Source organism: Phalacrocorax carbo, chromosome 3 (genome assembly GCF_963921805.1).
Source record: "Phalacrocorax carbo chromosome 3, bPhaCar2.1, whole genome shotgun sequence".
Classification (NCBI taxonomy): Eukaryota; Metazoa; Chordata; class Aves; order Suliformes; family Phalacrocoracidae; genus Phalacrocorax; species Phalacrocorax carbo.
In genome coordinates this window covers 29,372,509-29,442,928 of record NC_087515.1, presented here as the reverse complement: position 1 = coordinate 29,442,928, position 70,420 = coordinate 29,372,509, and the positions used below count along the sequence as shown (strand labels likewise).

The window sequence follows — 70,420 nt, the reverse complement described above, 5'->3', positions numbered from 1 at the left end:
GAAGAAAACCAGAATATTCAAGGGAAAAAAAAAGATCAATGCCCACATTTTGGGCTGATGCTTACATACCTATCCACATACATATCTGCACAAACGTTCCGCACACCACCCCCCTACCCTGCGACACATAGGTGCATCTCTGCACATTATGTAGCTACTTACTAACAAAAAGTAACTAAGGATCACTGATATTCCCATTCTCCTCCTCAGGGATTTTACTTAATGCCAAGGTAAGAAAGAGTAAGCAGCTCAATTTAAAAAATAACAAATTAGACTTACATCTGTTGGTAATTCTAGCTCCTCATTGGAATAGTTATGATTTATTTCAAGTAAATCCTTTGGAAAATATCCAAAATCACTTCCAACCTGCCAAAAAACAAACACAAGCAAACAAAAAGCAGTAAAGAAGCTTTCAAAATCACGTGACTGTGTTAAAATCCTAATTACACACACTAGTAACAAACATGTCAACTCACTCTTAAGTATTTCTAGATGAAGTTTAACCCAGTGAATAAAAGATTAGCAATGCCTTGTTTATGCCAGAGTTTTCGCTGCAGTTTTATACTTATATTTCACAACACCTTTGTGAAGTTGCTAAGTTTTACTGTTCACGTTTTAAAGCCTGACTTAATTAGGCTCACGTGTTTTAACTGCTATTGTGTGCTCTCACTGGCACCACATACGCCTCAACTATTTTCTCAAGTAGTAAGCAGAAGGGGGTCTTTGACTAATAAGATTTACATCCACGCACAATATTATATCCTGAAATATGCTCAATTTGTAGCTTAAGGAAAAAAAAAAGTTTCTTAAAGCAGATATTAGGAAAATGCAAAATTGTACCTCAGGTAATCTATTTTAAAACCTGTGTGGAAAATATCCACCCCCCAGCAAATGCACTGTTGCTCTTCAGTGACTAATACAAGCAAAAATCAGTTGCAGATGGCTATTTTCAAGCAAGTGAATGTGCTAAGCCAAGGCAAACAGTGGAAGACAAGGATCTCTCTTATCACTCACTGGGTAAGATCTACACAGTAATGCTCTCACTTGAGAGTTCTGACAACAGCTGTCAAGAAGCCAATATTAATAGCATGCTATCACTGTGCAGATTAGATAATCCAAGCAATTAAGGCCTGGTGGACACACCTAGAAAGGTACAGAGTTCCTAGACAACCAAAATATCTGGGGGATCGGGGGTGGGGGGAAAGTTTTGGTCATTTCCTCAATGTTTTGTTGTAGGAGGAAGATGATAATTGCCATTTTTCTTGAAAAGTTTTTTTGGGAAGAGCACTCAGTTAAAGATTAAATTACAAAGGAAGCCAGTTATGTCAAAATAATTAGGGATGTATGGATTTATGTATCATTACCTTCATATCACTGAAATAGGCTCACCTAACCTGAAGTTTTCTGGATTTACAATGGCATAAGAAAATTGTATCCAGTAAATAATATGTACTAATACCCTTTTTTTGGTTATGCAAGCAAAGTAAGCACCGATACATTATGGGGCTTCTTTTTGTAACTATTCTTCATTCAAATCTTACCTTCCATAGTTGAGATCTCTGAAGTTAATTATATATATACACACACAAAATAAATATATTACCTCCCTACCTAAACATATAGAGATACTCTCTTATGGAAAAGAGATAACGTATGCAGGTTTATTATTGGGAATGGGAAATCAAACTAGACAAGTCAAATCAAAAGCTTGTCCTTGCATGGTATACTACAGTGTTAGTCTAAATTGGCCTGTTTCTCTCTACAAACTTCTATCCCAGTTTTGAATTATTTTTCTAAAAACAAAAGCCAAAGCTTCGAAGTAGCCTCCTTACAGACTAATCTCTGTCACTGCCATTATAATTAGGCATCACAATTTGAAACTCATTTAGTGTAATCCAAGCTGCTGACCATACAAGTCCTCTGCAGTGACCCAGTTTGGCACTTATGTGGTTCATGAGCCATACTGGATCTGCATGCTCAAAATTTCTTCTGCTCCTCTCCCTACAAGTCCTCTCTTGTAAGGGAAAAAAATGCCCCATTGTGCAAATAAAGGAAACATTCTTCATTCTCTACAGACACGACAGAGGGAAGGCATTATGAATGCCAAGTAAATATGGGGAAAAAAAGTGCATCCTTCAGTTCCGCTCCCTTCCCAGCTAAAATGCTGTGGGCAGACAAAACACGTAGCTGTGCGTACAGCATCTGTCCCCACCAGTGCCCATGTGTGGCAGCCAGCTGCAGAAGATTCACTGACCACTACTGACCAAGAAACCAGCTTCTCATACCACCTACCTCGGTGCCAGAAAACAGACAGCAGGGAAACAAGACGTTTAAATGTTTTAAACCTTAAAGCCCACATCCCTAAAGCACAGGGCTCACAGGTACCTAAAACTGCAGAACATCGAAGATGGGAGCTGGTATGGCCTGCCCTTTCTGAGCGCTGGCATTGTTAAGAGAACACAGAAACAACAGAAACAAATTCTCTGATCCTCTGGATCCTCCAGACATAACCTGTCTTAGGTTAAGCTTCCCCCACCTGTCTTCCTTTCTACTACCCTATGTATAAGATTTGAAAACAAACCAAAAAGTAACCAACCACCAAAAAAACCATGATCTGCAGCCAAGTCCATTTCTTGTAATACGAGGTCAGAAACAGCTTTCTCGGCCTTGAATCAAAGGAATAAAGCTCAGCCCTCCGCTACATGATAAAATAACAGTCTTCTGCAGCAAGAATTTAAAGTGTCTTTGCTGAAATGTTTTCTTAAAAAGCAGCAGCTTTTACTTGAATTCTCTGAAGTAGTTTTGGAATTCTGGATCCTGCTAAAGATGAGGGCAGGAGAAATGCATAGGGAAAGCCTATAACACAGCTTGATGCTGCAAACAATGTGGGGGTAGGTGCTGAAGAAACTAGTTTTAGAGCAGGACAGGGTGCATTGGACAATGGGAGTACCAGCTGTGCTCCACCTTTTGGCTTTGGGGGAAAAAAAAAAAATCAAGTATTTTCCTGGAACTGAGGTATTTGTGAAATTTATAACATAAAATCACTCTGGAATAATGGTCATAGAATATTGTCCAAGGATTTGGCTTTGCTTTATCAATAGAGGTTTAGACAGCTCTGCTAAAAAACGCGTGCCATACAATGTATAGAATATATATTATAGTCGGGTTCCACAATTTTTTCACGTCAAAATACTCAGAGCTCAACGGGAGATCTGCAAGCAATAAAGTATACAAGACTGGGATTGTAATAAAAGGATCTATTTTGTTAGAATACAGCATGTTTGCTGGGACGGGATTAAAAAAAACCCCCAACAACAAAAGGACAGAGTGAATTAGAAAAGCAAAGGCAAATAACAGCCCAGACCCAACTGCTATAGATTTTTCAGCCTTGGTGAAAAGCTATTTTCTTATCAGATCATCTCCCTTCAGGTCAAAAATACTATTGTATTTCTCACAGCTCCTCAAAATCGATTTCAGGATTAGAGCCTGTATTTACAGCTTGTCTGAAATAAGCCCCAGGCTACAGTAGTTGAAGCTTCTCATACACACATCCCCCTAACCTCTGTCCCCATCTAAAGATCAGAATAACAGTCATCCCTTGATTTCATGGTTTCCATTATGCCCTAACAAATACTTTGCCTCAAAACTTTGAGAAATGGAAAAAGGCAGTAGGGTAGATGCACAAGATCAAATGACACACACAAGCACGCATTAAATCACGTGATGAGATCCCAAAAGGGCTGCGGCAGAAGGTAATGTGCCTTCCACTGGAATTTGTTTGAACACAGACCTCACTAGGTAGCCTGTTTTTAATTAGCAAGCAACAGCCTCCCCCTAGCTCCGAGACTGCACACCGCAGGCATGGCTGGTCTGCATACATCAAGTTGCCCGGCCAAATCTGGCATGGGAAGTCACGTTGCATGAAAGAGAACCCAACACTACCTGCAAGTCAGGGACAGGGTCAGACATGCCAGTGCCCTACTCAACATGCAAGGGTAGGCACCTCTGACCCTGCTGCAGCGTTCGCAAACTGGCCGTTGCAGTACTACGATTAATGCAGAAGCAGTCAATCAAACCGGGGAAAAAAGAAATTAGCATTATAGCCGCCAACTGAAAGGAATTAAGTCTGTCATCACTGCCCTAAAAGGAACGTAGAAAATAGTGTAACAGAACTAAAAACTGACAACAAATAAAATGGAGCTTTGCAGTTCTTTTATACCTGCCAAATTCAGCTTTTACTTGTTTAAGCAAACATCCTTTTAACTCAGAGACACACCTATCTGTTGCATGAACTTCATATCAGCGAATAGTTAAATTGAATATTAACTCAACCTTAAACCTGCTGTCTGATCTTGAAGCCTGCATTACACCTCGTTAGAAGATTCAAAATTGGCCCCATGCTGCTGCTCCGCATCTCAAGAACTGGCAGCCCTGGAAACCTGTACCGGCTAATTAACCAGATTATTTATGGTACAGTACATCTCAGAAGGGAATTACCGGCATGAAACAATTATAAACTCTTCTTTCACCACATGCTGCAGGTTTCTGCTCTCTTCTGTATCATTCTAATTGGATTCAGCTCCTGCTGAGTGTTTGGCTGTCCACACCCAGCCTGAACAGGTTAGAGAAAGTGATACATCCTGCTTTTCACCAAACCACTAGTCCCACAGTCAACACCCAGGTGTGGCTTCAAGCAGCCTAGACCACTGTCGCAGGCAATCTATCCCTTCTAGAAGACCATGGTAAGAAAGGAGGTTGAAGTAAATGATTCAGACGCAAAAAGACACATAGGGCAAGCATGGAGAGGGGGCAAGAAGGGCTAGGTCAAGCAACCTCCAGACTGGCAGCATTTTCAAGGGAAGTCCACAAAAATTGCTTTTCCTCCAGGGTATCTCGGTTGTACTTCTGTCAGGCAAATAAGGTGTTTATCACAAAAGCCAAGAGTTTTCTATGAAATAACTGCAAGTATGGGGACCTTCCTTTCTCATTAATTCTCTTGATTGCTCAGAGGGCACCCACTCAGACAAGGCCACTACTCTGCAAGGTGCTACAATGTGTTACTAAAGCTGAAAGAGAGACAGCCCTTTTAAAAGCCAAATCTACCTTAATTCTTTTTAGTTTTACTACTTTTTCTCCTGCAGTTCTGCATGCAGCTTAGTCAAAAAGACGAAGATGGCAGCTGAGTATTAGGAAGAGAAACACGATTAAGACACGTGCATGGAACGATTTTTAGCAGGATTACACAAAGCACAGGATGAGACTGCATCAGGGTAAACACAAGTGCAGGCTTAAGCCTCCCTAGACGGGAAGGGAGGCTCAGCTTCAAGGCAGGCCCATGGGCCACCACTTAAGAGTGCTGCAACGGGAGCTTTTCAACACAAAGGCAGTTTTCTAACAATTTTTAGCATGCATTAGTGATGCTCATTTTTTACAGCACTTAATGCCTTAGGTTTGATCCAAACGCAGCCCATTTCACACTGATCTCAAGATAAAATGGCATTCATTATGTTATTTAGCTGTGTTCAAAATCCTAAGTGTCCTTCTATGAGGCAAAAGGAAGGAAAAAAGATTACCAACAAAGCACCAAGAAGAGCAAACAGAAAAAATGCTTTACAGTACTTACACTTCCAGCCCAGAGCTCGGTTGATTTTCCTATTAGTTTGTAATATACGTACACCGCTTCTCCCTTCTTAAAATTTACAAAGCGACAATCTGGACCTTTGAAGTCTTGCATTGCCTTCCCTCGGCACATTAACACTGCCCGAAGAAAACAAAAACCAGAGTATTACTTTAAAAATAGCAATTATAAACAGTTTCATGAAAGGGGTCTTTGCTAACGGGCCAAAAACAAGACCTCCCCACACGCGTTCGTTTCCTATTTTCCCGATTAGGTCAAGAGATAAGAACTTAACTGAAATTATCATGAAAACAAGAGATTATTAAAAAAAAATAAATCAAGCTCACCGATCGAGACAAAGCACTTGAGAATTACATTTCATAAGTGCGCTATGAAGCTAATTATTAATATTAAATTAGACGGGCTGAAAGATGACGACCGTGTCTAAGCAAATCGGCCCTGAAATTGTTCAACGCACAAACACCACCCAGAGAGCGTGTTTATTACACGAGGGGTTTGCGGGGGCCGACATCAAAAAAAAAAAAACAAAAACCAGCAGGCGCTGCGGGGATCCGAAAACTTGGCGAAGAGGAGCGGATCGCCGCGGGTCGGCGCCGCGTTTCCATTTCCCCGATTCTCCCCCATTTCCGTGCCAAAGCCGGGGAGGGAGTGGGGAGGAGGCTTTGGGAAATGCCCCCGTCGGGCATGCGGCGTGCGCGGCTTTTCCCGTAAGCACTGCCCGGGGCGCGGGGACCGCGCGGGGACGCCACCGGGCCGAGGTCCCCGTTTCCCCCCGATCAGCGTGTTCCCCCCACCCGGGTCGGGGTCCCCCCACGCGGGCCGGGGCGCGGCGCCCCCCACTCACTGCTGCACTCCGGGTCGGCGCAGCGCTTGCGCTCGGCGAAGCGGCGGCCCAGGTCGGGCCCGCTGGCGGCGGCGGGGCGGGAGGGCGGCGGGGGCAGGAGCAGCAGCAGGGCGAGGAGCAGCCGGGGGTCCGGCGGCGGGGCTGCGGCCATGTTGGCGGGCGCCGGCGGCGGGGAGGGAGCAGACACGTCAGCAGCGGCGGCGGGAGGGCGATGTGGCGGGGGAGGGACCGGCCGGGCCCCGCCGCCACGGCGGGAGGAGGGCAGCGCCCGGACCCTCCTTCCCTCCCCTCCCCTCCCTCTCTCCCGGCGGCGTCCCGATCCCGCGGCCGAGGCTCCCTCCTAGCAGAGGGGCTCCCGCCGCCGCGGAGGGGTGAGAGGGCAGGTCCTGCCTCTCGCCTGTCCTTATTAACGGCGGTTTTCTCTAGGAGAGGCTCGCTGAAGTAAGGACAGCCCAACGGTCCGACCGCCGTGAGGGGAAGGCGCAGCCGCCCCCCCCGTACCCGCACACACGGGGGCAGGGATGCGGCAGACCCCAAGGCCCATCCGTCCCGCCGCTGTCCCGCCTGCGCCACCGAGAAGTTCGCGTCTCCGCTCGAGCGGAGCGATCACCACCGAGCGTGTCATCTCTCTCCCCTGGCGACCTCCCGAGAGTTTGAGGTCACACCTGCGGTAACACGGGTGGTTGAGCTCTCTCGCCCGTGGTCCCCGCTGAGGAAAGTGAAGGCAAAGGAGGGGTTGCAGGCCCGGCTGCTGAAACCGCGGGCTCCCCAGCGGGCCGATTCTTGCCCTTCTGTACCTTCAGCTTCCACTTGCCGCTACCTTTTAACTATAAAAGTTTGCAAACCAAAAGATGTGCTACTTACGTGTCCACCTGTGCTTTTTTATTAGCTCTTTTTTACATCCATCACATTTATATTGCTTTGGCGATCTAAAATGGTAGAAAGACAGTAGGAGTCACAATGGTCACATACAGGACAAAAATGAATAAAACCTCTTCTCCCTCCTCTTTTCAGACCTGTGTGATTTGTTCAGACCAGCCCCTGACTGGACAAAGGGAATGAAAGTCCCACTCAAGATGAGGTGGGTAATATAACTGAGCCTTCTTGCTGGTTTATCAAATGTCCCCGGCCCCCCACCCCCACTCTCGCAAAAAAAACCCAACCCAACACACTTCACTTTCCAAAGGGCAAATTCTGAAGCTGCTCCCAAAATGAATAGGCGCTTGGCAAAACTGATGGTCAGGGTGAAGGATTCTGCTTTTCTGTACATGTCGAAGGACAACTCTGGACAGCTGAGAGTTTGTTTAAGAGCCCTTTTAAATGGTATATTTGCAAGCACTCTTAACTTCAGCTATTTGTAGTTTGATGTGCAACTATGATAGAAGCAGTTGATCCTACTGCTCCACTTATTGCCAGCTCCCGTCACAAGAGTCAGCGGTCACCATGGCTAATTGCATTAGAGGCATCGCTCATGTTCTTAAATCATCATGATTATTGATTTTTTGCTCTCCATACTCTCATTTCCACAGCCCCATCGTACAAGGCCTGAGATCCAGGCTTAGTTACTGCTACATAATCTCTGAAAAATATGTAAAAATTTCATTTTCAGCTCCCATTTAGAGCATATTTTAATCACATTATGAAAAAGTATCAAGACAGAAATGGGTATCTTCCTCACTACTGCAACGAATAGTACCTCTTTGCCAAACGCACCTTGGACATTCTGCCATTTCTCACAGCCCAGTCTACCCCAAGGTTAAGCAAATATCCACGTGCTACAGGAATGCGAGGATCTGTCTACCCCATGTGCCCACACATTCTCCAGGCCCAGCGCAGGATGGCAGTTGTAGCATGCAGCTTTGCTGACAGCCCCCCTGGAATTTTGTTGACATTTTTGTATTTCGCATCCTGTAAAATGAAGCGATGCCTATTTGCCATTGCTGATATTGGCTGTTAAAAAGCCCTAAGAAAGCCTAACTCATAAAATTTAGAAGTGAATTTTATCACAATTTACAATATGGAAGTAAATATATTCAAGTCACATTTTTGACAGCTGTACAAATGGAAGACAAGTAATTTTTCCCTTGACATAAACATTTCTTGTGGCTTAACTCCCAGTCTGATCTTCAGGTCTGCCTGCTTGCAAAGACAGAGCTGTTTGGTCATTTCCTGTCAGTGCGAGGTTACCAAGCTTATCTTTATGAAAAGACCAAGATAAAAGGTAACGGTGTCTGTGGCCATAAAGACAAGGGCAAGAAAGGGAGATGCAAAGAGGAACGAGATCACATATTGCTTGCATAAGTCATTGCGTTTATTGTGCAATAACAAGTAGCTCATAGCTGATCCAAGTTTACGACTGCAACCGTCCAGCACTCCCTACAATTTCAATTATTTCATAGGAATTATGTACCCACTTATTAACATACCCAGGTTTCCCTCACGTGTGACATAAAAGAGAACTATGTCACTTAGTTCAATTTAGATATTTTAGACAAAGTTTCCTTCAGCCTTCAAACCCAATCTTGGAAACAGACGTATTCAGCTATGAGGGCGGTCTCTCCCACTGTACATACAGATTCTAACATTTTGTACGTGCCTACAGTTACAAAGCAGTTCTCCCATCTCCCCTGCACTAAAGTACCTCCTAAAGTAACTAATACCCATTAACAAGCTCAGTTGTCTAAGTTTACATAAGAATCAGCAAAGACTCTCACGCATGTATGACACAGGAGGATAAAAATAACAAGCCAAATGTAAATGTGCTTCTAAGCAAACGTGCACACTTTTGCTGGGTAGTGAGATTGGGGTACTGACCTAAGAAAAGATCAGAAATGTAGCAGGAAGTGACACCACAGTTAGGGAACACCAATGATGAATGAGACACTCATAGAGGTACAAATTATAAAAGATAGACAAAGAAGACGACACTGTTAAAGAAGTGCTGCTATATGACAATTTGTCATCAAGTTAGTCAATTAGGTTAACTATCAATAATATAGAACACTTATGAACAGAAATGCTGGTTGTATCTTGGAAGAACAAAAAAAAAGTAAAGGGAAACTTCTGCTATACCCACATAGATTTTTTTTTTTAATGTCATTATTAAGATGTGATACTGAGGTTAAGTGTTTAGATGCTGTGAACAACTGTTATGCCTTGTATTATTCCCCTTGACACTTGTTATTGATCACAGCTGAACCAGGACACTGGATTACATAAACATTTAATCTGAGCCAGTTTATTATTTACTCACCCTGACACACTACAGCTGTTCTGAAAAAAACCTGTAAATTCCTACTCAGAAAACCAGCCTATACACATACCAAAACCACTCCATGGCACAGTTGCTTGCCAAAAGTGATTTAAAGAAACAAGTTGCAGCACAAATTTGTACAAAACAGATTCTGTGGTGAAGGCAGACAGACTTCCAGAATCCAGGTACTCTGAAGGAACACAGACAATATTATTGCTCTACAATGCTCAAGATTTTGATTAATTTCAGAAGGCGGCTTTTATTTTGTAGAACATGATGTTCTAAATGGCAAACTAACAGACAAATGCCAATAGAGCTAATGGGAAAAGTGGCAACAGGATCTTGTCAACTATTGCTTTTAGAGCGACCGTTGCATTTGTCCCATTTTTGTCATGTTCTAGTCATGCTCCAACTGTGCTACATTCAGAATTAAACAGCCCCTGCCACGCTACTGAACGCACTCAGCTAGCCTCCTGCACTGCTCCCGACCCCTCCTGCTTCGCCCTTTGCCAGCATTTCTCACTTCCCCGCTTCCACACGCGGATGAAAGCCAGCACGCTGCGCTGGTAACAGCTGCACAAGCTTAGGAGCCAGCTCCTAGGTGCACTTCCTTGGCAGGGGCTCAGAAAGCTTCCAGCCCCTCTGTCACCCGCTGTGCTGGCCAACAGCTGCGGATAGATCCGTATTTTCTATTAATTTGGAATTGTATTTCGGACAGAAGCAAGCCCAGCTTGGTTCGCCGCCCAACCTGACAAGGCCCAACCAGCCACTGGGCCCAGCTGCATGCCTGCTGGCGCCAGAGGCTCCCCCGCGGCCAGAGCCACTTTCTGCCCAGTCCAGCCCCCGAAGCCGGCAGCCGAGGGGTGCCGAACGGCACCTCTTTTAGAGGCCGAGGCTAAGCGCGGAGAGGCAAGGCAGCCCCTCCGTTCCCGGGGCCTAGGGGAAAAGTGCCTCTTCCAACATGGCGGCGGCGTTGCCTGCCTGAACACACATGCTCCAGAACCGTATTTTTCCTTCCCCTTCCATCATGGCGGCAGCAGCATCATGTTTCTCAGGGCGCATGCGCGCTATGAGCCCGGCCGTTCGTCCGGTGACGGGGTGGTCGCTGTTGAGCTGAGTTTCAGTAAATCTTGCCTGGCCGCCTCTCTTATAGGACGGCGGAGATTGGTTCGGCTGAGTTAGCCTGGTGCTACCGGAGGCCTCTGAACTCTTCTCGAAGGGGGGTCTCCTTCCCTGCCAGGCTCAAAAATGGCCGCCATCCGCTACCGGCGGGCGGGAAGGCGGTAAGGCGCGGGCGGCTGGCGCTGCGGTGCCGGTAGCGCCGGTGTGGCGGCCCACCCGCGGCGCTATGGACGGCTTCCTAGAAGACGAGGAGACGGAGTCGTCGTCGGCGAAGAGCTCCGCCGCGCAGGCGGGGAACGCCCTGTTGCCGGCCCTACACCTGCCCTTCCCACCGCCGCACCTCGGCCAACCGGGTAAGGGTGGCGCGGCGCGCGCGGCCCCGGCTCGTCCCCGCCCTCCCGCCGCGGCTCCCCGCGCTACGCCCTTCTCCCCCTCAGCCCCGGGGGAGGCCGGCAGCCCCCTCCCTTCGCTGTCGCTCTCCCGGCGAGGAGGCGGCTGGTTCCCGGTGCCCTCAGCGCCCTCGCTGCGGCCTGTGCGCGGCCCGCCCGGCCGGCTGCCTGCCGGGTAACAACGGCATTGTGGGTGCAGGTGACCCGAACCCTCTGGGGATGTTTTTGTTTCAAAATAGCTGTGTAGTGAAAAATTTCACATCAACCCTGTCCGTATTGGATGACTTCTAGCTTGCGTAGCAGGACCTACCTACAGTAGCCGGGTCCTTGTGGTGTTTGTGGTGGGTTTTATTGTCTTAATACTTGGAACCTTTGAGGTTAGACATAGGTGTGAAGGCTAGACCTATAAGTAGGATTGTTAGGGGTAATTTTGTAGAATGCACTATAATAAAACTGTTTCAAGCCAGTGTTTGAGTTACTCCTTTGCCTATGGTGTCCAGGTAGGAGGTGGGCTGGGGAGCTCTGCAGGTCCTTCACAGAAGGCTCAGGGCTTCTCAAGGCTTAAGCTCAAGGTGTGGCTTGAGGGTTGTTGTAGGGGCATGTTAGACTGTGGCGTACAGGTAGTGTACATACAGCCATGATTTTTAAACAAGTGTGGAAATGGGCATTCAGTTTTGTGCTATTACAGAAGTTCAACCATTGTCCATGTTAAAAGGGTAAATGGCCTCCTTCCAGTCCTGTGCTCAAAAGAGAATAATTCCCAATGTGTGTCTTTGTTTTTAGTGGGAATTGCTTAGCCTTTGGTACCGGAACAGCCTGTTTGTATGCGTGCATGCAAATCTTCAGCACAGTGGGGTCACGAACTTAGATGATGATTACTAAAGGAAGAGAGCGGTCCCCAAAATACAACAAAACATACTGTGAAGTTATGAAAGTATCATGTTCTTCTAATTCCAGTGGAGTAGTAGTGTGTAATAATTGGCTCTTCACTCTTTCAAATGTCTGCAGCTGTGTGCTGCTTGTGGAAAACACCACTTTATATTATATTTCCAGCTTTTGCCATAGTCTTGCTTCCTGGCAGACTAGTAGATGCGTTTAACTTAAAAAAAAAAAAAAAAATAGCTTAAGGTCACTTTCTGTAGTGTCTGAGGAAGATCATATAAGAGAGATACTGAACTGGTAGGCATGTTGTTATCTGAATAAGGGCATGACAGCTGTGGGCTTGGTTGATATTTTGTTTGTTTGTTTAGCATCTTCCCATGAACACAAATTAAACTTCAGGAAGAGCAAGGAAGAGTGTTTAAGTTACATTCAGGATGCCATGCTACAAAAGCAGTGGAAAAGGGCTGCAGACTTTCTGATCTTCTATACGGAGTCACTAGAGAAAGACTTTTCTAAAGAATACATGGGTCCTGCAGAGGTAAGCCAGTGTCCCTTACCAGAGTTCTTTCGCAGGTGAAAAAATACTTGCAAGAAGTATCTGCCATACTTCAGAACATTTGTCTTATTAAATAATCATAAGGCTCGATTTTTTTTTTTAATTAAAAAAAGTATCAGAGGTTAAGACCTGAAAATTTAGGCAACTTTCATAAACTAAAGCAGTTTATTAAAACATACAAACAAAAAGATATTGAAGCTCCCAAAAACAAATAAGCAACTATTCAGGTGCTGATGTAGAAACTCTTGGATGGCAGGCTGCAGAAAGTACACCAGACCTCATCACTGGTAGTGCTCAAGGCAACATGCTGTCCATTTACTCGCCAAAAGTCTGCCTCTGCATAGGCATGCCTCTGCTGTGGGTTTAACCAGTCTTGCTGGAGCTTGAATTCTGCTGATCTCACTTTCAGGGGTGCTGAGAATCTGCAGTGCTGTCTGATGTGTTTTTCTTGACAGAGTGCTCGGTGCTCCTGAAAAGTTCTCTGGGCTCGCAGGCTGGTTTTGTGGGGTTTTATCGAGGGCTTCTTGTTTTGTTAATGTAGTCTTCTAAAATGGAAAAGCAGTAAATGTGTTTGCCACTGGCCTGCCAGTAGTCAGTATCTGTTTGAAAGTTAGTGGCTTATTTAGGTCTTTACCAGCTCCTCCAGTACTTGGAAAACTCCTTGCAGGTACTGAGATAGAAGGAGGAGGAAGGTGATCAGAGTTGTTAAATAAATGAAGGGTGCTCCAATATGGCTGGCCTGCTGGAATATTTGGTTACGTTGTGTTGGCAGACCTTAAAAACAGGTGCATGTAAATGGGAGGCTACATTTAATTGGAAATAACCTTAATTACTAAGTTCAAAGAATTAGGTATTCCTTGTGCCTCAGTGGGAATGTAGCAAAGGAAAAACATAGGTTTTCAGTAACTTTGAAACATGCTGTTTTCAGTAACAGGAAGTGAAACCTTCTGACAAATTCAGGTTTTTGTAAGCCTTGGTGTGGAGCGCTGCATTTATAATGAGCAATTGTGAAGCACCCACTGAATGACCATAAAAATCCTACTAGATGAATATGTAGGTAACTATAGCAGTAGACAACATTTAGTATTAATTTTTTTATTTGCAATTTAAATTTACTTTTTATTCATCTGTTACCGTAAATACAAGTTTGATAAGATTGTATATAATGGTGACTGTTCCCATATTTTGTACTAAAGTTATTCTTGAATCTCTCTTTCCCCATTAATAGATGATTTGGAGAATAGGAACCGAAATTCTGTGCCATCATTCCCATAGCAGCATGAAAGAGTTCAACTCTTTCATAGAACAGATGAAAACTTTAGGAGTAAAAAGGTATTTGAAGGTGAGTGTACTTAATGCAATCTTGATGATTTTTCTATGTGTTTACCTGAACGCTTACTTGAGTATTAGTTTCTGAATCTGTCTTGAAGTGTGTTACTGACAAAAGTGTTAAAAAAGAGAGTATATCTGAGTTACCAGTTGCATAATAATTTAAGGGTTATTCTTTACCTAACCATATCTTGTTTGGTCTATATATTTGATCATATGCGTATTGTCTGTTCTTAGAAGTGCCTAGGTCCCTTAATTTTTTAACTTGAACCAGGTAAATTCATGCATGGCACAGCAACATATAATAACATGTAAACACCTGCCAAGTTTTGTTTCCAGTCGTTAATTTGGCCACTGTGCTCCTGACTGAACAGTTACACTTAAATTTTGCTGCTGTTATCTGCTCACTTTGAGTAGCTAATCTGTATATAAAACAGTGGGCCTTACACTGTGGAAACCTCTGTCACTAGCTGTAGTTTTTTTCCTGTGATGGCTCATTCAAACCTTTATTGTTTTGTTTTCCTTGACTTTTTCCCACTTGTGACAATGCTTCTGTCTGTCTTTCTGTTGTATTTGTTCAAGGCCTTCAAGTTCTATACAAGAGCTTACTAGATCTAACTGAAGGTTTAGACTTTTACCCGGTGCCTAATCAGCATGATAGGGTGCTAGGACCATCCCTCTTTCAGGTGTTCTGCAGCTGGGTAGCCAAATGAAGGATCAGCAAATGTAACCCAAGTGGATTTCCTCCACCTGACAGGCAGGTTTTTGAGACAACTGTTTTCTGCTGCCTTGACAAGTACCACTGAATGTCTGCCACCTAACGGGTGACTTTCCGCCTCACAAATTTCAAGAGCTTCAGCCCTTTCCCTTCCCAGGTATACAGTTTTGTATAGCAGATATGCTTTTGATGACTAATGTTTCTCCAGCATCTTCAGGAAGAAAAAGTTATTTAGGTTCTTGTCTTATCTCCCTGCCCTCAGTGACACTTGTATTCTCTCATTCTTGCATTTTTCTTCAAAATTGCTTGTAAAGATACTATTTGGATAAAAGGATATGTGTAAAATGATCTAAGTAAAATACTTCACTAATCATGTTTGCAATATTTTATACACACGTCTCTCTCCTTTCCCTGCACATCTGTGTAGAACTTTGCTGTATTGCTGAGATTCTCTCTATTTATGATGTGAAATGTTGTGGTATGGACTGTTTGGATTGCAGGTTTGTTTAGAGCATGCCTTTCATCTCCTTTGTAATGGACTAATAGATGAAGCTTACCAAAACCTGTCCCTGGCAGAAAGCTGGAGGTTTGGAGAACAGACAGCCATTCAGGATAAAGAAATGAAACTGATTCAGGCTTACAGGGGACTTTTGGACTATTACAGCTGGTCTAAGCAGAAGACTGTCCTGTTAGAGCATGGTAAGTCCTAGTATTGTTTTTGTATTGAGCTGTGAACTTCAACTTGCTTGCTCCTGTAGATGCCGTGGTTTGCAGTGATGCCTTTTCCACTCAGGCTGCTCTTCTGCCTTTATCTGCATATGAAGGCACCAAAGGGAAATATTAGACTTCAAAATTTGATGGTATGGATGATACACAATTCTATATCAACAACGATCATGGTGCCAAAATGGCACACTGACCTGTGTTTTTCTGAAATGTCCTGAAATGGTATTCTGAAACTTTTTCCCCCAAATCACATTTCTTACATCCAGCCAGCATCACCTAAAATAATGATTGAAGGAATGTATTCACTTATAGCAGTGGCTTAATAGGTGTGTAAGTGCTTGATGGCTGCTAGAATTTTGAGTGCTAGCGGAAGCCCCCAAACTTGTGTTTGAATTTCATTTTCTTTAGAAATACGTAAGTTGATACTTATGCATGGCGTCTAATGTTGCATATACTTGCTGGCTGTGTGTTAACGAGTTATCTAGGGTCTCTACTTGTTTCTGTGAAAACTAAGTATTGAAATTAGTTTATGGACCTTGTGCTGGTAGCATCTTGTCTTGTATACTACCTGACATGCCCCATGAGTTGAAATTGGTTGATAATATATTTGAACAAAGAGCAGTGAAAATTTATTGTTTCAATATTGAGGAAGCTGTAGTCTCTTTTGTTTTTTAAAAAATATCTCTGACTGGACACCTTGCTTAGAAAACTGTAATAATCTTTTAGGTGCACCACTTCAAGATCACTTTTGATTAGCGGAGCTAACCTTGTGGCATTCTTTCATGTTTTGGTAGGTCAGGATGGATTTGAAGACTTTTCTGTTGAACAGGAAATGCATAGTTGCTTTCGGAAGGCAGCAGTGAACCTAAAGGAGATCATTAAAATACCTGGAGTCTGGGATCTCTTTGTGAAATGTTATGTGGATGTAAGGCCATGTTTTACAGATATCTCTTGTGTTTCCCTGTCTAATTTTCACAATGACTTCTGTCTGCAGTTTTTTATGTGTGTGTGGGTGATGACAAAATATTTCAAAAGCAACACATCTGTATGTGTATCTCACTGGCTTTGATTTAGATCACAGGTTATTCCTGGTAGAACTGCAGAGCCTGCACAGAGTACAAAAAGGACTTTATCTGTGCATTGCCAAGAAAAAGAAGTGGACAAACAGCTTGCATATTTTGTTTTCATGGTGCTGGTACAGAAATTGGAGCACAGCTGCTTTGTTTAAATTCCTGAAAGCAAGTTCTCTGTTTTTGGCAGAGCAGTGTTTTTCTGGATACACTAAAAATTAAAGACACCAAACATGCCGTCTCTATGTGTTTTTTTTTTTGTTTTAAATATCTGATTAGAATTTGTAATTACATAGTTAATCTTAAAATATCTTTGAAGTTATTTACTTTTTGTAAATGCTGATAAGCTCTGACTTCTCTAAGAACATTTTCTAGAATTTTGCTTGGTGCTGACAGCTGCCAAGTTCTTTTATTGAGTTCTCTCTTTAAAGACGTGGCAGGCTGCTTCAATGTCTCTTTCCAGTGAGCAAGTGCTGGTAATTCTTTGACAATTAAATAAGTGTTAAAGGAATCTTCTCCTAGCGTCTTCTATGTGTGAATTTTTGTCTGTCTGTGATAAGAGAGTAGCCAGTGAAATGAAAATACACTACTGTACTCTTAGATACAGGCTGTGCTATTGGATAGTTCTGTGGCAGCCCAAAAATAGTTGTAAGAGTTTGACTGTTAGTATGTGGCAAACTAATGACAGACTTAACTTCTCTTAGTTGTTGGAGTTCTACGGAGACCATAATGAAGCCCGCCAAGTATTAAATGAATACGCCTACAACTCAAAGTTCCCTGCTAATCCCAATGCTCATGTTTACCTCTATCAGTTCATGAAGAGACATGGTGAATCAAAGAAATCACTTATATCTGCACTGAAGGTATGTATTATATAGTAGGTACAGTCTGTTATTATTTGTGCTGCACAGTGGTCTGAAAATATGGTTCAGTTGAACTCCTGTTACATTATTTACCTTATTGTATTCTTTGTGGAAAGCAGAGGGTTAGAGGAAAGTTAGTGGGAGGGATGCTAATGGGTGGAGCAAACAGTATCCTTTACACTGTCTTTGAAGTAAAGTCTTTGTTTTGCCTTTAACTGATATATTGTATAACTTCTTTAAGTCAGTAAACAAGCTCAGAGAACATGTTTGCATCTTCTAGAAGTCTGTGTCAGCAGTCTCGTCCATAACATGCATAGATTTCTGTTAACAGTTTGATCTTTACAATATCGAAGAAATGACTAGATGCTTGCTCTTTCACACATTGATCCTGTCTGGCAACTAGTTTCTCTGCTTGTTTTCAATGAGCCGCACATTTAAGCTAAAATAGAAGTTAATTTCTGCTGGTGGTTGGCAGATGAGTTTTTGTTGTATTAAGCTTCTGTATAGTTGCTTTCAAATTCCTGCTTTCCCTGCCCTTGCTCATTGATTTTGGTAGCTTCTTGCAAACAACATTTTGCAATCTGTTTTGCCACATGATGGCACTAATGTACTTCTGTTATGGAAGATGTTTTCAAACTGCTTCATAAAGTTTAGACTTTTAAACGGTAGCATATATGTATAAAATTCCATCTTCTCAGCACTTTCTAGTGGTGGCTCTATACACTAGTCTCTTACAAGATAGTTACAAAACAAAGAACTGGTCTGATACGTCCAGAAACTGTGGTCCAATGCACAGAGCAGTAGACCAGGGAGCTAGAACTGGCCTAGGAAAGAAGCGATGTTGCTGTCTATAAAGGGGACACTGGGTATGGATTCAGGCTGCTCCTTGAGAATGTTGTATTTGTCATACAGTGTTCTCCAGCAGTCATCAAGGTATTTCATCCACTGTGTCACAGAGTAGGGTCACAGATGTGCAAAATGGACTTAGATATTCTTTATATTGAGATGCTAAGGTACCAAATTACTCAATTTTCTTAATTAAAACACCCAAAACTCTGAAGCCTGTGCTTCTCTTGATCAGGTAGAAGTCTTCAGAGTTTTCATATTAAAATAATGTATCTGGGGTTTTTTTTTGTTTTGTTGTTTTGTTTTTCAGATCTTGCATGATATTGTTCCTTCTCATGAACTAATGATAGATTTTAATACAATGCTTCAAAAATCAAGTAAGTCTTTAAATGTCTTTGCTCTTTTCCTTTATGTTAATCTAGAATAATAGTCTGAAATTATTTTGCAGCCACTTTTCTGCTTTTTGGTGTAGTATGTTTGTTAAGAAGAAAAAACCCCAAACCCTGCTTCTCAATCACTGGAACCTTTAAGTTGGGTGTGTGAGCAGGCATTTTCAGACTTCTGTTAAAAAAAAAAACCAACAAAAGTGCCATTCTCATTTTAAAGGCCTATCAAAGCAGACGGTTGTAAGGCACAGTCAGGATCTCAAAAATAACTCTTAAAAGTTTTGGGTTTTGAGTTGTTTTCTTTCTGAGGTACCCTACTCTGAATGCCAGCGTGTGTATTCCCTTTTCGGGGTATCTGATTTTTCTTTTTTTTTCTTCTGGGGGCTTTGAGATGGATCGATGCCTTAGTTCACTCTTACTGATCAAAGAACAAAATCTTCCTCCTCTTCAAGGGAGTTTTATCTTAAAGCTGGTAGGAAAGTCTTTCAATCTGGAGACTGTTTTTCCATGATGAGCAATTGCATTCCAAGCTGTGTGTCGTCTTCAGACCTGGTATGTTGCAGCAAGTCAGCAGATGGGGAAACGTCCTTGAATCAAGACTTTTTCTCTTCTGCTTTCCTCTTTGGGAGTTCAAAAAACAGCTTACTGGCTTAAACCTCCCCATTTCTGTTTACGCGTGACACATTTGCTAACTTTTTGTAGCTATTGAGGACAACCTGATTTGCTTTTGTAAAAATTTGTACTGATAAACATCACTTGATCTACCACAGCAGTAAATGCAGGAAAAGTTTTGTTTTAAGAACTCTGCTGCTACAGAACTTCTGATAGGAATAAAACAGACATTTCACATCAGTCACAGATTTGATTTTTTGGCTTTTTTTGGTGGCATCTCAAGATTTGAAGTGTTCCAGAGGCAGCATGTTCATTTCCCATGGGAAGAACGTGAAAGCAGCAGCGCCCACTGGAGGCGCTGATCTGTGAGCTTTGAGAACAGCAACTATTGAGAGCAAGGCAGTGTGGGATAAGTGAGCGGTCCTATGTGTGCCTGTTGAGTCAGCAGTTTGTGAGCAGGATGGGAGTAGGGACAGAGTGCCTCTGGTCTGAGTTGTACTCTAGAGCCAGGAAGTATTCCTTAACTTCATTTTTTGGAAGAGGCAGAAGGCAATGGGGGGAACCCTCAGTAATGGGGGGGGGCAGGATGGAGAACTCATTGCTTACTAACGAGATCAGCCTGATCTAAGTAATTAATTAATCAGCCTAATCTTTTTCCAGAAAAAAGAAAAAAACGTCGACTGGGACTAGAAGTTATTTTTGCAGGCTTGGATTATGCTGGCTGGAAGGAAAATGTAAAAGCATGGAGCTGTTTGGCAAGACAGGTGAAACAAATTGTAATGTAAGTATCTCTGATACACTGTGCTAAAAACAAATGTGTCAAGTTTCCACTTTTGAGTGATTGACAAAGTGACACTGTGTAGCTTTTGTCTTCTGTGCTGGGGAATGGAATTGTTGTCTGGCCTACCCTGAGTTCTGTGGCAGTGCTTGGCTGCAGGGTGCTTCCACTGGGAGGAAAGAAAAAAAAATTGTTGAGGGGAATTCTGAATTTTCTAGTATGATCATCGCTTGAAAAGTTGTGGTTTTTTATTTTTTTACCAGGTTACATGCTTATGCAGAAACGGTTTTTCAGATGTTCAGGTAGCTTTTGCTGCCCATCGCTGCTATTCTTTCAGGGGAAAAAAATACCCAAGTTGGTGGGTCTTCTGCTCTGTTACTATGTGTGCATTATTTGAAGCTGGTTTGAGAACTGCTGGGCTGCAATAGGGGCACGAGTGGCACTGCACAGACTGGTGTGTTGTGTGATGGCGGTAGCTGTTACAGAATGCAGCCAGTGTATTAAAAACTGAGCCAACGTGCCTAGGGATTGATGTATCCTCGCCAACACTGACAGACATGGCCTCTGGTTTCAGAAGAAGCCATCTCAGGCAAACTGTGCCCAGAAGGCCTCTAATGTCTAGACTTTATTTTGCCCAACTAACAGGGTGCTTTTAAGCCCTATATATTTACAGTAGATGAATTCAGTACTTAATTTGACCTGTTTTGCTGTTTTATTGCCACCTCTGCCTACACAGCATCTGCTGTCAAGGTCCAGAATCTAGTGGAGTAAAGCTAGGAGTGTTGTTGCACAGAGTTAGGGGAAATGGTATGCTACTCTAACTTTGCCTGCATTTTTATATTTGAAGACACAACTTTAGAGTATCTTGAAATATACCGCATATCTTGGTTGTTTTATGGGAATATCACTTCCCTGTTGTAGGTAGTTTCTATTTCTGAAATGCTTGCTTTAAGGTCTTTGTTGCATAACAGTTGTTGGGTTAAGTATTTGGGATAAGTTAGTCTCTGAGTATGCATAGAGTAACACAAACCTTTTCTAAAAACAAACCAACCCCTTCATTCTACAAGTTTGTTGACAAACTTGAAACTTTCTTATTACTATTGACAAACTGGCACACAAGTCAAAGGCTTGCTTCATTTCATACCATAATCTGTGTTACTGCCAAGTCTAAATAAGACTGCTAGAGTTCACCTCCTGTCTTGCTACTGTTGCCAGGGATTAAAAAAAAAATGTTATTTCTGTTTAGATTAGTGTTTCAGTCTGCAGTGTGAAGTCAGTATGCCTATACTAGCAATTTATGAGACTTGTAGCAAGCTGATTATAAAATTCAGTGCCTCCTAGTCATCTTTTCATGCCAATTTAAGCTCTTCCCTAACATATTTTACCTCTTTTCAGCTCTGAGAAGCATCTTGACTGGATCAAGCAAGAGTGGAACTCCAGAAAGGACTGGTGGCCAGCCTTCCATTTTAGCCATTACTTGGCAAAAAGGAATTGGCAGGGAAATGAAAGCCTTTCATATGAAAAAGCTCTAGTGGCTGGAATCTTACTGGGAAAGGGTAATACTAAATGTTCTTTCCTTTTCCCTACCTACAACAGAAATAATGTCTAGTTCTAGCCCTAATGAGGTGGGATGCAGCTGATCTACTCCCTGGAAAAAAATGCTGGTTTTCTGATTGTTGTCTTTGAAGCTGAACATGAGAAAAATATTTACATTCCTTTGATATTTGACAGTGAGGCATATTTTGCATAACTTGTCTTATCCTGGTTTAGAATTCTGTTTTATCTGGCCTTGTTGAGCAGTCACAATACTATTTAGCTCGTTGTTTAATCTTCAAACCACATTTTCAAAATGCACAACATGCTTCTGAGTGAACATTGTGAGGACTGCGGAGAGTTTGCTTGCTGGATTCCAGGCAGTGTCTCAGCAAATACTGGGGAGCAGCTGGTCCTTAAGGACTGTGGGGGTGTTGTAATGGAGGAAAGAGGAGGGAGGGGGTTGTTGAGTGAAAACCATCAGCAGTTTGGTAAGAAGGTGAAGAATATGGCCTCTTTAGTAGCATTCTTTTGAAATGCTGCCAAAATGAAGTGGAGTATCAGGCCAAGAAGCAGCTGCTAAATTGAGAATGAGAATATGGTGTGGTGACCATGGCTTCTACATACCAGTTTGGACTTCCATTTGAAAGGCAACTTATTTATTGTCAGCTTTTCTATAACTTCTGGACTTCAAAAAACAATTTCTTATGTTGAAAGTAGTTTTTTTTTCTTTCAGTAAAATTTTATCAGATGTCTCTCAGCTTTTATTACCAGATGGCTAATAAAAATGGTTCCATCTCTCATTTTCTTTAATGAAGTTTCTGTACTTATTGGTGTCAGTATGAACCTCTAACACAATAGGTTAATGTAGAGAAGCATTGATTTCATACACTCCTTGAGATTTTACTTTATTTGAAGAGTAAAAACAAAAGAGAGAAAAATACTTTGCAAGACACAGCATACAGGAATGTATATGTGGATGTTTTCTGGGTCAAATGAGGATAGATTATTTAATGCTGCAGTGATGTCTCGAATGTGCATGTCTTGGACTGCTTTGTTAACGTTCATTACTGAAAACTTTTAGATGCATGTTATTTATACAGTGAAAGCATTTTGTATTTGCTTGTATCATGGTATAACTTACTTTTCTTTTTCTTTTTTTTCCCCTTAGATTGCAAATACTTTAAATATGTATCACACCAAGGCTGCAAAGCTCAGGTGAAAAGGTTTCGGATACTGAAGAAATTTGTGAATAAGCACAATCCTGCCTACCTGAGAATATCTGGACTTTCAGATTCCTCTGTTCAACCTTGATTAGAAGGCATCCTTAAGGTTCTTGCTGCATTTTTTTCTTCTCTGTGAAACTGACTTCTGTATTGGTGCTATTCTAAAACTCCTAGGCAGACCCTGATGACTCAGTACTGGACTTATTAATATATTTCTGTAAAAACAATTTGGTTTGCATTTATTTTATAATAAAATGAATATAAATCAACTGATAAGGTTAATATTAGTCCCGTATTTCTGTGTGAAATGCAAACAGCATTGATTTCAAATACGTCTTGAAAAATATTAAGTATTATGGTGTGGAATTTCTGTATCAGTATTATTGCGGGGTTGATCATCCTTAGGTTTAGATGCATAGATGGTGCTTTGAATGACTGCTGGAATGTAGTTCAAAATTTATTCAGGACTAGCAGTGGCATTCACAGGTGTCTTAACCTAGAAACAGTACATGGTGCAGTGTGGAAATGCATCCTCAACCTCTAAAGGGTTACATAGCTTGCTGCTTGTAACTGATCATTTCCTGGATTATATGGAAAAAGGTGAGGCGCGTGTCACATTTTTTGCATTGTATACTGAGAAGAATTATAGGTCATGAAGACCTACCGCAGCTTGTTCAAATAGATGATGCACTTCAACATATCCAAGGGCAGTTTTTCCACGTGTTATACTTAGGGGTTGTGTGTCCAGTTCAGGGATTGTTTTTTCACCATTAGCAGGAGAGAGAAGGGAAGCAAGTCTTGCAGTGCTTTGAAAAAGCAAAGGCACAGAACTATTGAAAACTTCTCTGCTTGGTAGAAGAGACTTCCCTAGAATCTTTCTGCTGTCTTGCCTGGAGTTGAAACGTGCACTGTTGCTGTGTTTGGGAAAAAAATGCTGCTGTGTTGTCACAAACTAGCATTCCAGTTTGCTTGAAAACAACAACAAAATGGTTTCCAAATACTACTTCTCTTTTAATGACAGATCTGTAGAACTCTGGTGGATGAACTGCTTGAACTACCTCTGGGAATGAAATAAAGATGTCTTTATCTGTGTACTGCTATGCTATTATGTACAGCTGTGCTTTTAAAAGCTGAGTGTGTTTATCTGGGATTTTGGTCTGGGTTAATAAGGGTCTTGTGAAATGTGCCTTAAACCAGTAAGTGATCATAAGATTATGTGTCTAAGACATTGAGTGAGCTATTTACCGTAACAGTATCTTTTATCAAAAAAAAAAAAAGGCAGCAATTATTTGTCATTCCAGATCTGTGTGCTAGTTTAGCTCTGAGTCCCTAAGAATGCTGCTGCCTCACTCTAATAGTTTCGTTTTTTGTTGGAAGTCTTCAACTGAGTTTTGACTGTTTTTAATTTAGATTGTGAAGTTTTAAAAATGCTCTTCCCCTGCATCCTGTAAGGTTTCCAGCACCCCTGGGAAGCAACCCCCTTTAACCCAAAAGGTGATCCAGACTGTTGCTTCCAATAACTCATCTTGATGGGTTTCACACCTGGATGATGGGACTAAAGCTGTCCTGGGACAGCCCTGGGAGGCAACCAGGCAGGGTGTCCCTGCCCTGGATTCCTTAATTTGGCTTCCTGCCTGCTACTGTGCTGCTCTGCTCCTCTGGACTTGCAAAGACGTGCCTTTGATGGGCTGATACCTCTTTTGTGACGGGCCTGGGAGCACCCCAGCAGGGTATTATTTGGGCTTTCCCCTTCCATTGTCTCTCAGCACTCCTCTGTGGGCATGGAGAGGAGATTTTATCATATAACCTGACACAGAATAGTATAGAAATTGAATGCTAGAGCCCCTGCTGCTTGTTGAGAGCTCCCATATAATTTTCCTTCTGTCCCCTTAGCTGCCGGTCAGAGATATGTAGGCCTTGCAGCAGCTGAGAAACCATCTTCTTATTGAGGAAGAAATGTGAAACTAAGGAGTAGAAATTCAGTTGGAGGCAAGATGAATTTGGTAAGGAGAATGAGAGGACAATGAAGAGTTTGATGTCTTTAAAAAATCTGTTGACCCATTGTGCTCAGCATTCTCCTTTGACCTCTGGAAGCTGGGTTGCTGCCAGGGATCACGTTCTTTCCTGGTGCTAGAACTACCATGCTGCAGTCAGCAAGCAGAGCAGCAGTAAAGTCCCAGCTTTCACGTAACATATCTCAAAGCATTGCTCTGTCATGTCCTGCAGGAAACTTCTTATTTCCTGACACCATAGTACTTACACCTGAGACAAACCTGTAGGTCACAAGTCCTGAGTGGAACTTCCTGTGTAAGTTACTCAGTGTGTACTGTGTTTTTGAGCTTATGTTGTACTTTGAATGTGGTAACTCCTAGTGGATTGGAAAATTCTGCTTTGGCCCTGAGTTATGTGGTCTAGGTTTGGTTTTCTTATGACTGTTTTCCTAAAAGCAGGATCGTTCACCCGGTGTGCGATATGCCAAAATACACACAGAGCGGAGGTATTTTATTCATTTCATATTTGCACAAAGATGGATGCTAGGTGGCAATTCCACAGAGCTAGCACATAGCACAAACAAACTACAAGGTATTTATCTTGATACAGGATTAGTGAAAACCTGCCTAAATTCGTATTCATTAGTTAATAATTATCTCACCTGCTATTGGTTAGCTATATTTTAATTAGCCTCACTAGCTATGTAAATTAGCATGCATGCTTCTTACAGAAGTGGGTGGGGGACAAGTTTTCTCAGTCCTGAATTGAGTCAGTGGTCGTGATTTCCCCCTGCCGCCTTTACCTTTCCCCTAGTTACCACAGTTTTGGTTAACTTTGCACTTTATCACCCAGCTTTTGGCTTCTTCTGAGGCGGGATGTTCCCTTTTATCAGTTTCTCAGTTCTTCAAGGATATAGTTGTAAAACAAATGCTTCCTTATCTCTCAGTTCCCTCCTCTGACTCCCAGATTTCTTTTGCAAAGCTCACATGATCCATTGTTATTACTTAGTAGAAAATTTAATTTTCTGCGGGATATCAACTTGACATCTTTATCCTGTGTGCAAAACTTCTGTGAGGTTTTTTCCTTCCATGAAACAAGCGTCTTTTCTTTGCTGATCCTCTTTACACAGAGGCAAGGAACTTGTTTGGGGAGCCCACATCTATCCACAGACTCGGTGTCTGTTGTCCCCCTGTTTATTCCACTTCTTGTTCTGGTATTTTTACTATTAAAACCTAACATAATAATAATAATGCAAAATTACAGTTTGCTTCAGCTCTACCCTCTGCTTACCCTGTCATTCCATTCACATTTTTGGTCCTGCGTGTGCTTTCCTGTTTTAAGAATGTCTTTACTAAAGTTCAAGGAAAGCAAGGTAATTAAATGTCAGCTGCTTTCTAAAGCATGTCGACCCTGTGTGTTGTTACCCCCTTCCTTTTCCCTACCAGGTTCTCTGCATTCTGAGCAGCTGTCTCATTCTGAAAACTTTGGCAGGACTTGCCTTAGCTTTCAGGGCAGTGTAAGTGTATTGTCAGCAGTAAACAGGTGCGTACCTCACCTTTGGAGTAGCCCCTGCAGAACCAGAGGGTTGATGCACTTTGTGCTGGTTTGAATTTACAGTTCTTCAGGGCTTTCTGTAATTGGTGTTCTTATCTGTGATGGTAAATGTGAAGTTCTGCTCAGTCTTGCCTTGTTGCATTTAAAGAACGGCTGGGGGTGGTGGTGGAAGACTGCCCGCTGCAAGGAGTCCTTGGGTAACGTGAGCAGTAGGCTCGGTGGGGAGGTTATGCGTTCCCTCCTTGCCCAAAGGTGAGTAGAGCTATTCTGGCTTTTCTGCCCTCATCGGGGGCAACAAGGAATGTTCTTGCCTCCTGGTCTAAAGTATCCAGTAACTAGGAAGAACAGTTCACACATGGGTAAATATTCTGGGGCTTTGGCATGCCATTTGCAGACTCTAGGAAAGGGAGAGAGGTGCTTAAGTTCTTAGTGGTGGATAATGTTAGTTACCCCAAAGAGCTCAGTAATGCTAAAGGAATTAAAAGCATAGGGAACTTGCAGGCTGTAGTTACAAATGAAGAGTGTGCAAATATCGTCACTTATCCTTGCTGTTTGCTATGGTTTAAAAATAAGATGATTGCCAGGGGACACCAAAGTAATGCCCTAATTTCAGTGATTGCCTGCAATGTATGAGAGCAATAACTGAGATAAGCTGATATTTCAGAAGATTTAAATACTTGGATTTAAAATGTTTTATCTCCTGACAGTGCTGAATCTTGATTGGTGTGTTTCCAGTTTATTGAAGTCTAAGCAGACAGGGTTATTGGCAGGCTGCTGGACAGTTAAGGTGCCACTAGTTAGAGCCACAGCAAAACAGGTGAAGGTTAAAAACCTAGGGTTTTTTTCAAAACAACCGTTTCCCAGTAAAGACTCTGAGGAGATCCATAATCAGAGTCTTCTCAGCTGTCATGTTACACTGGTTATTGTATTGAGAAGCTAGGACTGGGAGCCTTTTCTTCCTGAGCCACGTACAAGTAGATCCTGGGAGTAAATGATGACGTGTGGGGTGAGGGGAAGGAGGAGTTTTGGATGAGTGGAGCTGTCCTTATACATGAGATTCTCCCTGCACTTTCCTTTTCCCCACTCTATGTGTGTGTCCTATGGAGGTAAAGCAGTAGGAGAGAAGCTGCTAGAAACGGCACAAAGGATGGATATCTGTGTATTGGCTGTAGTGGTTTCTCTTAGGACTTCTGGGGAGAAGAGAGATCTAATTGCCTTTTTTTTTAAAATTTCTTGCTTCCTCACTGATGTTTTAGAAAGAATAAAACAGATCACAAAGCCTTGCTCTCTAATAAGCTCTGTTGTATGGAAATGTCTAGTGAGCGGGTCCATGCTAAAGCTTCTGCCTAACAGCGTCAGACTAGCTGATCAGTCCTGCAGCTGCAAGGTCAAGCATGACTTATTCCTCTTCATTGGATCCCTGAGGCTCCTGTGTGCTGCTGTTCTCGAACCTGTGCCTCGTGATGCGTACAGCACAGTGGTGAGGTGTTCTCTGAGTGCATGTGGGTTCGTTGCCTTTTTATGAGTAGCAATGTGTATGTGTGTCATGGTTTTAGCTGAGTTAGAGTTAATTTTCTTCACTGTAGCTGGCATAGTGCTGTGCTTTGGACTTAGTATGAAAAGTTGATAACACACTGATGTTTTAGTTGTTGCTGGGCAGTGCTTGTACTAGTCAAGGACTTTTCTGGCTTCCCATGCTCTGCCAGGTGCACAGGAAGCAGGGAGGGGAGGGGGCACAGCTAAAAGAGTGGGTTGAAACTGGACAAAGAGATATTCCATATCATGTAACATCATGCCCAGTATGTTAACTGGGAGGAGCTGGCCAGGGGAGGGAGGCAGCAATCGTGGCTGGGGGACGGGCAGCGTTGGTCAGTGGGTGGTGAGCGGTTATATCATTTGTGGTTTTTTCTTTTTCCCTTTTCCCCTTTCTCTTATTATTATTATCATAATCAATATTATTATGATTATGATTTTATTTTAATTATTAAATTGTTCTTAATGACAAGGTTTTTTTTGCATTTGCTCTTCTGATTCTCTCTCCCATCCCACGGGGGTGGTGGGGGAGTAAGCGAGCGAGTGGCTGCATGGTGTTTAGCTGCCCACTGGGGCTGAACCACGACAGTCCTTTTAGGCACCCATTGTGGGGCATGAAGGGTTGAGCAACTGTTATTAAACAGTTGCTGGTCACAGCATAGACTCTGTTCTCAATATTAGTTTATCCAATCTGCACCATGCTCTTTTATTTGCTGTGTCTGTTAAAGATTGGTGTTGGTTTTTGTGGTCTGCTGTACTTTGCAGTGATTAGCGATGTTTTGCCTGGGAGAGTTGTTTTTAAAACACTGGCCTTGAGTTTTATTTGGTATTTGAAGTTTATATTGAAGCTGTTACTATACATTAGGTACCACCTCATGGATACAATTAGCAGTTATACCTCCTCCTCTGAGAGGTTTTTTATGGAGGAAATACAGATTAGCACCTTAGCTACCATCTTCTATAATGCCTCCTCTTTTATTACAACAACTTTGGAGTACCTTGAACATCCTTGGGTAGTTAAGATATATCTGTTGATATTGCTTTGGCAGACTGTTTCAGCTCTAAGATTAATAAGCAATTTAAGAATATCATCTAGAGATCTGCCCCAAGTCTTGATAGCTATGGGTGGCAGGGTATGTGGGATAGTATGGGCAAATGCCTAAGATGGCGGGTACCCTCAGTGTATTGGGACTTCACCCCTGAACAAGTGCAGAATCCTGAAAAATTAGTAGAATATTTGGAGGAAGTATATTGTCACCCTGGCAATCCCAGAGAGATACAAATCACTGCAATGGGCTGGGGCCTGGCCCATGCCTATCGAGCCCTGTTTAACACTATTGAGTACTCCCACGGGGAAGAGAAGGCCTCTGGATCTAAAAAGACAGGGACAAGGGAAGTGAGAACAACTGTGGCCACTCAAACCCCCACAACAGACACTGCAGCTACTCCAACCCTGGTGACAAGCGTTGCAGCTGATTCAGAGGATCAACCCGTGCCAGTATCAGTTGCCCCTATACACAAGAAGAAATCCTGGAAGAGAAAGTCAACTCATTTAGAAAGAGATGATGAAGAAGCAGGGCCATCACGAGGAGAGGAGGAGGAAGAGGAAGAACTTGTACAAGAAATGGCAACTACCTGATCCCTATCCTTGAGTGAGCTGCAAGATATGCAAAAAGATTTTGGCTGTCATTCAGGTGAGCACATTGTCACCTGGCTGTTCCAATGCTGGGATAACAGGGCCAGCAGTCTGGAATTAGAAGGGAAGGAAGCCAAACAACTGGGATCCCTTTCTAGGGAAGGGGGTATTGACAAAGCAATTGGAAAAGGGACACAAAAGCCCTCAGCCTCTGGAGGAGACTCCTGTCTGGTATGAGAGAAGGGTATCGCTTCAAGGAAGATATTGTATATCGCCTGGGAAAATGGATGACTATGGAGAAAGGTATCCAGTACCTGGGGGAACTAGCCTTTTGGTGAACTGATAAAGGAGCTTGGCTGTGATTAAAGTGCTCTTGGTCCGCTTATGGAAGGGTGGAGTTAGGGAAGTGTCATTCTTGGAAACGCAGGCAGAGTACAATGTGTACAAACACAGTCCACCTGCATGCACAGCTGATGCTGTAATTTCACTAGATGGAGGGCGTGCTCATGCTTTTTTCACCAGACGGGAAAGTGGGCAAAAATCTTGTGCGTCTTTAAATCAGTTTAATGTCAGCTGGGATCAAAACCACTCAAATCAATTAGCTTAAGTACAGGGTTACCAGAGAATACTACAGTCGACTTCAGGTTGTGCTGGTGCCTTAAATGTGTATTTTCTCTTTCACTCTTTCTGAATTTCTTCTTATTTTCACCTTGAACATATACATGGATTTGTGGGTAACAGCAATCTCTCTAAAAATTAATCCTGAAATTACTTGTACCTATGGTTAACAGCTGCCTTAATTTGGTTGTATTTTATGACCCCTGTTCAGCCTTTATGAAATCAGACCCAAGTTTGGTGCATTTTAAAAGCTGAGCAAAATGGTAGTTAACAATTGAAAATTATTCACTTGAAAAGATTATCAGGTTCTGTATGTAGGTATCATATTTAATTTTTTAATCTTATTCATATTTCTTGGTGAAGGATTTCTCAGCCAATTTAAACTAAGATGTAGGGATTAGATTTGTGAGTGCTTCTAGGGGCATGAGAAATGTCCAGAGGGGAGGGTTCATCTATGTGACGTGTGAAATACCAAAGAGGCAGCCTGGAGGGTTTTCTCTCCTGCCAAGTAGTAAACTTCAGAGAGAAGAAGGGAGAGAGAATGTAAGCAAACTGAGTGAATGCTGAGCTCTGTAGCTGGCAATTAATAAAACAGAGAGGATGAATGAATCATGCCATGAAGAAGCCCAGGATGTCTATACATTTGACATCAGGAAATCTACACTGAAGGAAGTGAATGCTTGCATGTGCACTGGAAGGAGCAGCACCAGCTCTGGGGTTTCCTTTTCTTGCCCACATGTCTTTCTTTGCCTCTCCTTGTTATGCCTGATAGGCAGTCTGCTGGGGCATCCTCAGTGTCTGGATTACGGGCCACCTTTCCAGCCCCCTTTTCACTTGGAGTTCTGCTCTGCCTATGAAAATTTTGGCTGCTGTGACCAGGAGAGAGACAACAGCATTGCAGCAAAATACTGGGACATCATGGATTATTTTGATCCCCAGGGGCGGAAGCTGTGTGGAACATATATCAAAGATATCCTGTGTCAGGTAGGGCAGAAAAATAGTATCCGTATCCTCTGCTTTGGGCTGACTTGTGGGTCAGTTGTGGTTCTGATAGCCTCTTACAGCAACACAGCTAGCTATGAAAAGAGCTGTGGGAGCAGGGAAAAAGTGGGCTGATGGAGTAATGGTACCTAATCCGCAGCATGCATTTTTGCAAAGTGCTTTGCGTAAGGTGCATCACGTTGTGGTATCTGGCAACATATAATGACATTTGCTAGCAATAATGATTTATGAAAGCATTGCCCAACTTGGATTATGATGGAAATCCTGCTGCGCTGCTAATTTTTTCATAATGAAGGGGAGAGTTACAAATCAATACTTATTTTCTGCTTGCAGCTACAAGGTGCTGGATTACAAATTCTACAGCATCAAATGATATGGGAAATATCATGCAAAGTGTTCCTGAACCCCAAGAAGGATGTGTTTTGATTGTGTACCTGCTGAGGATGCTCCACATGGTGTGTTTGTTAAAGTAGAATAAAATTTAGCAGGCAGTGGTTTCACACAGCTGCTGCAGGGTCCCGAGGCTTCAGTCACTGCATTTTCATCAGCTCTGTATCCCTGCTGTTCACCTGGCTCACAGAAACAGCTACTGTGCAGTGAGAAAAGACCAAAGGCACTGTTCTTCCTGAGCTCCCCTGCCTCCCTATAATTAAAGGGCAGGACTGACCTGCCTTTTCAACAACTGTTAGTCATGCACGGTTGGGCTTGCTGCATGCCAAAACATAAAGCAGCCAAAAGGCACAGTCTTACTAAGAACGTGTAAAATGCTTTTAGGTAATGTTTCCTTATCCCTAAAATATTATCTCTGTACAAAAACATTTCCAATCATTTTGGATGCTGGCAGGATTCTGGCATCTGCTTGGGGTGAGGGGGAGGACACCCTTTCAGCACCAGTGGTATCAGTGTTGCTTGTCACTTTACAGTTGTTAAACCAGAAAAAGATGTGTTGTAGGTTCTAGCAGAACCACCGGTGTTGGTGTTACGAAGATTTTCTACATGTTGCAGGTAGAAAAGCCACTAGAAAATGTCTATTGCCTCTTCGGTCGCTCATTCTGTGGGGCATAATTTATTTTTGCATTTGTTGTAAGTGTATTTTTAGCAAGAAAACCAAATCACTCTATATATTGTCTTACAGATTTTCAAAGTAATAAGCTATTACTCTCTTCATATCTTTCTAGAGTAAGATTGCTGTTAAATCTGTGGAGAGGAGCTTGTGATTGTTATTTGTTGTTCTTCCTGTTTGAGTTGGTGACAACCATGGAAATAAGGTTGGGTTCCCTGGCAAATATTATTTGGCTGTTGAATTAGTAGAAGAGCAAAGATCTACCAATGTCGCTTTGCTGGGTCAAATTCTTACTGATGATCTCATGTGGAAAGGATGGAAAATTGAGATCTCCACCTCCACAGTATCCTGGTAACTTGTAGTCTCACTACCCATGAAATGTTGACATGTACTTAGTGCTGCATTGAAGACAAAAAGACAGATGTGTGCACATGATCAGGATACGTAATTGTCCCAAGTGCTTATTTCTGCTGCGTATGGCAGAACTTCAGATAAGCTGCTGCCAGTAACAAGTGCTTTTATTGATATTATTTGTATGGAACTTGGGACACAAAGATTAGACTCGGAAGCAGTGGTAGACAATGTTAATAGCTTTTGTTTTTTAAACAAAACAAATTTTAAGTTTCAAGGTGTAGGTGCTTATTGATAAACCTGAATTAGTAATAGCTGCTCTAATTTAGCAAAAACAGCATTATTTCACGTCTTTGGGGTGATCAGAGCCTTAGTGATGCGTTCTAACAAAGCAGCTCATTCAGTAAGGTGTTCCTTCAGTGCCAGAACCAGCAGACAGGAAAAAACAGACAATTTTTTTCCCCCTAGCCTTTCTGGTGTGGTAATGAGTGGTGTGCTGAGTGTTACACAGAGGAAGATGGTTTGGGTGACTGCAGCAGTCTCGCTGGAGTCCAAGGAGGATGCCCTGGAGTGTACCTTACTTTGGGAGTGGAGCTGTGTGTTTCTTAACAGATAGAAGACAATTAGATGGGGATATGTTCTGGGTCATGGATTTCCCACTGTCACTCTAAGCCACATATATTTCTCTTGAAAACTAACAGGCTAGAAGAGGCTTCTAAAGCAATCTGGCTTCACTGGTAGAGCTTCTTCAGTCGGCATCTGGCAAGATCTGGGTCTGGTTTTGCTAGCCACACTTGTTCTAAGCATTTGTAGGTTTAGAGTCTGACCCGAAGCTGAGCTGTTCTAGGGTTTAGCTTAAAAACTGAACGTGAAACTCTGACAACTGCCTGTAATGTTCTTGATGAGGTCTTGAGCAAGTTGAATGGCTATAAAAATTTCCTGGATGCAAACCTTGCTATATGCACAAGAACAGCTGTTTGGCTGCTGTCTGCGACAATGTTTCTCTATTCAGAAGACTGCTGCAGGACACGATTAAAAGGCCCATTAAACCTTTTTCAAGCTGATTGAAAGCTCTGATATTAGCATGGGATAGGAGCTAGTGCAGGGAAAGCAATGTACTTTAAGCCTATTTTAACCTGAGGCCTGACTTGATTGCTGACTGCACTCTCTTTTTGCAGAGAAACTATTAAAAAAGCACCAAAGAATTATCAACATGATCTTAGCAGCTTCTGCTTCTTCCGCTCTATAAAGCAATGGTATTAATTGTATTGTTTCATGCACATTTGAGTGAAATGAAAGCAAACAACCAACAGCGGCTGCAAGGCCACCTAATCCTGGGAGTTTATGTAGATTCTGAGGAATGGCCTCCATCTTGTAGGTCTTGCTGGGTCTGTGTGCTGCAGGTGTTGTTTGCCAGGCAAACACTGTGTGGGAAGCCCAACGGCTGGAAAAGCATGGCAGCTGCTGAGGGGCTGTGCTTGTTTAGGAGGATGAACTGTAGGAGACCCTTATGCTGCAGACTGTTGGCAGAACAGAGTTGATGGAGCTCAGAGGTGGTGACAGTATGTCTTGTTTTGGAGGAAGCTGGTTTTTTCTTTTCTCAGATTGCTGCTCTGGGAGCTGGACTCCGTTCCCCCTTACTGAGAGAAATTAAAAATGTTTTTCAAAGGTGTTAATACAGTAATCACTTCAGAACAGAATTGAGAGGAGCTTTAGACTGCAAGCGACTTGTGCACAACAGAGTAGTGAGCCAGCTGCCGCTGTGTGTTAGTGGGAATGAGGGAGCTTCCCAGGACTCAAAATGCAATGCAGATCATGCTCTGTCTACTCTCCCCCACCTTTCCTTGGTGTCACCTCATCCAGCTGTCACCTCTCCTTGTCTCCTAGTCACTTGAGATCAGCACCATATTTTGTAAAAACTATGATATAACTAGAAACACAACATATTCAGGGGTGTACGAGTGTACTGGTGAAAGTGGAGAGGCTAAGCAATGGTTAATGGATGCAGTAAGCATCAGGAGAGGAACGTGTCAGCCAAGTGTTGTTGAATGCCTGCGCCAAAGCTGTTCCGCTTCAAGAAGGTGAGAACAGAAAGCCAGTTACCTGAAGCTTTGGCTTCTGGGGCTGGCACTCAGGGCCCAATGGTGACCTTCCTCCTTCTGGAAAAACAGTAAACATGGGAAAAATGGTGTTCTGCCATCTAGGGTTGGGGTCAGGCTGCAAGGACAGCCCTGGGGGACTTGGATCCCCTTTGCAGGCTGGAGGCTTATGATTTGGGAAGAGGAGAGGTTCCATACAGATGTGACACAAAAGCAACAGAAACCAGCTCATTCTGTGCAGCTTGATAACCAGATGGCAGCAATGAAAAGTGAGAAACTTACTACACCATTCAAGAGTTGAGAGGGCTTTACTACTTACAAGTCATATCTGTTCTTAGCACAGCCAAAAGCCCTCACGTTCTTCTGTGAGCAAAGTTAAGTTTGCTATGCTAAGTTTGGAATGAGGGTCTGGAGCCTTCACATTAAATATCCTGGAAAGGCTTCTATTTGCACCAAAAAAAAAAGTCAGTGCTTGTATAACTGCACTAGACTTGTTTAATGAATTTTGTTGAATGAAACAAACTTGTTTAATGAGGCAGAAAAAACCCCTAATGTAGTAGGTCTTCATTCTTTGACTGTTTATGCATTACCTTCCTACATATGTGCTCAATAAAAACTCTGGATAGACTGTTTCAGGCTGTTGGCATAAAAAAACAGCAAAATAATCTTTCTGCAGAATTTAGTTTCTTCTGTTTTAACTTCTGCAATTTTGTGCAGAATAGAGGTGGAATTTTAATGGAAATATTTTATATTTCTAAAATTCTGGCCCAGAATTTTTGCAAGATGAGGAGTTTAAATTTAGGTACAAATTCAAACACAATGCGTGATTTTCAGTATTTAACCTAGATTTTGCACATCTAAAAACTTAACCAGATTGGAAGAGACATAATTTTAGATACATAACACTTGAAAATGTTGCCTGTAGTGCTTTTTCCTGAAGATCACATATAGAGTCATGGTAGCTACATGAATTACATAAAATGATATCTACTTATTTGAAACTGTTTTAAATCTCAACTACAGTCTGTTCAGTGATACTATGCATGCAAGAACGTGGTCAAAGTTGTACGGTATCAGGCCAAAGGTTAACTTAGCCTGTACATTTAACCAATGCACCTCTTTAGCATCTACAATTTCTTCTGGTAGAGTTTAATCTCCTTTTGATGTGAAAGATGTGTCCAGATTTGGGACTGCTGGTCGGGAGGGCTGTGAAGTATGAAGGCTAACGTTCTCCATAGTGCAGAGGGTTGCTGCAGTGAGGGAGTTAACAAGTTCTTCTATCAATCTGTTAAGAACAGGTTACAAAGTACCTAGTTCAAAATCTAGCAGGGGAAGCTAAGAGGGATTTCTAAAAGCAAAGGTAAGAAGATATTGCAAAAAGAAATGGCCTGTCACTTAAAAACTTCTCATAGTGGAGAATCCACAGCTTCCATAGACATGCTTCTGTTGGCAGCTGATTGCTTTGGTAAAGGGAACAATTACTGAGCTCTGTGCAATCCTAGCTCGCTACTGACCCTTTAGCAATATTGAGTGACTTTCCACTACTCCACTTCAAAGATAACTAATGTTCTCTGCCTTACCAATTTTTTATTTTATTAACTGATTTGCTTCCATGAGTGTGTCTTGGCTTCTCCTGGAGGTGTGTACACAGCCAAATATTTAGTTTCTTTTACTTTCTAGGAATGTTCTCCATATGCTGCACATCTCTATGATGCAGAAAACCCTCAGACACCCCTAAGAAACCTCCCAGGACTTTGTTTTGACTACTGCTCTGAGTTTTACTTCAACTGCCGCTCTGCCATCAGCCTGCTGACGAGCGATAAGCACATCCAAGAATGCTGCAAGACAAACAAGACACGCTTTTGCAATCTCCTTCACCTACACGATGAGGACTACTGCTTCCCCAACGTGCTGAAGAATACAGCCCTCAACCGCAACCTGGGCTCGGTGGTGGAGGACCGCAAAGGCTGCCTCCAGCTCTGTCTGATTGAGGTTGCCAACGGCCTGAGGAACCCAGTACTCATGGTCCATGCGAATGACCATACCCACCGCATGTTTGTAGCTGAGCAGGTGGGCGTGATCTGGGTCTACCTGCCTGATGGCAGCCGGCTGGAGGAGCCCTTTCTGGATATTAAAAGTATAGTGCTGGCTACACCATGGATAGGGGATGAGAGAGGCTTTCTGGGGATGGCTTTCCACCCCAAGTACAAGTACAATGGGAAGTTATATATCTATTACTCATACATGGATAAGAACCGAGTGGAAAAGATCAGGATCAGCGAATTGAAGGTTTTGGCATCTGATGCCAACAAAGCTGATCCACGCTCTGAAAGGTAAAGTTCATGTTGAATGCTACTGTATGCCACGATGAGAAATTATTTTTCTCTGTCCTTCCCCCTTGTAGAACATATGCACTCCCAGTTGCCCTGGTTCAGGTGTGTGACTGGCCTGCTATGAAGATACCAGAGACAGGTTGGCTCAAGGTCACACTGCAAACTAGAAACAACTGAAAAGAGGACCCAGGATCTAGGCTTCCAGGTCATCTTCTCTCTCCATCTTTTACTCTTGTCTTCTAAAGAGCAGTAATAACCTTAAGCCTATTGTGGAATTGAGATCTGCCCTAACAATGTTTTGTACTGGAGGAGAACAGGCATGCTTCATTACAGTACTGCACATTCATTTGATCTGATATGTGTGTACCTGCCCTGTTCCCTCGCCAAGAAAAAAAGCTAATTCTTGGTTATGAAGAATTATTTGTTAATAGTGGACTTATTTTCTCTAGAGTTTCACAATCACTGTAAGATGCTTCTGAAGCCCTCAAGTTCAACAACTGTTTCTCATATAAGAAAGCAGAACCCACCTGCTGCAATCAAAGCTTAAAGGGCAACAAGTGTTCCCTGCAGACAAACACGTTATGTATTTGCAGTTGTGTTTTCAGGTGAGCTGTGATACTCCTGTGCTCACGGTGGTGGGCCAGCTCTGTAGCATAAGAGGTGCTAATGCAGTGCAGGTGAGAGCTGTAGTGCATGGGGCAGTGGTAGTGCTGTGTGGCTCCTGAGAAACACCTTTCCTCAAGGGATGTTGTACTGAAAGGAGCTCTGCTGTAAGGCAGGCAGATGGCCTTATGCTGCAGGCTCACAGAAAATAGGATGGAGCTCAGCACCGCATTTGACAAAGCGGACAGCTCTGTACAGCTGGGAAATCTTGCTTTCTTCTGTAGAACAAGTGATGTAATCTTTCTGCAGCCTACCTGAATGTTCAGTCCTTCCTAGTAGCCACATGTGGACTTATTTCTCTCTCTTTTTTTTTTTTTAGGAATCTTCTGGAGCTTGAGGAACCAGCTGCAAATCATAACGGTGGGCAGCTGCTCTTTGGTGTAGATGGCTATATGTATCTATTCACAGGGGATGGAGGGAAAGCTGGAGACCCTTTTGGGAAATTTGGGAATGCTCAGAACAAGTAAGTAGGAGGGCAGGTAAAAGCTTTGATATTGTTCACCAAGATACAAGGTTTGGAAATGAGACAAGGTGAAAGAATAAAGCAAGAGTGCTTCCTGAAAGTGTTTGTGCATCTGCAAGTTTGTCCAATGCAGTATTTCAAAAATTAAAATTTTATATTTTGAAAGCTGAGGGAACCCAAGTTGTTAAGAGAGGGAAGAGCCTTCTGTGACTTGAGCAGGTTGCAAGACATACCAGGCACGGGTTTATTTCTTTTGGATGTATAACTTTTCCTTTGGAAAGGGGGAAGAGGAAGAGAGTTGCTTGTGTCTTCAGTTGGCTTCATGCGTGTTTTTTTTTTCTGTCATCCCCTTTAGGAGCATTTTGTTGGGCAAAGTCTTGAGGATTGATGTGGATGGAAAAAGTCCAGATGGAAAGCCTTATCGCATCCCTCCTGATAATCCATTTGTGTCTGATCCCAAGGCCTGCCCTGAGGTTTATGCTTACGGGGTCAGGAATATGTGGCGCTGTGCAGTTGATAGAGGGGACCCTGTCACAAAAAGAGGAAGAGGGAGGATATTCTGTGGAGATGTTGGGCAGAACAGGTTTGAAGAAATCGACATCATTGTTAAAGGAGGGAACTATGGCTGGAGAGCAAAGGAGGGATTTGAATGCTACGACACAAAGCTTTGTCACAATTCCTCTTTGGGTAAGGAAGAAGTTTCTTACAGAAGATTATTATACATGTGTATTTCAGTGGACTATTGTGCTATTTTTCCAGTGAAGATAAATAATCTAGTGTTGTGTTAAATGGAGATTGTTTACTTCCTAAGAGCAGAAATCCCTTCTCCCCAGCCCTGTGGTGTTGGTATGAAATGAAGCCCTGCTTACTCAGGGAATTCACGGCCATACACTGCACTGGGCAAGGTGTTTAGGGTCAAGGCCTATGGCTTTTGCAGACAGACAAGGGCATTCCCAGTGAAGTCAGTAAAGCATTGGATTGGGTTTAAGTACAAAAGCAACATTGTGTTTTCTTCAGAAGCTCTGAACCATGTCTGTGGCTAAGGAGAGTGAACCAGGCTGATGCTGAAATGCTGAAACAGGTCCTGTGGAAGAGGCAGTGTGTCATAGCAAGTAGGGTGCTGCAGCAGAACACCCAAAAGCTATGCTCTGGGTTTGACTGTGGGTGTGATGGACAAACTAACTTGCCGCCTTCAAAAAAGAGTAGATATTGGTGGTCTTTGTAAAGATCTTTGGAAAGCCTTATAGAAGAACTATGTGGTATTATAACGTTCTTCATGCGCTTTCTTCCAACAGCTTAGTGTCAAGCTCATGTAGATGTTTCTGAAACAGTTGTATGAGCAGGCAAGTGCAGTGTGTGTGTTATCAACATTTCTCCTCAGCTATGGTGGCACCCATATGGCTCTCAAGTTTTTTGGTTTGGTTGTTTTTTTTTAATGGCCCAATCCTCAATTGACAACAAAACTGAATTAGATTTTGCTGTGTTTTTAATGAATTGCATTTGTGATCTTTATCCTCATCATTAAAGACAAGCTACTTGATCTGGGAGGGAAAAAAAAGTGAGGACAAGACTAAAATTTTGTGGGATCTGATATTCAACCCACAAAAGGGCTGAATTCAATTCTAATATTGCTAGAGGCAAAGCCTTTATTTTATAAGTCTTGTAACGTAAAATGGACGTAGCACGCTTATACATGTTCTGTGCTGAGAATGCCAGCAAACCCTATGAAGAGGTTCAGTTATCTTGCAATTGTTTGATCTTATTCCTTTCTCTAAAAATACTGGAATCTGTAAAGACAATCTCTGCTAAAATGATTGGTGTAATCACGAACCTGTAAGATACTTCCTGCAGGCTGATGCCTTTCTGCATTGCTCGCTTGATGCAGAGAATCTTGGTCCTATGTGTTATGGAAGCTCATCACAACTAAGCCTTGATAAACAACTACACAGGTTGTTCCTTAAAGCCCTTGGGTCTGTTTTGTCGTAAATTACTTGATTCCCACTGAAATTTAACTATGCTGTTTGTTCAACTGTACTGGTCCTTCTAGTAATTTTTGTGCCTGTTGGTGCCATTGAGCAATCACTTTTTGATACTTCCTGGATGTAAACTTTCTCACTTTTTATTCTTCTGTATTTAACAGATGACATTCTTCCAATATTTGCATATGGCCGCAATATGGGGAAGTCAGTCACTGGAGGTTATGTATACAGAGGATGTGAATCGCCCAACTTGAATGGCCTTTATATTTTTGGTGATTTCATGAATGGGTGAGACTAATTGTTTTCTTTGCAGGTCCCATTCTGTACCCACGTTTGCCTTATTTGGGCAAATAAGCTTATCAGAGCATCCTAAAACCTTTTGAGCTGCAGTAAATGAGAATCTCAGATGTCTGTGTATTAGATTAAGTGCTGTGTTTGTCTATTATATCAACATCTTGGTTGGAATCTAAACTTCCTCCAAGTTAGAGTACTTAGGATAGGTTTGCTTTTGTTCAGGTTATTTTTTCAAAAGACAACCATTAAAGCCAGTCAACAGTCAGGGTCCTCACTGATATTTTTTTTTCGCTAATGCATGATTTTGACAGGAAGTAATTGTGATAATGGAAACATAAAACACAGGGTTTTGTTTTTCATCTAGTCGACTTATGGCTTTACAGGAAGATGACAAGACAAATAAGTGGAAGAAGCAAGATATCTGCATTGGCAGCACACGAGCGTGTGCGTTCCCTGGAATGGTCAGTTCTTACAGCAAATTCATCATCTCATTTGCTGAGGATGAAGCAGGTAGGTATTGTACTAGCCATACCTTTACTGGGAACTACTGTTCTGTGTTGTAGGGCAAACATGTGAAATTATGTTGCTCCTCACATGTTACTAGAGAGCAGGCACTGCAAAACAGGGGTGTGGCTATCTCAGTATGGCAGGTAGGGTTGGTATGTGGTTCAGAGAGGTCTCCTCCCTGTGAGGCTATTGCAGATCGGCTTGATGGGAGAGCTCAGGAGGCAGATCCTCATGTGAACTTGCAGCCTGAATGCTCCAGGTTCTCTAAAGAGTTTGAACTCCTGTTTGTTCCAGCCTTTCCCCATCCTTTTGTTGTTTGTTTATGCTGTTTCATTAACAAAAGGACTATATCAATGCAGTTCTTCCATTGTAACAGCTCATCCTCGCTTGAGTTCTTACAGCTTGTCTGAATTTCCCCCGCTTCATTAGTATAAATTCCTCAGTCTTATTCATGACAACAGAACTTCACACTGTGGATTATAGACCAAGGCTTTATCTGGGGATGAGCAAAGCCACCCATTTTAAAATACAGTGGAAATGTCTCAGTGCATAGGATTATTGCTATGGTTACGATGACCATATCTCTCACGAAGGTGAAAGTACCAATGCATGCTTTTGTTCACTGTCGTATGGTCTCCTGACAGAGAGCTATGTAACTGGTAACAAAAAGTGTCTGCAAGTTTTTTGAGAACACAGATGTGCTTTAGTGACCTCTGATGCTTCACGATTCAGCAGAGAAGGAGATTTGCTTGTAATGAAGAGATCCTAGATCATCTAGCTAGCATATTGTGTCAAAGACGCAGGGAGATGCAGGATTTGTTGTGAAATATGTACAATTTTTAACTGCTCTAACATGTGGAGTGAGTGGGTGTTAAACGTCTCTTCTACTAGTTGTTCTTTTAGAAACCAATATGGTGTCTTCATGTAACTTTAAAGGACAACAACAATTTTGCTTCTGCAAACTACACAAATTTGCATGGATATTGTTCTACTGGGTGCTGAAGGGAAGGTACGAGGAGTAGTTGCTGTCCTCAGCAACCATACAGGAAAAAGAAACTTCTGCCTTCCAAGGATTAGCTAATTAACTCTTGTTGGATTTGGCTTGCTGGTTTGTTTTTTTTTTTTTAAGGTACAACTGTGAGATGGCTAAATATCTGTTGTGTGGTCTTCCCCTTTATTTGTAGCTTCTGGCTGCTTCTTTGGTAAAAACAAGTTTTTTTAAAAATACGTATTTATATAGAGGAAAGTAACCTTTTGGAGGGCCACTGACATGAGGCGATGAAGGTTCTGCTCAGGCGCACTGTGCTCAGTTGAGAGCTGCTGGTTCTATGTGGAACCCAGCTGCAACTAAGAGATCACTTGGTGTCTCTGGGGAGTCCACCTGCGCAGGCAAGGGTGGGACCAAAGCCCACTTCTTGAAAGTAAGACATGACTGAGAGAGTTACTGAAGGGATTTTCTTTCCTGACCATGTGAATTAGTGAAAAGCCAGGAAAAAGAGCGAAATGGAGAACTGGGATTCAGCTTGGGCACTTGAATCTGCAACTGGTTTTCTGTTTTCATTTCTGTTTAGGTGAGCTGTATTTTATGTCTACTGCATATCCCAGTGCCTATGCACCACATGGATCACTCTACAAGTTCATTGATCCTGCAAGGTTAGTAATTAAAGATGTTTTTCCTTGCCAAAATCTTCTATAATCAGCATACGTTCTCCAGCTATCACAGTAGAAAGAATGCAAAGTACTACTGGTACGTAATCTCACTGACCTCCACATGCAGTCCTTGGTTTTTGTTCACCCAGTGTACATCTGGTTCAACTTTAATCAGTTTTAGTGAACTTATTTCTCGCTCATCATATTTGTGCACCCAGAAATAGACAGAGTTCTGATACCTTAAAGGTCTGGGACAGTAAGGATCAAAATAATGTCTCCTTGGTTGCATATCTGAAGTGGTGTTTTAAAATTATGATCCATATCCTTCAGGCTCATGACATCAAATACCTACGATGCCCTTTCATATAAATAAATTGCAGTCTACAGTTTAGTTTTCTTCACAAAGAAGAGTGAAACCTGGTGTTTCATGCAGTGTTCAAATAATAATTGGAGCCTGAGCTTGAGTTCTTCCAAGCAAAATGTTTTTTTCCCCATTAAGCAGTTATCCCTGCTAAAGTCTGTTTTTACAATGATAAGCATGCTTATGTAATTGTTTTTTCCTCCGAAGCTTTTGGATTTTGCTAAAAAGCATTAAATGAGTTTCAAATCACCTTGTGAAGTAGATACAGTACTAATGTGTCTGTGCTGTTGCTGAGATCTCAGACACTAACAAAATGAAGAAAACATGTTTTCTTGGGAAGTTAAATCCAAAGCCTGATAGTTAACTCAGGCTCTGTACCAACGTGATGGGAATAGGAACTTGAGTCTTTTACTTGAGGAGACTCCTGCCTTTAACAACTTACTGTCTGCCAGGAAGCCTTTGAACTACATTAACTGTGGCTAACCAAAATGTAACATTTTCAACTAAAATAAAAATAATAATTGTAAACTAGGATAAACATAAAGAGCTTGAGTATGCTCAATTTCACAAAAATAAAAAAGCCCTGCAGTCCCCATGCCACTCCCTAATGCACCATGATGAATATCAGGATGATAAATCTTCTCTTTCCCACTGTAAAGGGAGAAACGCAGCGTTCTGTTTCACAAGCAGCCTGTGGGAGCCTTTCCAGGAGGCTTGCCTGCCTGAGGACTGGTGTGCAGTAATGCGCTGTGCTATGATGACTTCATGGGGGCAGCAAGCCCCTGCCAGGAGTGTGATGGTTTCACTGCTCAAAATGGCTTTCTGGAAAGAAGCCAGCTCTTCCCTGTGCTTTCGGAGTTTCACATCCATCCCTTCTAGAGCAGGACAAAGCACTTATTCCCTTGGCCCTCTGGAATTTATTCCTGTGTTTTCTGGTTCCCCTTGTTTACCTTAGCCCAGATGCTGCTCTGCTGAGCTTTGCCCTTGTCTGTTTGCTTAAGCATTTTGCAAATTTGTCTGGGGCGTGCAAAGCACTGACTGCTCCTCTGGTGTTTGAGCTTGCTTGATCCTGGAGAAGAGTCCTAACGCTTCCAGATCCTGGGTTGTACTCTAGCCTTCTCCCAGTTGTATCGTGAGCAGAGGTTTTTCCTTTCTCCTTTGCATTTTAATGCTGTCTATAGGATCCTTCTGTTTCTGTCTTGCTGTGAGCGGTGGCTGGGATAACTGGCTCCTCTGATGGGTGCAGTCCCAGTTTGTCCAGCCCAGACGCTCTCTGCTTCCTGCACTTCAGCAAGCATGCGGGCAAGGGCAGCAAGCCACTCAAAAGACTGCTTCAAAACATCAGCAAGGCCACTGCCATCTACCTGATGGCACCTCAGACTTCCCTAGAAACACCCCAGGAAAACTGATGGCAGCAGAGCCCTGTGTCCCCTACTTCAGCTTGCCTTTCCAGCAGCACTCTTGGAGACAGCAGAGTGGCTGGTGTGCCTCTGTCTGGATCGGCACCAAATCTCCTCAGTCAAGAGTGGAGAGAAGAGGTGTTTGAAAGTGCTTTAAAAGTTAGAGAGGAGAGACGGGGGAAAAAAACCACCACAACAACGCCCCAAAAACCACAAACGATCAAAAAAACCAACCCACAAGTGATGCCAACAACCCTGCTTTAGTAACCTTTTTATTTTAATTGAAATGTTATGGAGGAAGCACTTGGCTGTTGTCCCTGTCTGAAGGTGAATGCTAATCACAAGAAAATGTGATGCCTTAGGTCATGCTTTGCTTTGCTCTGTGCTGTCAAGTGTGCCAAATTGGAAGAGCCCGTTCTTCTTTGTCCTACAGCAGTTCCCTTGCTGGGTAACAGAAAACACAGGTCGGTCTGTCTGTCTGCTCTTCTTTGTACACCCCTTCCTGTCATTTAACATGTGACAGCTTTACCTCAGGGAAAATGTGCTTTTCTTTTTTTTGGGCGCTTTTGTACTGCGGGAAGTTGTCAGGGAACAGCAGGAGAGGAATGCACCTAAGTTTTCTTTGCAGTTGTTGTTTACTCCTTCCTTTCTCACCCCTCTTGCCCCAGCACTGTTGTGTCCAAACCAGACCCTTTTGAAGGTCATGCTAACTTCTGGGGGGCTGCGTGGGCACATTCTGCTGCATGTACAGAGATCCTTATGCCACACCATGAGTGAGTGAAAGCACTGTCGCTGACAAGCCTTATGTGCATGAATGAGAATTCACTTCAAGGTGGGATGTGTGAGCCGGTATTGGTGAGGACAACCGAAAGTGACTCATAGTCTGAAGTTTAACCAATGCATCCACCAGGCTTCTAGAAACAGCATTGTGCTGTGCCTCGAGTAGCAGGACATGTAACTGAACATGCCTAATTGTCACCCTTGAATTCAGTGGTGGGCTACAAGTTCATGCAGGCAGGCCAGCATCCCACACACAAACAAACCAGCTGTCAATGTTGGATAAAGACAGTCCAGACTACCTGATGGCAGAAAGTTGACCAGAAGGGTGGTAGAAGAGTATCTGCAGTCTTCCAGCTGCTATTGCTATTCAGACAGGAATTTTATGGCTTGCAGCCCTGAGTTAGGCTTTTAAATTCCACCTACGTTGCACTCCAGTTGCCTAAAGTGCTTTCATGCCTCTTCTAGCAGAGGCAAATGACAACAGGGGATTGACATATGCCTCTGCAATAAATAAACTTCCTTAACAAACTCTGATGTCTGCATATGGCTTTCTGTTTTTCAAGGAGAGCTCCACCGGGGAAGTGTAATTACAAGCCTGTTCCAGTGAAAACAAAGAGTGAACGGATATCATTTGTTCCACGTGCAAGTAAGTTGTTAGGCTTTCATTTTACCGAGAAACAAAACATAACCATCTTACAGGCATGTGATTGAAATCCTTAGCAGTCTTAAAAACTAAAGCACTGAGCAGGAGCAATCTTGAAGTTACGTTATTGCATTTAATTTGTGCTTCTGTTTTCTACTAAATGCTATGCCTTTTCTTAATCCTGGTCTCTGATTTTTTTTTTTTCCCCTAAGTGTTGCCAAGTAATAGCGTAAATGCCATCAGTTCCCTTCTGATGCCCTTTGTTTCAGGCATTGGATTTGGTCTGGGAAGTTGTGAGTGCTTGTCCCTGACTCTTTGACAAGCTCCTTGAGTCAAATAATCCCCTCCCTGCAAACCTAGGGGAGTCAATCTTCCTTTCTCCTGGCCTTTTTCTGTCCTATGTCCCATGCAGGTAGGGCAGGGGGTACATCTTATTATTGAGTAGAAACAGTGTTTAGCAAGTTGAGGTTATCTCGTCTGGAATTTCCAGATATTAGTGTAACATGAAAAATTCATGTTGTTAAGTCTGCTGAAGAAGTGTGCAAGGTTTCATTGTATTCTGTCTGGACTTATTTTCCTTCAATATACATTCGTCACTTCTAAAATTAAACAAATTTTATTTCCAAGAAACCCAAGGTTCTTTTGATGGAAGAAAAGAGGTTTATATAGTGTGTATTTCTTTGTTCAGATTGTCAGCTATTTTTCTTAACTGTAGCTCTAATAGGACTGATAGAAACCCTTATCTCTGAATTAGCCTTTTGCCTTAAAGCAGGGATGCTGAACCATGTTAATTACTTTCCTCAGAGACGGTCCTTGAGCTGCTTAATGAACCTTCAACACCCAAGCCTCCAAAAAAATCTTCTGCCCCCACTGCAGCCATCCCAACAAAAGCATCAACAGTGAAACCAGCTCCATCTGGTAAAAGGAGACAGAAAATCAAAGCTGAGGCTAAACCTCACAAGCCAAAGCAGGAAGAGAAGGTTGCACACATTTCCAGAACTACACAAGCACCACCTTTGCCAAAAAAGAGCTCCCACCTAACCAGAACCAAGAAGCTTCTTCCAAAGAAAGCAGCACTAGCTAAGGAAAAATTGAAAAAGAGGAGGAAGGAGAGTAGATTAAGAAGCAGTTTTTGAAGCTCAGTGGTGTCCCAGAAAAAGCAAGTCATGTGTAAGATGGTGGAAAAGAATGTTTTGAATAGGGACCAAATAAGAGAATAAGCTGGCTTGCTATGCCAGTGCTCCCAGGTGTGCCTCTATAACTGTCAGTGTTAGCAGTCTCTGTATCTGTTCTGTCAAACCTTAACAGCACCAGCCTCACTATTAGTAACTTTCTTTGCAAATGCTGCTGTGATGTCCTTTTCTGACATAAGTAGTTATGAGGGTCTCTGATGGACATTTACTGGTGAGATTTGGCTCTCTATGACTGTGTAATAAATCAAAGTGCCTCAAACTTTCAGGGCTTGCATCTTTTATCCAAGAATATGAAATAAACATGTCAATGACTTCACTTTTCTTTTTGTCCTTTAACTGAAATGTAGTGAAAAGTGTACTTTAAGAGTGGCTGTCTTTCAGACAATGAAAAGAGATTTTTTTTTTTTTTAAAAGCAGTATTTTTTCAAGGTATGGATCACCCGCAGCTTCCCAAGGGTTCAGTAGGGGCTGGAAATATTCAGTAAATCTTGAAAACAAACAAAATCAAAGCAACAGAAACCAAGTGTCCCTCAAAAATCCTAGTTACAGCTGAGTAGTTGCATCAAGCCATCATCTGGCTTCTAGCCAAACATAGAATCATAGAATATCTCAAGTTGGAAGGGACCCATAAGGACCATTGAGTCCAACTCCCCTGCTCCTTGTGGGACTACCTAAAACTAAACCATATGGTTAAGAGCTTCATCCAGATGTTGCTTGCACTCAGACAGGTTCGATTTTGCCCTTCCAGAGAGCACCTCCTGGCTAGCAGGTAAGGGCTGGGGCCGGGGTTACTGGCTGCAGCTCTCCCTGGCTGAGGTGCTTGTTCTTCCCTGGGAGCAGCACCAGTGGTTCAGAGCTGAACTGGTGGGGTGCTGGGCCCGCTGCCACCCTGGCAGCAGGGGTGCTCCTTCTTACACTGAGCACGCTGTGAAATTAATCTTCAAGGGGGTGCTGCAAGGAGAACGGGGAGAGCAAGGCGCGTGGGGTTGCGTTATCTGCGGTGGAACTGGGGCCGCAGCGAACCTCAGATGCTCTTTTCCAGTGAACTGGATTTATTTGCATAGCAGAGCCACGCCCTGGCTTAGACTCCCACCCTTGGCCGGAGAGGGAGCCAAAGTAAATGACGTTATTTTGCATTTTGAACGTTACGTTTGTCTCCTACCGCCACCGTCTGGACGTGCCGTTTCGGGAAGCAAGAAGCAGCGCCCTATTGCCGCAGCTGTGGCTTTCGGCGGGCGGGGAAAGACCCCTCCCCTCCGGCCACATCGCCCGCGGAGCGAAACTCCCCGCGTGGTCGGGGGAAGGAAAAGAAGAGAGGAAATAAAAAAAGAGGCGGGGGACGAAAAAGTCCGGGAAGGCCCCAGCGAGGATCGAACTCGCGACCCCTGGTTTACAAGACCAGTGCTCTAACCACTGAGCTATGGAGCCACCTATCAATTCCACCCCTGCCGACGGCTTCTGTCCGTCGCCCGGCCGCCTTCCCCGCGCCACCGCCCGGCTGCGGGGGACCGGGGGCTCCGGCCGCGGGGCTCCGCTCCCCGGGTCGAGGCGTCCCCCGGCGGCGGGGGGCTCCTCGGCCGCGCCTCAGGCCCCAGCGGTGAAAGTAACCCGGCTGCGGCAGCACCCGGGCGGGAAGCCGCCGCTCGCCCCGCGTCCCGCCGGGGCCCGCCTCGCCCTGGCCTCCCCTCTCCCCCCGCCCCGGGTTTTTTTCTATCTTGGCGCGAGCCAAGGCGAAGCTGTGGAAACCCCGCGCGGGTTTCCTCAGCGCCGTGCAGCGGAGGGCCCCGCCGGGCCTCCAGCCCCTCGGGTCTGTCTGGGGGTGCTTTGCCTGTGACACCCCCACCTCAGAGCCAGGCCCCTGGAATTTCCCCCTGTAGCCATTTCCTCTGTGAGGAGAAGCTACCCGTGGCAGAGATGTGTGCGAATCCAAACCCCAGCCCAGCAGCACGGCCCAAGGGTAGCAAAAGTGGCCTTCCCCCCCTTTATAAAATGGTGGGTACACCTGCTGCAAATTGAGGATAGAACTGCCATTGCAGTGAGAACTATTTAAGTGGCAAGTTGAGGCTTCTAAGAGGATTGCTACAGCATCCCCTAGGCTGTGTAGCGGTGTTGTCCATGCTATGAAGCAGGGAGTAGTTGCTCCCTGTGCCAGCAGCTGATTCAAGATTTTTGGGAGGTAAGGTTGTACAGCATGTGGTTTTTGTGCAAAGTGTGTGTGTGAAGTCAGTTTAAATGGAGAAACCATAATCAACTTGGTGTTGTAAATCTCATCAGGTCTTGTGAGATAACTGTTACAGAAGAAAAATGGGTTTAATTGTATTGCAAATAAACTACAAGTCTAGGTTGACTAGGATGTGAACCCAACAGCAAAACAGGTATTGCGTAGCCATAGTTTCTCTTTTCACTTTTACAAAGCAAGGAAGTTTGAAACTACTGAAGATTTTTTCCCTTTCTTTGCATAAAAGAGCCAGTCTGTCATATACAGCCCTCCCCTGTGAAAGTTTAGGTGAAGGCGAAAAGGTAAGATGTGGAGAAGAAATTGGGAGATACCTCTATGAAGGTATCTGAGCAGTTGTGCTGCACACTGGAGTCACATTCTAGAGAAGCAGATATCATTTACTGGATGCAAGCCTCAAACTGCATGTGACCAAAAGTGAAGTTCCTTAAAATGAGAATAGACAGAAAAAGCTGAATTAAGGAGTTAAAGACCTTTCATTCATTCCACACTCTACAAATCATGAACAAGGACAACTTTTTCTTGTTATATTTTACTTTCTCTTTAAATGGATGTGACGTCTGTGGACAAACTAGACCAGTTCTGATGAATTCTCTTGTTGTTTATGTAAGACACTAAAATTACTTTAAAATATCTGCTTTTGACCTCAAATGTGGCAGCTGATAAATTCATGAAGCTTCACCTTTCTTTGATGGTTGCTTTTTTTCCCCCCTTCTCTTTGAAGACAGGGACTCTTTAGAGTTGGTAAAGCTATTCCAAAGAGGGCTAAAACATCTGTGGTGAGTGTTCTGCTAGTGCCTCAGGGAAGTGGAATACAAGCATAGCTTGTTTTATAACCTTAAAGTAGGTAGAAGCAGAACTGTCTTGCACTTTTCCTTCTCTAAGACAAAATTACCTTCAATAGTCTAACAGAGCTGAGCAGCAGGGTGAGATGTATTCTGAGAACAGAACAGTGTTTAAATCAAGTTTTCTGTGATAGTATGGCAACCTGTCGCTATTGTTTTTTTAACTTAGGTGCGAAGTCTGTAACTGCTGTGGTTGCCCTGCTTCCAGATGCCTTTTGCTGCTTGCTTAGAGCTCACTGCAAGGTAGGCTACACTTCGAATGCTGTGTAGCAGACAGAGCCTTAGTCAGACACCCTGAGTGGGATTCAAGATGTATGATGGAGGTACAATGCTATCAATAAGGGCTCTAGCTTCTCTTTGTAATGGGAATGAGAAAAGAAGACACTTACAGGATGCATTTCATCTCACCTGAAGGTAAACCTCTAAAAGAAGTCATCTGAATCATGGGCTAGGAGTGCTGGTGTCTCAGTTGACTGTGAAGGGAGTTGATGCTGAAAATGTCAGTGGTCAAGGCACATCTCACTGGGTGTGCCAGGCTTGTACCGAGCTCTGCTAGTGAGCAGATACCTGGCTGGGGAGGGCCACAGCAGCTACTTTGTTTAACAGGCAGAGCAGCATTACATAGTTCCTGTCTGCAAGCTGCTAATGGTCTTAACCAGCCCATCCTCTCAGTCCTGTTTGCACAGGAGTGAGCTTTGCTTTATTTTAATACACTTTTGCTTTAGATGGTTAAACTAGAATAACTGCAGCTGGAAAATTCCCACCAGGAGACCAAGATCATTTTTAGGGAGATGGCAACATAAATTATATGCCTAAATAAGACTCTATGAATATTTCTGCACTTAGACACACAGATTTTGAAAATTAAACATTTAGGCTATAAAATGCCTGTCTAGTCTTCTCTTTATTGCTGTTGAAAGCCACTAGGTGGAACCTAAGTACTGTGTGAAAGGATGAGGAAATTTTTAACGGACTTTAAATGCTGAAAAGAGCGAATTTTTACCACGCAGTTTTTGGTTTTTTTTTAATCTGTAAGACAATTTACCTTTAAAGATGTGTAAGACCTGTAAAGATCCACGTTTATATATGCTCTGTAAAAATTTCTGCTGATTTGTAGTAAGATTAAACTTGTGTTGTGTGTCCCCCTAGCTAAATCAGGGCTTTCCTGAGCATGCATTCTTTTCATCTGGTTCAGTGAATTAAAGCTGATAAAAGTGGAGGGCTAATAGCAGCTGTTTAGTAAAGGCCCTGTGAAAGCAAGCAGACAGGCTCTTTGCAAACTGCCTTGCTGGTGTAATACACGTGGCTTCTTCTTTCATGTAGAAGAGTTTTGTAAGACAGACCCTCCTAAAGTAGGAAGAAATGCTGAAGGTTATTGGGAGCAGCACACGGAAAAGTTTCTCCTTCCTGAGGAAAGCTGTTAAGAAGGAGCAGGAGTGGAAAGATACATCCTAGACCTTCTCTACACCAAGGACAGGCATCAAGCTAGAAAATAGAACGGCTAGTGTAAGAATAGATGTTGTTTTGCCCTCAGTCTGGACCAAGGCTGTTATTAAAAAAAAAGACTTAGTTGCTTCTGATTAGCTCCCTAACTGTCCTTAACAGCCCCACTGAACAAATATGTGTTTAACTGTGTGTGAAGCTGGTGTCAGTCTGCAGATGTCAACCGTGTTGCTGTGAATTTACATCTGTCTTCTTGTTAAGAGCAGTGAGCTAATCTCATCCATATTCCATATGATCTTATTGCCACATGTTGTATTCAAATGCTAACAGGAGAGTGAACTAAAGGAATGACTCGTCAGACAGCTGGTTCATGAATTATCCCTAGAAATTCTCTTACACTATAGTATTTTCTTTTCCTAAACCCCTTTGCCGGGCCTGCCATCCAGTTCCCCTCTGAATTCAGTTTCACTGGTGTTTTGCAGGATTCAGTTCTTTGTTGCACAAACCAGCTACCAGCTTTGGGCTGCTGCACCATGAAATAAATAGCAGTGACAGTTTCTCTGCAGACATGGTGTGTCTCCTAGCAGGTTGTTGTGGCTTGCCTACCTTTTTCCTCTTCACATCTGATTTTATGTATCTCAGGGGCAGCCTAGTGCACCTGGGATTATCTCAGCAGGAGTACAGATCAGCAAAACTGGCATGCTTGCCTTTCCTTGTCAACCTCTGTAAGAAAGGACTTGCAGCACAGCTCCAGTCTTTTTATGAAATGGGATGTTCTGGGGGTTTTAATTGGTTGACAGGTTCAGTACTGTTGGTTTTGTTTCCTAAAGAAACTCTGTAGTAACTTAAAGGTGTCCTAAATTAAACCTAAAGAGTTTAATGTATTTATTTTAATTGGCAAGCGCTGATGGATTACTTTGTCTTGTACAAATGCAAGGGTTTTGTTCTTTTTTTTGAGTAAAATGTTATTAAAATCAGGGGAACACATCCTGCTGAGTTTGGGTGGCTTTTGGAGCTGGTCCTTGGCGTATTTTAGGCATTGAAGGTTCTCAACACATGGTTGAGGCCTGCCTTCTCTTCTGCGTGTGAAGCTTTAAGTCCTGTTTGATTGAGATATGCCTGAGGAAATGTCCTGTTGTTCTGCAGTTTTGACCCAATCAAGCTTTTAAAAAAAACCATTGCTCTTCAAATTACACAGGAACGATCCACTGGTCCTTGAAACACTGGATATAAAACATGAGCTAGAACTAGATAAAAATCGGGAAAATTAACCTCCTATGATTTTTCCACTAAAGGTTACCTTGTGTAACAGAGGCTGGATAAGGTGGTGTGTGAAGGCTGTTTCCAGGTTTGAGCTCATGCACTGTTTGCACCCCTACTTCATCCTAGCATGAGATACTAGTGTGCACCCTTCCCCTTCTCTGATACTCTGCTTTCCATAGGAAGGAGGTTCAAATATGCAACAGATATGGTGACCTTTCAAAATTACTTTGGTATTCTCAATAACCTTCTTTTGGACAACCATCCATTATATGAAAAAAATTTGCCTTTTTACCAGCATTTTGTGCAGCTCTGAAGAGGAGTCATGGACTGATGTGTCTATTGAAATTCAGTTTGTTTGTTTTTTTTAATTCAGAAAGGTGACATAGCACACAAGGGAAATGTAAAGGCAATCATGTTCCGTGCATCTCTGTTTGCTCTTAGGCCACCTCATGTAATGGGTGCTTTGGTGCTCATTGCTCATACTTGAGCATCAGTACTTTTTCCATGGAGAAGCCATCACTATTCTCAAGTCATACTCCAGAGTAACGGTTCTGTCTCTGCCTCATTGTTGTGGAACATGACACAGTTGGTGTTGTGTGTGTGTTTGTTTTTTTTCTTGAAGCTAACATGTATCTTATATACTTCTATTAATGTGGGGGATCCAAGCAGAAGAGATATTGTCTTCAAATGCTTTATGACTTTCTGCCTGAAAGAAGAAAGGAGTAATCTAATTTTGTTTGCCTCAGAATTATTTCTCTGATCCAGATTGGATTTGAAGCTATTTGTTATAATAAAGTGTTTGTGATAATAAGTTAGCTGGTGATCCTTAGCATCTTTGAAAAATCAAGATGTTACCCGCTCTAAGCTAACGTGGCTACAAGTGAAAGATGTTTTCATGACAGTTCTGTGGTTTGAGAAAGAGCTAGAATATTTGTTTTTTCCAGCCCTGGATTAAAAAGTTGTGTCTATTTATGTTACTATCAAAAATATCTCCTCCTTGTCAAAAACATTTAGGAGGCCTGCATCTTAGCCCCAAAGGACACTGTGTTCTTCAAACTGCAGAAAAGGACTTGACCATGCCTGGCCTTTGCCTTGAAGACAGAGACACTCCTGGAGCCCAGCTGGGGAGGGACAGAGAGAGATCATCCAGTGCTTCATCTCTCAGAGAGCATGAGGGCTTTCCCTCTTGGAGCCACCAGAGGGGTCGGCATCTTCCAGCTGGTGGGTGAAGAAAGTGCTGTAAGACCTGTCTCATCGTGCTCTGACCAGTGAGGCTGCATGCAGTGTCCTCTGCCGGGGTGTTGAACCTACCCAGAGCTCCCTGCAGACGAACCGTGGCTGCACGGTGCCCCTCAGCCCTTGTCCATGTGTCAGCTGCCCGAAAGAGTCAGCATGCAGAAATATGTGTGCTGCCACCACCCAGCTTCTTGTCCTCACATGTCCCCTGTAGAAGTCTGCAAGGCAGGAAACAGCTGACCCATAGCTGTGCACATGCTGATCAGATTCTCTCTAAATATCCGTTTATGTCTATGTATGTATATACACATGTATGTATGCTTGTGCTGCCAAACAGAGTGTAGAGCAGCTGCGTTCTCCATATCTGGAGACACTAACCTGAAGGCCTTTACTCAGTTTTTGGTTTTGAAGAAGCACAGGAATGTAGGATTATCTTTGAGGCTGTTAATCCTCTCAAATATGGCTAAAACCAGTTCTCAGATTTGAAAGTTACCCTACTTGGGAGTGGGGTTGGAAACCAGTGTGGTTACTGAACCCTTTTCCAAGGAAAACCAAGCTAAAAATGTACTGATCACATTCTCCAAGCAAGCTTTTAAAAGTCAGGAGCAAGTGTGAGGCAGAGGAACCAGGAGAGAGATCCAGAGTCCCCATGCTTACTCTGATATGGACTCTGCTACTTAACCCTGTGCCCTGCTTCCATAGCTGTCCAGCACTTCCCTCCCAGCCTCCCAAAGGAATGGCAGATGTGTGTTTGTAGCATGCTCTATAAATGCAAAATCTTATTATTATTAGCATAGAAATAGACTCAGAAGATTTCAAGTGGGCTGTAATGGAACAAAAATGTAGCAACAGGATGGCCCAAAATTCCCTGCCTCTGAAAAAAATTATGAACAGGTACACTTTTCTGTTGCTGTTTTTAGACACAGGGAACAAAGCTTCTTAATAAGGTTCAGAATTCTCATTTTAAATAAGCTTTTTGTGGTGGTTTCTTCCAAGGAGTGGTGAAGCTTTAGTTACTAAGTTCCTTTTGAAGCTCAGTGGGAGGCAGAGAAATGGGAATGTGTCCCAGTGTAGCCAGCACTGCTGTGGATGGGGGGCTGTTGTCTCAGCCATGTCCTGTTCGGAAGGGTTTGAATATTTGGCTCAACAGAGGATGCAGCTACCCAAGCAAGACAGAAATGTGTGGGTCTGCTCTGGGTTTCAGTTACTGGGGAGTGCGACATAGTTGTGACAAGTCTTCTATCAGGCACCTTCCTCAAGTGCTCATATTCCCTTTCCTGTGAAACACAAGTGAGTCCAAAGGCAGGCAGTCTCTATGCTAATCAAGGAATAAATTATTCTTTGTTCTGGAACTTTCTTAAGGCAGATGGAGGAAAGATGCATGTGTAATAAATAATACATAAACTGTTGCTTAAGTGCTGGACACAACAACTGGAGCTAGGTGACTTGTATTTTTAGCTTCCAGGCAATGTAAAGTAAGTGAAAATATGGTTTTGTACCCAGCTCTGTTTCTGATTTTTCCATATGTTTGCTGCTAGAGACAACAGTTTGTGGGTTAGAGTCTTAAAAGTGGCTGTGTTATTCTTCTGCGCAGTTAGTTTGGAATATCCTGCCCCTCTTTCCTCATGTGACTGGGGAGAGATGTGCTCTGAGCTCCAGGTGTTCCAAGACCTGTCCTCACCACCCCAGGATGAGCAGCTCAGGGCATTTCTGCTGAAGCAGAAACATGCTCTGGAGGAGGGATTAGGACTATGTGTTTCAGCCCTCAGGTAGCATCGGTGGCCCCTGGATACCACATAAGAATGGGCATTCACAGATTCCCTTCTCTGGTTTTAGGGTTAAGCTGGATGGACTTACAGGCCTGTCAGTTGTTCTGTGGATGAAATGTGTTCCTCAGCAGCTCTGTTCTTCTCTCCCAGAAGAATACATTAATCTTCCCAGTTATTGGACTGGACCCACATATGCCACAGAACAAACTGAAGTGAAAAAATGTTGAATGGAAGGTTTTTGTATGCTTTCCCACTTGTGCATTTTCGTGTTGTATTGAAGCCCGCCTCTGCAATCCAGTCCCTTGGTTCCTGTTGCGGGTTGAAGTTTTGAACAGGAATTGCACAGGCAACTGCAGTTCTGTGCACTCTGGTTTTGTTGCCTTCAGCTAACAAACTGCTGAGGACCCTATCTGCACTCTGACTGAGCTACAAATATCTACAGTTTGAGGTGAACAAAAATAGCAACTAGTACATAGGTATGCTGCAGCCTCACTGTATAAAATCTAATATTGGCATTGTTTTAGGATAGTAAACCAGCCAAATATCCTTTCCTCAGATCTGGTTTCTGTTAGAAACGAGCCAGAAAAGAATCTGAGAAGTGACCGGTCCTGAATGCTGGGAAACTGATTCTGCTCGCAGCCTATGCTAGTAATTGGTAGAAGCCCCTCCTCCCAAAGTTGCTGCTGTAAAGCTTTCCTGAACCACCTTTTGGAAAGGTTTGATGTCCAACTTTTGAGTGACTGGTTCCTCTTCTGGCACTGTTTCCATAAGCCTGCCCACTGAGCATGGAGAATCTCACCTGCTTCAGTTTTTAGGCAAGTGCTACTGTTTCAGAGTATGCCTTTGCTGACAAAGTATTGCCAGGTTTTCAAAGTGGTAATTGGCTGTTTCCAAGTCCCTCCTTTGCTTCTGAAGGCCAAAACTGTTTGCAGACCCTTGAACCTCCCTTATTTTGAGTAAGCTTGAACCCACAGTTCAGCGTTGGGTTTGTCTCCTTTGCCACTTTTCCTCCTTTTGATTGGGTTGGAAATACTGAGAGTACAGCCTTCCTCAGGGTATTATCTGTTTTCTTTGGCTTTCCCAAATGTATCACATCATGCAGAGATGAAAATGAATGGGAAGAGAATGAATGAAAACGCTCTGAATCTTGAGGATTTGGATTAGCTTTGCGTAAAGCTTTTGGTTTGAGGCTTGTCTCTTTTAAATTAGCTAACTATATATTAGTGCAGATAAATCTACCACTGAGGTCCCAGCTATCTAATGAAGGCTAATGCAGGTGGTACTACATCCTTCAGACACTGGCATCCAATCTGCACTCTAATGGCTTTGACAAACCCCCTCAAGCAGAATTGTCAAGCTGACTCCGTGATCAAATGTGCCCAAAAGCTTTAAAAGCACCACTGAGAATGTCAGATGGGACTGATGAGGTTAGATTGCATCCACATGAGGGGATAAATTGTTCTTGAGTGTAATTCACAAATCAGAACATTAGACTATTGTAATCAAGCTCCAAGTGAGCCTCTCTGTAGGGCATAAATATCAGCAGATGCTCTTCATACATCACAGATCTCTTTCAAAGCTTATACATGCCTATTAATTCTTCTCCTGGCCAAAACTTATTTGAAGGATGCCCCAACCTGCCATAGGGTAGAGAAGATACCTTAAGCATCTTACTTCACTTAGATAACTGATGTATTAATGTTTTTAGTGTGTTGGGAAATGCTCATCCCAATTTACTTTGCTATTACGTGAGTAAATTTAGAAGTGAATCATTTGTGACCTCCAGCCAGGACTGGTTGAAGGGCAGTGGATTTATCAAGCCCACAATTTCTGCAATGTGAAGTGGAACTGAAACAACCCTGGGGAAGACTGGGTCAATATTTCTGTGTAGTCAGAAGTAGGAAGTGATCAGGGTCAGGATGCAGAGGCACTTCTGCCGAGTAAATGATAATCATACCAGTCTACAAGTTATGTTGGTAAATACAGGACTTATATGTCCTGTGGGATTGAAAGGAGGTGATGAAGAGTTGGCATATATGAATCTAAGCATGTTTAGATCCAGATCAGCAAAATATTTGAGAGGTGTCACTTTCAGTGGTATTCAGAAGTGTGCTGAAATACCTGGCGTGTACCAAGGCCATAGTCTTTTCCTGTGCCTTCTTGTATGTCTTCATTTGAGAGGTGTAATGTCTTGCTGCTCTTCAGGAAGCCTTGTTTGTTATACTAGTTTTTTTTATTTTATTCTCCACAGTCATTCCCATTGAGAATGAGGAGAGGAACAGGGAAGTTACTTCATTCACTGAAATACTGGCTCTGAAATAGAGTTGAGTCATCCGCTGTGACCCAGAGCATGAAACCCAATATGTTAAGACCGCATTCCTTATCAGCAGGGCAATTCAAATACAGATTACATGGAGTACCTTTTGTTAGGTCTTACAGTGCCTTTATACTTTCTGGGCTATCAAACACGTCTTACCTTACAAAGTAGGGAATAATTTAGCAACTTATATATGAAATGTTCTTAGTCTTCCAGTTAATACATTACTGGACTATGGGATTGTGTTGTGGGTGTGTTTGAGGCATCCTTGTTTTCCTGCTAGTGTTTCCTCTGCACGGTGGAGAAGTTCTGTATCAGTGTTCCAGAAAAATCACACACAAAAAAAAGATGAGATGTGTCTTACCTACAGAGGACCTGGCTCTGGTGACCTTTTCACCAGTGCAACCCTAGGCAAAAACTTACTGAAAATTGCACTTACCTTTTGCTTAATTGTCTGCTGTTCTGGTGGAAGCAATTCTGGCAGTGGGATAAATCTGGCTGGTAGTGGATTGTTGTTGTCCTGTAAAAAATATTTATTAACTTTTCATTTAGTTCTACAGTTGAAGCAGAATTGCTTCAAGGTTGAAGGCACTAGTGCCCATTAATATGATACAAGAGATTATGATTGGGAAATTTCTCTTTCATACAGTTCTAGAAAAAGAAAGTCACATCTTCAGGTAAATAAAAATTGATCTATTCCTACTTATGGTAAATAAATAAGTACTATATGAAGGAAACAATGCTAAAAAGAGAAACGCTTTTAAAGAGTGACTCAGCTATTGTGGTTTTATAGGACAAGTGAGTGAAATTTGTTTGGATTCTTCCCAGAATAAATGTACACACTTTTAACCTCCTCTGGAGGATAGAAAAAGAAGCAGCAGTAATGCAGAAGCACTAGTTTAATCTCCAGTTCTCCAGATACTTTTCTGTTAGTGTGGAGTGCCCATGGTCCGGCCTGGCTGAACAGGGAGTTTTTGATGGGACTCAGGAAAAAAGGAGAGTTTACCACTTCTGGAAGGGGCAGGCAACTCCAGAAGAGTACAGAGATCTTGTTAGGTCATGCAGAGAGAAAATCAGAAAGGCAAAAGCCTAGCTAGAACTCAGTCTGGCCACTGTTGTAAGAGATAACAAAAAATGTTTTAACAAATATATCAACAACAAAAAAAGAGCCAAGGAGAATCTCCACCTTTTATTGGATGCAGGGGCGAATATTGCCACCAAGGATGAGGAAGAGGCTGAGGTACTTAGACTGAGGCAAAGAAGGAATAATAGTCAGACCAGTTGTCCCCAGGGTATTCAGCCCCTTGAGCTGGAAGGCAGGGATGGGAGCAGAATAAACCCCCCATAATCCAGGAGGAAGCAGTTTACAACCTGCTGAACCACCTGGACACTCACGAGTCTATGGGGCCAGGTGGGATCCACCTGAAAGTACTGAGGTAGATTGCAGAGGAGCTTGCCAAGCCACTCTCCATCATTTATCAGCAGTCCTTGTTAACAGGGGAGGTCCCAGATGACTGGAGGCTTGCCAGTGTGACACCCATCTGCAAGAAGGGCTGGAAGGAGGATCTGGGGAACTACAGGCCAGTCAGCCTGACCTCAGTGCTGAGGAAGGTTATGGAGCAGCTCATCTTGAGTTAGCTCATCTCATCACCAGGCATGTGCAGGACAACCAGGGGATCAGGCCCAGCCAGCATGGGTTTGTGAAAGGTGGGTCCTCTCTGTCCAACCTGATCTCCTCTATGACCAGGTAACCTGCCTAGTGGATGAGGGAAAGGCTGTGGATGTTGTCTACCTGGACAAAAGCCTTTGACACTGTCTCACACAGCATTCTGCTACAGAAGCTGGCAGCTCATGGCTTGGATGGGCATATTCTTTGCTGGATAAAAAAGTGGCTGGATGGCAAAGCCTAGGGAGTTGTGGTGAATGAAGTTAAATCCAGCTGGCAGACAGTCACAAGCTGTGTTCCCCAGGGCTCAGTTTTGGGACCAGTCTTGTTCAATATCTTTATCAGTGATCTGGATGAGGGGATTGAGTGTGCCCTCAGAATTTTGCAGATGACACCAAGTTGGGTGAGAGTGTTGACCTGCTTGAGGGTAGGAAGGCTCTACAGAGGGACCTGGATAGGCTGGATTGATGGGCTGAGATCAATTATATGAGGTTTAACAAGGCCAGGTGCCAGGTCCTGCACTTTGGTCACAAGAGCCCCATGCAACCCTACAGGCTTGGGGAAGAGTGGCTGGAAAGCTGCCCAGCAGAAAAGGACCTGGGGATGTTGACAGCTGGATGAACATGAGCCAGCAGTGTGCACAGGTGGCCAAGAAGGCCAACAACATCCTGGTTTGGATCAGGAATAGTTTGGCCAGCAGGAGTAGGGAAGTGATTGTGCCCCTGTACTCGGCACTGGTGAGGCCGCACCTCGAAATCTGTGTTCAGTTTTGGGCCCCTCAGTACAAGAGGGACATTGAGGTGCTGGAGTGTGTCCAAAGAAGAGCAACAAAGCTGGTGAAGGGTCTGGAGAACAAGTCTTATGAGGAGAAACTGGGTTGTTTAGTCTGGAGAAGAGGAGGCTGAGGGGAGGGAGACCTCATTGCTCTGTACAACTACCTGGAAGGAGGCTGTAGCAAGGTGGGTGTTGGTCTCTTTTCCCAAGTAACTAGTGATAGGATGAGAGGAAATGGCCTCAAGTTGCATCAGGGGAGGTTTAGATTGGGTATTAGGAAAAATTTCTTTACTGAAATTGTGGTCAGGCATTGGAACAGGCTGCACAGAGAGGTGGTGGAGTCACCGTCCCTGGAGGCATTTTAAAAAAACCATATAGATGTGGCACTTTGGGACATAGTTTAGGAGGCATGGTGGTGTTGGGCTGATGATTGGACTTGGTGATCTTAGAGGTCTTTTCCAACCTTAATGATTCTATGGTCCTATGGTTTGTCCTAAATATGTACATGCAGCATAAGAATGATTTAACATTTGGAGTCCTTGAACGTGTCTATGAAGTGAGGATGGAGAGACTCACATTATTCTTAGTGCACTAAGCTGAGAAAGAAAAGCAAAGAAGCATGGGTTTGCTCGTACCCATCCCCTTAGACATGTCCTTGGGCTGAGAGTTCTCTATAAGCAGAATTCTTGGTATATATTGTGGGACGTCTGGAAAATAGCTAGTAATAAATACATCATTTGTTTTAATGGAAGATGGATAATTCAGTGTCTAAGAATGTGAACTGGAGAATAAATCAATCCAAAGAGACTTTCTGTTCTTTGGTGTTCATTTCTCCTTTTTCTTTCCCCAGTGACTGCTCCTCAGCAGTCCCAGCAAAGGGATGTTTTTACAAATGTCTTGCTGAAAATCTCAGATCTTCTGTCTTTCCTCATGAGAATTCAGAATTGCAGACCAGAACGTGGATCATTGCAGCTCAGGTTTAAAGCAGCAAGTAGAAGTAACTTCAAGACTAAGTTGTTTTTAGCTGAACTGATGGTCAGTTGTTCTAAATCACTCTGACATGCTTGGTGAGAAGTAATAGCACATTGCTGTCTCCTCTGAACTTCTGAGTTTACAGTGATAATTGTATGACATGAATTTGGGTTTAAGTGAATCTCCAGTTACCTCTTCCATTGTCATTTTACGCTTGCTTGCTCTGCAGTGACCCCCTTTAGACTGCTAGTTCTATAAATCTTTGTCACAGAGGGTCAACAGGTTTTAGGGAGAGGAGAAGAAACTGAACAAAATGAAGTCTAATATGCTTTCTTCACTAAATACTGTGTCAGAGGTCGGTGTGCTTGCTCCAGTCTGATTTAGCTAGTGCAGATGCTGCTGCTAAATGCATAAACTAAATTCAGTCTAGCAGGGCTTTGTTAATTAGTTTGTTTACAGAAGCACTTACAGAAACAATTACAGAAGAAAGAGCTGATCAATTGAACTTCAGCTGAAGAAATCCCAGAGTGACCCTTTCCACCTGACCTGCTGGGGGACAGGTTAGAAAATACCGATAACACCAGCTATTGGCTGCTGCAGTGCACATTTAGTGTTCTCTGTGTGTGGTGGGGGATGCAGGGAGGGACTGCTTTTTCCACCTCGGTTAGAATACTCCTTCTTCTACAAGTACACCTTTGCCAAGAGGAAAAAGCCTGAAAACTTTCCAGTCTAATAAATTTGAAGATTATGTAGATGAAAATCCCAAAGCCCTTGGGCCCTGACCACAGCATTGTTTAGATGAATTGGCAGAGCCTGAAAATCTTTATCTCATCCCTCTGGCCTAGGGTTATTCCCTTAAATGCCTTCTCCAGGCTTATTTTCCCAGTTCCAATTTTAGCATCTCTTTCGTGGTGGAATAGAAGGAAGCTTAAAGCTCATGTTCCTTTTCCAAGCAACGCTTAAAGAGAACAGCTTTGAGACCAATGTTGTCTGTGGATTGGTGTGTTGTGGCCCAGGCTGGATTGACATGTAGATGGTCTGATACATAGTGCCCAAATACAGCCTCAGAGGCTGGAACAGTGTTTGTAAGAGTGTATGTCCTTCCATACGCGTTGGATGCCTTATTAATTTTACTCATGCTGGTGGGCACTGGCTGGTGCAAGGAGTCCCAGATTTGTGGTATCGGTCCTTACCAGTGGAAGCCACAATGCTTTGTCCTTGAGGAAGCTTAAGTGTTCCTTATGCTTGGATGCAGCTGTCAGACTTTAGATGATCACCTTATCTGACAGTGGCTGCCTTGCAGGTTCCTGTGGGTATACCCTAGATTCTGGGTGCTCCTGTGACAGGTACAGGTGAAGGCACTTTGTGCTTTTGGCAGAATGAATTATGCTACATTGTGGAATCTCTTGATCAATTAACATAACAGGTTGAGCTTCTCAAAGCTCTTGTGGCTGAACAGTTCGACTAGTCTCTGTATTAGAGAAAGAGCTATGGTGTGTCCAATTGACCTACTTTGTGGAGGATGAGCAATTTACACAAGTTGCATAGGAGGTCAGAAAAGAAGTGAAGGGCATAGAGTTTCTTCTAGGAGCGAATCGGAGCAATTAATGTACCATGTTTACATCAAAGAATATGACAATCTAAGCCTATGGTTTTAAATTTGAGCCATGTAATTCAGGATCTGGGCATTCTTTTGAGGTGCTTGCATTTCAAACTAGACTGCTTATGTTTAACATCCTTTCTGTTTCTCGTAGCTGCTCCCAGATGGAAAAATCATTTGGCTTGTGGGATGCTATTTAATAAAAATAATTCTTTAGGTCTGAATTTATAAGATGTGATCAGTGCCATTAGAGGAAACTGTAGGTGATCACATCAGCAAAATCTTCATCAAGTGTTCCCCTCTGGTTTTCATTTTCACCTCAGAAGCAGGGGGAAGAGTGAGGCCTTTTCAGAGCTCTAATCTGCAACTGTCCAATGAAATTGAGATTTGAATTAAACACTGAGGTTGAAAATGTCCTTTTTTGCAAGAAGGGGCATAATCTAAAACTGTTAGAGTTGGAATATATAAAACTGCACATATGCAACTTTGGACAAATTATCTATCAAAAAGAAAATAAGGGAGATGTCTTTGCCAGTCAAAATGTCACACCTTGCAGATTTAGAGCAGGATGAAGTGATTTACCAACCTCTATACAACTCACAGGGGCCAAATAAGTCTTTTCCCTGTATAATCCCACCTGCCTTTCTCTGAACTTCCAACCCTCAGCCTAGGCAGCTGATAATGTATGGTGTCACTAATCCAATAGGTCACACACAGTATGAAGCTCTGCATTTTGCAGGTTGCTATCTGTCTTTGAAAGGAAAATCATGGCACAATGCATGAAAACTTATTGTGGCTTTTACTATTTATCTTCATCATCCCACTGACTTTCACCAGTAGTTCTGCTGAATAATAGCACTAAGAAAACATTATGGAAGAGTACCAGGGGTCCCTATCTCAGAATTACCAGTCATGCTACTGAATAGTTACATCCTTCTGGTAATACAGGGTGTTTATCAAAGCATCGGTAGACAAGAATTTCTTCGAAGCAGCTGCCTAGGGAGGGTGTTTTTCATGAGCTTGGGGAGAGAGTATATCAGGTTGAGAGTGGACCTGGAGCTGTGTGTAGGTTTTTTTGGCAGACGTTTCATGCAGGATGAGATCTTGGGAGGTGAGAATGTGGAGCACAGGGACCTTGTGGGCAATGTGTGAGGCAGGTCATGTGAGAAGATTATAAGTATGTATTAGAGAAATTGGAGAATTTATCTCAAGCTCTGCCAAGCTTTGTGTAACTGCCTGCATAACACTAAAGAAAGTTCCAATATCTATTGAACTCATTTGCAAATAATCTGCATGAAAACTCTTTAAATTTAACACTGATGGACAACTGTAAAGAATGGAGTCACTTGCTCACAGATAAGGTTGTAGCAGGTCACTTCTCAACCCCTTAAACCTGCCAGTCTAGTACAACAATGATTTGAGGAGAAGCATAAGAATGTTGTCTGGTGGGAACAGAGGCACTTCAATCAGTATGGCTACTGTAGTTCTTGCGTCTGTTGCTGCATCTGCCCGCTTGAGGCAAGCGTAATGGTGAATTTGTGATGTAGGAACTAGAAGGGAGTTCTTACTATACCCAGTCTTTGAATGAGGCAGCCTGTAACTCCTTTTGAGAGGGTGAGGTTTCCAACAAGTGACTGAGTCATGTGGACTCATGTGCAGTGTAATGCAAGGAAGGAGGCGTGCTGTCTTCTAAGTGCCCCTGTTACATCCTTGTGCACTTGCCTTGCATTCAGCAGCAAGCCTAACACCCCAAACACTGAAAGTTGTGTCGTATCCTCCCAGCATCCTGAGAGAGAGATAAAACATTATATTTAAAGTAGTAATGCGTGCGAACTTTTTAGTTTTGATCTGCCACAAACCCTGGCTTTAAAGGCTGTAAGGTACCCTTGACTAGCATTTTCAGGTTTGGAGATCCTATTTTGTTAAAGATATACTTACTGAACTGAGTTCTGACCTTCTAGGTAGATGGAGTCTTCCACCCTGAAATACCTTCTACAGCCTGTTTGCTCTTCAATTGTACTCTAGCATCAGATTCCCCCCTCTCTTGTTACAGGTACAATTTCCATTTATTAAGCATAATAAAATACATTGTAGGAGGTTTTCACTTGCTTTTAGGTATGCTGTGTAGTGTAGTGCACAGCCACTTAAAAAGAAATAGCTACATTAGGAACCTTGCACAATGGAAGAAGATATTCTGTGTATGCGTAGTTCAATAACAAAAGAAAACCTGAAGCAGAAATATGTGAAAACAAACACCCAAGAGTTTGGTGCAGGAGCTGAAGCTAATCTGTAAGGCCCTCATTTGTCCATCTGAGCATGTGGAACAAACAGTTCTCAGTACAACTCTCAACTGCGCAGTCACATTTTCTTCCCTTCTGGTGGTTAAGCAGTGGTAAGTATGGTACTTGGGTGGCCACACAACAGCCTCTTGCATGAGCCGCAGGGTCAAAAGGAAATGTACGTTGTGAAGCTCAGCCTAGAGAGGAGGCCATGGGGCTTGGCAGAAGTGTGGCATGCACGGTTTTGGCAGGAAGAGTCAGACCTGTGGGCCACAAGGTCAGTGTGAAGAGTAGGAAAAGAAGTCACATGAATCTTTTTTAAAGGCAGATGAATTTAATTTGGGATGACAATGCCACAATCGCTTCCAGCCTTTCACTGCCACCTCTGCTTCTCTAATCCTGCTATCAGGGTGCTCACAAGCATTCATAAACCAATACAGCTTGATGCAGCTTCCAGTCAATGGTGGGAATGGGAAGGAGTGACAGGAGTGGGAAGTGGGAGAGTTTTTTGGCAGCAGCTGGCGGTTACATTGACTTAAAGTAGTCATGGAACCACAGTTCATTACTCTAGGCACTCAAAGGTTTTAGCTGTAGCCATGCAATTATTATCTGTTTTTTCCAGATCTAACATAGATTTCTTTAAATTGAATATCCCGGATTTTCACTGCTTGTTTTGGAAACACACATAATATGCTTATGTGCAGTGTACCTCAAGTTATTGGTAATAGCTCTCAACCTCTTCAAGTATTTCTATTTGGGGATCAAAGAGGACAAATCCCTGCCTGGAGTGGATTTGACTTACCCCACTATGGTGTTGTGGTAATCTCCCTGCTGCCCTTTAACAGATCACAAAGCACACCTGGAAGCAAAAGATCTTGAACTCACCCATGGGTACTAGTTATTAGCTTTGTGCTGCAGCAGCTCAGCTTCTCTGTTTGTCTCCATCTATTTACTTTCCTCTTCCTGTCTCTGTAGGCCTATATTTTAGGCAGAAAGTCTCTCCCTTCACTCTACAGTAGACAAAATAGATATGTGAGAAGTGTCACATGTGGGATGGTTGCTACCTGGTACCCCGTTCCTGGTCCGAGATAGTCCTGTTGGTGTGATGGTTAGGACCATGTATCAGTGTGGTTCTGTCCACAGTCACTCTCCACTGGGTTCTGCTGTTTCCAAGTGAGAAGCATGAGCTTGTCCTCTCCAGTGGGAGTCCTGGTGTCAAAGGCAAACTGTCTTCCTGAGCTTGGGAAATAACTAGGGGCTTGGGAGCGGCTCACTTAGCCTGATGGTGGAGCAGGTAGAAAGCAAAGACAAAGAGAAGAGGGTGAATAATGAGGAAAAGGCAGGCAGGCCCAGTTCTCCTACTGTCTCCTGAATGAAGACAATCCATGTAGCAATGTTCCTCAGCTTTCCTATCTGCACAGTAGGTATAACTGCAAATCTTTGAGGAGTGTAAAGAGAATGAATGTTTCCATAGCACTATTCAGTGTTTGCTATTGAGAGACTGATCTTGTTTAATCATGTTTGTCAACAGCTGATGTTCTGTTGCTTTGCTATCTTGCCCATTACAGGGACAAGAAGGCATCAGGCAAGGGGTTCTGTTTGCTTCCCTTAATGGCTGATTCCCTTGCTGTTGGCTAAGAAATCATTAAGCTTGTTCAGGAGGAGACTGTGCAGATCTGTTTCTGAAAGCTTTACAGAAATCTGTGGACAAATTGTTTGAGCCCAAGGCATTTCCAGATTGCATATCCTTAATTGTATTAAACACTGCAGAGCCATCTGATGGATTGTCTCACAGATCAACCATCTGGTATGGAAATTTAGGCAAGCCTTACTTTATGGAGAAACTCTGAGTCACTCACACTGGAGTGTCATTAGATGGCCCCTGGGCTGCTCTTTGATGGGAAAGGTTAGTATAGTGTCACTGCTGATAGTATGCTGATTGAGAGAAACATAAGGTTTTAGGGGCTCATTAGCTTTGATTAATCAGGCTAAAACCACAGCTTTCTTGCCTTTCTTGTCTTTGCAAAAAGATGAGTTACCCCCTCCAAGCCCAAACCGTAAAAATTGGCATTGCTATTTTAGTTGCTTTGTATTTGTTATTATAAATCTACAAAGCCCACTCCACTTTCAGACAAATTCTTGTTGTCTTTTAGGTAGTTAAGACTTGTCTGCTTGATTACCACAGCACTTAGAAGCTTTGATGCACTTCCTTTTGCAACACCCACGTGTGGCAGGGAATATCGTTACCCTCATAGTAGCAATGGGAGGCTGTACTGAGAAATAAGGTCATACAGGAGAAGGTGACTTTCACTGAGGACTACACCAGCTGCATGAAAGCCAGTTTAGTGCTGGTTTCATGCCTGCTGGTTTCTGTGTGCTTACTCTTTCCCTGAGGCAGAGAAACTCTGTCAATAACTTGCTGAGAAATTCCCAGGGGGAGATGGGGTGCCATGACGCCCCTCTTGTTCCCAGGCCAAGTGTGCACACATGGTGTATGGTGGGCTCAGGAAAGCTCCTCTTTCAATGGGGAGCTTATCAATGCCCTCTTATCATGTGGTCAGTGTGCCCTGATCGGGCCAGCCCAGAGGGTTTGAGGGTGCTGGCTTTCCATATAAGAAAGATCAGCACTAAGTTTTCAACCTCTTTTGTCATGATCTGTTTAGTGCTGGAGAGGGGAGGCAGGGTGACCAATACTGTATGGGAAGAGAGGCAGTTAGTGAAATGCTTTCAATTGCATGCTGCAGCCACTGCACATTCAGTTTTCAAGATGATTTTGGCCAATAACCCAAGCATTTCTATTTAAAATTATTTGGAGATTAGAGATGTACTTGTGTGCTCGGATCTGTCAGTAATTAGGCCCAAGAATACACAATATTTTCCAGAAATGCTGGGGGTCACAGAAGGCTCTACAGGCCTGAATCTCAAGAGAATCCTCTTCAAATTTACAGGAGAAGCCTAACTTTGGTTTGGTTTGAAAGAAAATCCTGAACTCTCCATGTCCTCAAACCTGACTTGTAGCTGGAGATGTATCTGGAGGCCATCCCATTCCTCCCAATTCTAAGATAAGAAGTGAGTCCAAATGAGAAAGGAACTCTGCTAAGCTAGAACTTGTGCCCCACCGTCAGGTGTACAGCAGCCAGCAGTGGCAGAAGGGACTGCCTTTCTCCCCTCTGGATTTGCCAAAATCTTTCACTGGCAGGGCTGAGTGTCCTGGAGACTGTCTTGCAGCTCATGTGGGACATGGGAGACTTCCAGGTTCCTGCTTCAGCTTCTGTATGGTCACCGTGTCATGGGACAAATGTTCAATTGCTTTTTTCCTTCTGCCTTGCTTCCTTCTCTCTCCCTCTCTTACCCTTTCCCAACTCTTCCCACTGAGGGCACATGTTAATAGGGAAGAGGAGTTTCATTTATGCAACCAATCTGATCTATCATACATGGGCAGTCCTGCTATCAGTGCACTGTGCTTGAGTAAGATTCATAAACTGTAAGACACAGTGGAGTTCTTTGCTTGTTACCTCCTTAACCCTCTTCCTCTGAATAGGAAAAGTCCCAGAGTGGTTGCTCTGGCTGTCTGGGAAGATCCCAAGATCAAAACTCAAGTTTTGATCAGTTCTGTATGCTAAGAAGGGCCATCTGCTACTGGTTTCCTAGAGGTAATTCAAAAGCAATGGTATGGAAGTGAAAAGACGTTATTTTCAGTACAAGAAAGACATGTTGGAGTGGGTCCAGAGGAGTGCATCAATCAGAGGGCTGGAACACCTCTCCTATGAGGAAAGGCTGAGAGAGTTGGGGCTGTTCAGGCTGGAGAAGAGAAGGCTGCGGGGAGACCTTATTGTGGCCTTTCAATACTTAAAGGGGGCTTCTAAGAAAGATGGGGACAGGCTTTTAAGTAGGGCCTGTTGTGACAGGACAAGGGCTAATGGTTTTAAACTAAAAGAAGGTAGATTTAGACTAGGTATAAGGAAGATTTTTTTTTTTTTTTTACGATGAGGGTGGTGAAACACTGGAATGGGTTGCCCAGAGAGGTGGTGGATACCACCTGGTCTGATTCAAGGTCAGGTTGGATGGGGCTCTGAGCAACCTGATCTAGTTAAGATGTCCCTGCTCACTGCAGGGGGGTTGGACTATATGGTCTTTAAAGGTTCCTTCCCACCCAAACCATTCTATGATTCTATGATTTTGTTCTGTACTAAGCTGGGATAAACATGATCGGAGGCTAAGCTATTTCCCTCTTCCTCATCCTTATTTAGGTGATGCAGCAGGCAATACTAGCTTGCAGCAGGGCTGCAATTTTGGGGTGGTTTTGGTGTCTGGATAAGAGACTTTGCTGAGTGAAGAGACTTTGTTCTGCCCAGCTTTGTTCCTGGCTGTCTTACAATCTGCTGTTATTTTCTGCTGTGCTTCAGAAGGTGCAGTTTCAGGAAGAGAGTACAACAGTGGCTTGAGGCCATCTCTGCTTCTATTCCTCAGCTTCTCAGTTGCTCAGGGGCCAGTTTAAATTAGAGCAGCCCCCGTGGGTGCTCTTGCAGATGCTTTACCCAGCTGCTTCTGTTTCTGGAGCACAGAATGCCTCAGTCACACCCCCATCCCTGACATTGCCCCTGTGCCAAGGACAGAAATGGTGGCACTGTACAAATGTATGCAGGCCTGTGCTGCTCTGTAGTTGCTGCTACACACTGGAGCAGTGTGTGAAGGCTGAAATGGGTCTTCGTTCTGTAAAATGCTTATATGATTTCATTGGGGTGTTGCCAGTGTTGGAGTCTATGAACTTCGGTGTTAGAGAACCCAAATATTAATATACTGGGGGCAAGTTTTGCTGTCTGTCTGGTGGTGGCAAAAAGCAGTGTGGAGGCATTGTAGCTACACTTGAATTGCCTTTGAGTTTGTCCAGCTCAGCATATAACTAAGGCCTTGCTGTGTGTCCCAGTCCAGCAATACCAGTAGTGGGAAGCTGGAGAGAAGAAGCAGTGGATACATTGCTGAGCTGTCTACCCATTCCTCAAGTGGATGAGCTGGAGATCAGACAGGTTCTTCAGAGGTTTTCAGGAAAGTCAAAGGTTGTGTTTATATAGACTGTTTCCTTAAATAAATCTAGCATTTTGGTTGGTTAAGAAAAAAATATGGCTGTCAATTGT

The 70,420-nt window shown here is 43.2% G+C and overlaps 3 protein-coding genes and 1 non-coding gene across 5 annotated transcripts in view; 2 read left to right on the top strand and 2 right to left on the bottom strand.

Moving 5' to 3' along the window:
* The window catches only part of MIA3 (MIA SH3 domain ER export factor 3), a 28,970-nt gene extending 22,261 nt beyond the window's left edge, over window positions 1-6,709 (bottom strand). Inside the window, exons 1-3 of one of the 2 annotated variants that reach the window (XM_064446307.1) lie at window positions 6,483-6,709; window positions 5,624-5,757; window positions 280-366 (exon numbers count right to left, since the gene is read on the bottom strand). In XM_064446307.1, coding sequence (XP_064302377.1) covers window positions 280-366; window positions 5,624-5,757; window positions 6,483-6,633 — 372 coding nt within the window. In that variant the 5' untranslated portion in view covers window positions 6,634-6,709. The remainder of the gene's footprint in view (window positions 1-279; window positions 367-5,623; window positions 5,758-6,482) is intronic. The other variant, XM_064446306.1, reaches the window with a different exon arrangement.
* A 4,148-nt stretch (window positions 6,710-10,857) lies between these two features.
* Window positions 10,858-23,865, top strand: TAF1A (TATA-box binding protein associated factor, RNA polymerase I subunit A). Its single transcript, XM_064446309.1, has 10 exons — window positions 10,858-11,210; window positions 12,497-12,666; window positions 13,913-14,026; window positions 15,232-15,430; window positions 16,252-16,382; window positions 17,232-17,390; window positions 18,547-18,613; window positions 19,895-20,015; window positions 21,408-21,568; window positions 22,717-23,865. Exons 1-10 carry the CDS (start codon window positions 11,084-11,086, stop codon window positions 22,857-22,859), a joined length of 1,392 nt encoding a protein of 463 aa, XP_064302379.1. The 5' UTR covers window positions 10,858-11,083; the 3' UTR covers window positions 22,860-23,865.
* A 6,781-nt stretch (window positions 23,866-30,646) lies between these two features.
* On the top strand, window positions 30,647-47,201 carry HHIPL2 (HHIP like 2). The gene is made up of 9 exons (XM_009513968.2): window positions 30,647-31,088; window positions 36,300-36,952; window positions 37,935-38,078; window positions 38,434-38,765; window positions 40,219-40,345; window positions 40,716-40,861; window positions 42,430-42,511; window positions 45,613-45,695; window positions 46,497-47,201. Exons 1-9 carry the CDS (start codon window positions 30,705-30,707, stop codon window positions 46,826-46,828), a joined length of 2,283 nt encoding a protein of 760 aa, XP_009512263.1. The 5' UTR covers window positions 30,647-30,704; the 3' UTR covers window positions 46,829-47,201.
* Window positions 47,202-48,240: 1,039 nt separating this feature from the next.
* On the bottom strand, window positions 48,241-48,313 carry TRNAT-UGU (transfer RNA threonine (anticodon UGU)). Its single transcript has one exon. It is a non-coding gene; the product is annotated as a tRNA-Thr (tRNA).
* Between the last annotated feature and the right edge of the window lie 22,107 nt (window positions 48,314-70,420).

Bases quoted from the DNA above. Each gene is read 5' to 3' on its own strand.
- HHIPL2 (XM_009513968.2), top strand. From the start codon at position 30,705: ATGAATGAATCATGCCATGAAGAAGCCCAGGATGTCTATACATTTGAC. The intron at 36,953-37,934 runs GTAAAGTTCATG...TTTTTTTTTTAG, and splicing joins GCTGATCCACGCTCTGAAAG to GAATCTTCTGGAGCTTGAGG. The intron at 42,512-45,612 runs GTTAGTAATTAA...CTGTTTTTCAAG, and splicing joins AAGTTCATTGATCCTGCAAG to GAGAGCTCCACCGGGGAAGT.
- TAF1A (XM_064446309.1), top strand. From the start codon at position 11,084: ATGGACGGCTTCCTAGAAGACGAGGAGACGGAGTCGTCGTCGGCGAAG. The intron at 17,391-18,546 runs GTATGTATTATA...TTTGTTTTTCAG, and splicing joins CACTTATATCTGCACTGAAG to ATCTTGCATGATATTGTTCC. The intron at 18,614-19,894 runs GTAAGTCTTTAA...ATCTTTTTCCAG, and splicing joins TACAATGCTTCAAAAATCAA to AAAAAAGAAAAAAACGTCGA.